The following is a 72,089-nucleotide window of genomic DNA, read 5'->3' as shown; positions in this document are numbered from 1 at the left end:
CGCAGCAGAGTTGAGATTAAAGCAATCAGCATTATGACAAGTGACTATTAAGCAGGTCTAATACTTACACCAATTTTAGTTTAACACACTCTGGTCAGATCTGCCGTTATCTCAACCTTTCGAGCCCCACGTTGGGCACCAAAAAGACTGTCGTGGTTTAACCCGGCCGGCAGCTAAACACCACGCAGCCGTTCGCTCACCCTCCCCCTCCCTCTCTGGGACGGGGGAGAGAAATGGAAAGTGAAGCCCGTGAGTTGAGATAAAGACAGTTTAATAAGACAGTAAAATAATAATTAAAAAAAAATAATAACAATAATAATAATAATAATACAGTGGTGATAATAGGAAAGTAATAATAATATGTACAAACAAGTGATGCACAATGCAATTGCTCACCACCCGCTGACGGATGCCCAGCCTAACCCCGAGCAGTCCGGCGCCCCTCCCCCAGCTAGCCACCCCTATATATTGTTTAGCATGACGTCAGATGGTATGGAATACCCCTTTGGCTAGTTTGGGTCACCTGTCCTGGGTCTGTCCCCTCCCAGCTCTTACTGCACCCCCAGCCTGCCTGTTGGCAGGACAGAGCAAAAGGCTGAGATGTCCTTGGCTTGGTATAAGCACTGCTCTGCAACAATTAAAACATTGGGGTGTTATCAGCACTCTTCTCATCCTAAGCCAAAACACAGCATTCCACCAGCTACTAGGAAGAAAATTAATTCTGTTCTAACTGAAACCAGGACAATGGTTACCTATAACTGTAGAGAATGCAGGGGGAACCGCGATATTGCTATCATGCAAGGAACAGCAAAGAGAGACTTACAGGCCTCATTTCCCCAGGCAGTCATACATCGCATCCCCTGGGAGTCTTCGTTCCACCCCCATGGGAAGGGCACTATCTGGTCAATCAGTCGTCCCAAGGCACAAGCATAGCTATTGCTATGGTTGAGACTCTGAACGGTATATTTGACCCATTCTATCCGGCATTCACATCCCCATATCCTGTTTGAATCTCAAATGTTTGAACTGCCACATTTCAGAGGGCCTTCTGTTTTCTCTCCTGTTTTCTCCTTGAGTTTCTCCCTTTCTCTGATGGCAATAGAGGATTGTTTCCATATAGCCATTCTCAATCTGGCTGTTGTGTCTCTCCCAGTTATTTGTTCTTTCTGCTCAATTGTCATTGGGCATTTAAATCTCCACAAGCTAACACCTCACAAGCATCAAACGTGACGGCTTGTGGTACATAACCCTCTGTCACAGTCACCCATATTTTGATGGGGTATCCCGTTTTTGCAATTATCTGGTCATGCCTTTTCCAAGTTACGAATTGGCCGAGGCCTTCTCTGAGGCCTAGAATCACTAAAAACAAAATTAGTAATCGATTTTTCCCTGTCATTATTTTTAACCCTTAGGTTTCCAAATGATTATCGATACAAAAAATAAGATGTACACTACTACTATAACAACCCCCCCTTGGGAGCACTGCAATTCGCTATAGGTCTGTCCTTTCTCTCAATCACAAATCACACTTGTTAGTTACCTGTGAAAATAAAAGGTTAATTGTAGTGGGTTTACGTGGCAAGGTTTTGGTAGCAGGGGGCTATAGGGGTGGTTTCTGTGAGAAAGATCTAGAAGCTGCCCCATGTTTGGGAAGGGCCCCACTGCTGACCAGAGCCAAGCCAATAAGCGATGTTGGTTGCGCCTCTGTGAGAGCATATTTAAGACAGGGAAAAAAACGCTGTGCCAGACAGCAGCCAGGAGAGTCAAGGGAGTGAGAAAACATCCTTGCAGGTGCCAAAGTCAGTGTAGAGGGAGGGGGAGAGGTGCTCCAGGCGCCGGAGCAGAAGTCCCCTGCGGCCTGTGGTGAGGACCATGGTGAAGCAGGATGTCCCCCTGCAGCCCATGGAGTACCACGGTGGAGCAGGGTTCCATGCTGCAGCCCGTGGAGGAGACCACGGTGGAGCAGGTGGCCCTGCACCGACGGAGGCTGCCGCCTGTGGAAGACCCCTGCCGGAGCAGATTCCGGGCCGGACCTGTAGCCCGTGGAGAGGAACCCACGCAGGAGCAGGTGACCCGGCAGGAGCTGCTGCCCGTAGGGGAGCCAGGTTGGAGCAGTTTTCTCCTGAGGGATGGACCCCGTGGTACGGACCCATATCTGGAGCAGTTCTGGAAGAGCTGCTGCCTGTGGGAAGCCCACGCTGGATCAGTTCATCAGGGACTGCATCCCGTGGGTGGGACCCCACAGCACAGGGGACGAGAGTGACCGAGAAGGAGAGGCAGAGAAGAAGTGCTGTAGACTGACCATAACCCCCATTCCCCCGTTCCCCTGCGCTGCTCGGGGGGAGGAGGTGGAAGAGGGTGGATGGGGGGGAAGGTGCTTTTGTTTTTTTTTTCCTTTGTTTTCTCACTTCTCTCACTTGTTAATTTTAGGCAATAAATCTTACTATCTCCTTATGCCGAGTCTGTTTTGCCCATTACAATAATTATTGCGTGATTTTCTCGTCCTTATCTCAAGCCTTGAGCCCTTTTCACATATTTTCTTCCCATTCCTCTTTGAGGAGGGGGAGTGAGAGAGCGGCTGTGGTGGAGCTCGGCTGCCCACTCGAGCGGAACCACGACATTAGTTTACAATTGTAAGCTTTTATCCTACTCAGAGTCTACTATGAGATTTTTCTCTTCGATTTCAACTTCCAACAAGTCTTCTGTAGGAACAGCTTCCCAGGTACTAGGGTCGACAGAGGCCTTCACTCGAGTATAGTGAGTCCAACCGTTTTCTGCAGTTCTTATGGCTGTTTCAGTGGTCAGTAATTGTCCTTTCCATTCAGGCCGGAATTGACTCTTTCCAGGTCCGAATCAGGACCCGGTTTCCTGGGTGATGGTGGTGAATGGGGAATTCCAAAGGTGGGGTTTGAGCCAACAACCCACAGGTCCTGAGAGATGACAAAGAAGAGGACAACCCCAGAATACAGTTCTTAAGAAAACTCTCTTTGTTTTGAATTGTGGTATCTCATCCCTTCTGCCCTAATAGGGCCTCAAAACGCGTAGTGGTTGTTCAGGAGGAACAGCCCCCTCCCCCACGAGAGCCCCCCTTTTTATTGCTGAGTGTGACATCAGGTGTTATGGAATATCCCTTTGGCTGGTTTAGGTCAGCTGCCCTGGTGATGTCCCTTCCCCATCACTTGCCCACCCCCAGCCTGCTGGCTCTTGGGGGCTTGGAAGGACATAGTGCTGTGCCAGCACTATGCAGCAACAGACACAACACTGGAGTGATATCAGTGCTATTCCAGCTACGAGTGCAGAGCACAGCACTGTGTGGGCTGCTGCAGGGAAAAGGTGACTCCAGCTCAGACAGACCCAAAACAGTTATACAAAGCGTCTATTCCCCAATGTGTTTTCCGGTGTTCTTTCTTTACCAGTGACCACAATAAATTGGAGGGGATGACTAACTTCCCTTCCCTTCTTTGGTAATAGCCCATCCCTCTTCGTTATATTTTCCCTTCTGACTTTCGATTAATTTTTGTTATATACAAGCTTACCTTCAAAGGGAATTTGCCTGTCTGGAATCAGGACTCCCTCAGCTGCTACCTCACCTTCTGCTGCTTCTTTTGCCTCTCTGTCCGCCAGATCATTTCCTTCCTCCTTTTCTGAGCTCACCTTCTGGTGTGCCTTAATGTGAATGATTGCTACCTTTTCAGGCAGCTGAACTGCTTCCAATAATCTCACTTTTTAGTCCAGGTTCTATTACGTCTTTGGTAGTGGTAACTGCATACCCAGCATGTCATTTTCTGCTGATGACGTAGCTGCTCCCATATTTCCACATCCTCAAAAGGAGTGTCCTTCAGATCTGGACAGCTGGAGTAGGTAGCTTCAATGGTCTCCAGGCAGTCATGGTATACTGGCTCCCCTTGGTTTCTGCTGATTTCAGGAACCTTTGTGGGGAAAGCCAGTGACCGCCTTTCACTTCCAGCACTGTGGACACTTGTGTGAGACACTAGTACAGTTATTTTCTGTCCCAAGGTGAACTTGCATGCTTCCTGGATATTTAGCACCACTGCTGCAATGGCTCTGAGGCATCCCTGCCATCCCTTGGCAGCAGCATCCAGCTGCTTAGAAAAATAAGCAACTGCCCTTTGATATGGGCCCAGGTCCTGTGCTAGTTCCCAGGGAAATCCCCTGTTTCTCATGGGAGAAGGGGAAACATGGTTTATTCACATCTGGAAGTCCCAGAGCTGGGGCTGACATGAGAGCCTTCTTTAGTTGGTCAAAGGCTCCTGTGGCCTCCTTTCTCCATTGGAGGTCCCTGTTCCCATTCACAATGAGTGCATACAGCAGTTTTTCAATCAATCCGTGTCCTGGTTTCAGTTAGAACAGAATTAATTTTCTTCCTAGTAGCTGTTAGAATGCTATGTTTTGGCTTAGAATGAGAAGAGTGCTGATAACACCCCAATGTTTTAATTGTTGCAGAGCAGTGCTTATACCAAGCCAAGGACATCTCAGCTTCTTGCTCTGTCCTGCCAACAGGCAGGCTGGGGGTGCAGTAAGAGCTGGGAGGGGACAGACCCAGGACAGGTGACCCAAACTAGCCAAAGGGGTATTCCATACCATCTGACGTCATGCTAAACAATATATAGGGGTGGCTAGCTGGGGGAGGGGCGCCGGACTGCTCGGGGTTAGGCTGGGCATCCGTCAGCGGGTGGTGAGCAATTGCATTGTGCATCACTTGTTTGTACACATTATTAGTAGTAGTACTATTATCACCATTGTATTATTATTATTATTATTATTATTATTATTATTATTATTATTATTATTATTATTATTATTATTATTATTATTATTATTTTGTCTTATTAAACTGTCTTTATCTCAACTCACGGGCTTCACTTTCCATTTCTCTCCCCCGTTCCAGAGAGGGAGGGGGGAGGGTGAGCGAACGGCTGCGTGGTGTTTAGCTGCCGGCCGGGTTAAACCACAACAATCCATAATTATAGATCCACAATCTGCACCACCTGTCATTCCCCAAAAGGTTCCCAGTTTCTTTATTGTCTTGGGTTTCAGGGTTTGACATATCGCTTCTTTATGATCTTGCCCCAAGGTCCATTGTCCGGCACTAACCTCATAACCCACGTAGATCACCTTCTGCTTTACTACCTGAGCCTTCTTCTTCGACACCCTGTACCCCTGTAGTCCCAGAAAGTTTAGGAGGCTTATCGTCCAGGCCACACATGCTTCTTCCGTCTGGGTGGCTATTAGGTCATCTAAGTACTGCAACAGCCTTCCTTCTCCTGATGAGGCTTCCCAGGTCTCCAAGTCCTTTGCAAGTTGTTCTCCGAACAAGGTGGGTGAGTTCTTAAAACCCTGAGGCAACCTTGTCCATGTGAGCTGTGTTTTGCGCCCACTCTTAGGGCATTTCCAATCAAATGCAAAGATTTTCTGACTGGCTTCATGGAGAGGGAGGCAAAAGAAGGCATCTTTCAGGTCTAAAATGGTAAACCAAGTTAGCTCTGGTGTTAAGCATGTTAATCAATTATCGGGTAATTCCTTCTCTATCTTCCTTTTTCAAGGGGTACTGTTTAAGTGTATGTTTTGCCTTCCCTGATACATTAGAAGATCATACTCCGGAAAACACTTGACTTAGGATTTCCTCACTAGTTTCCTTTTTGGTCTCAATAGCTGTCAATATCAAACTCAACACTTCCACATATCTTTGATCATTTACCTCCAGAATAATCTCCCCATTTTAAATGAAATGGTTGCTTGAAATCTTTCCAATAAATCTCTCCCTAGGAGTGACTCCAGGGAGTTGGGCATGTGTAGGAACTTGTGAATGCCCCACTGCTTCCCATATTTATATTTCAATGGTTTGCAGAAATATGCTCTTTCAGATTGGCCAGTTGCCCCCTTCACTACAAGGTAATTATTCCCCACTGATAATAATGCTTTATTTAAAACTGAATATGCTGCTTGTGCATCTACCATAAGTTCCACCTCTTTTCCCTCCTTCCCCAGCTTCATTTTTATAACCAGTGGATCTGCTGGGGTAGATTCCCCCAGTCCTCTTTAGTTGTCTTTTGCATGCACGACTATACTGGGTCTGGCTGGAATGTTAACTTTCCTGGCAGCAGCCCATACAGTGCTGTACTCTGTACTTGTAGCTGGAACAGCAGTGTTATCACACCAGTGTTGTGTCTACTGCTGAGCAGCAGTGGCACAGCATTGGGCCTTTCTCTAACCCTCCTAGGGGGTGGGCAAAAAGTGAGGAGAGAAACATCACTAGGGCAGCTGACCTAAACCAACCAAAGGGATATTCCATACCATGTGATGTCACACTCAGCAATAAAAGGTGGAAACAGGAAGAAGAGGGGAGGGGTGGGCTCTCGTTGGGAAACGTCGGTCCTCCTCTCGAACACCGGCTGTGTGTGTTGAGGCCCTGCTTCAAGGACGTGGTCAATCATCGCTCATTTGTGGGAAGTAGAGAGTAATTTCTTTCCTCTGCACTTCCATATAGCTTTCATTTATTTTGTTTGTTTGTTTTCCTCCCTTTTTCCCCTTTCCCTTTTATTTCCCCTTAGTTAAATTGTTTAGTTCATGGTAGTCTTTATTTAATTATTATAATTATTTCCCTTTAATTAAATTATCCTTATCTCAACCCGTGAGTTGTTCTTTGCTTTACTTCTCCCCCTCCTCATCTAAAGGAGGGGGAGTGAGAGAGCGGTTGTGGGGTTTAGCTGCCCAGCACGGTAAAACCACCACAGCGACCACCACCTCCCTTCTCCAGTTCCCTTTTCCATTTCTTTTCCATTCTGGGCATTCGTTTTTCCAATGCCCAAATTTCTTACATAGGGCACATTGCTCCTTGCCTAGTCAGGGCTGCTCCTGTCTGGGCCACCTTTTTCCTTCTTCCCTAATAACTGCTATCAGCCTCTTCTGCATGTTTAATTGAGGAAGATAAGAGTCCTCTCTCCTTCCAAATTGCCCCGTTTGCATGCACCACACCAAAGGCATATTTCAAAACTGTCCAAATGTTTGCCAGCTCAAAAGCTCTTATCAAGGAGATGATTTCCACCTTTTGGGCTGATGTTTGTTACCGCATATCCTGTGAGGCAAAATCCCTGGCAGATGAAGCTGCTGCCATCTATATACCAATCCTCTGCATCTTCTAGGGGTGTTTCCTTTAAGTCTGGTCAGCTGGAGTATACCGTGTCCATTGTCTTGATGCAATCATGAATGGGTGATATGGAAACTCTGTTACTAAGGAAAGAGGCTGGGTTCACAGTATTAGTGCCGAAAAAATGTAGTGAACTAACAGTCCGTTATACACATTCCTTTTCTTCTTCAGTAGCTATCATTTGCGTATTGCAACAGTGTCCCCTGTTAGAAATGGCTCATTCTTCAAAATAGGATTGAATAAAAAAATAGGATTTATTAAAAGAATAGAGGTAAGCAAACAGCGCTGGGTGCACTGGGAGTCTCCGCTCCACCAGGACGCACACCAGTTACATCAAGGAGCTGATTTTTATGCTCCTAGACTAATACATATTCATTACTACTTCTAAAAAAAATAGGTTATTATAATTAGCTTCCGGGGTCCAGTCCCTCCTACTGGAGCATGCGCATCAGTCTCCGGTGGTCCCTCTGGGGGTCTCTAGGGGTCTTTCATGCTGAAGGCTCGTAGTCTTCCTCTCCAAGTTTTTTTCTTGTCCTTCCCCTTTGTACTCCTTGGCACCGTATCAAGTTTATACATCATCCCCTGCAGGTCTTGTCTCCCAGCCGTCCTTCAGCTTCTTTTTTCTTCTTCTTAATCTCTTGGCCACCTGGCCAGATATCAGAGGCTTGCATAGTATCCCATAACAGTCACTAGTTGTTATCAGTTGTTCTGAAACCCCCAGACATCAAAGACTTCATACAAACACAAATAGCTTTCTTATTGACACTTCACCAGTAATTAAAACATTCTTCACCAGCCATTCACAGGGACAGTCACACCTATAGAAGTGTTAAGTTAATCTCAAAGAAGACAGAAAAAAGGCTGTAACTGTTAGAAATAGAAGTTCGGAATAACAAAAGCAAACAGGTTCATAAATTTGAGGAGTATTTTCTGAAGACTTGATAAATTGACTAGAATGAGGGGGAGACTGGGACACACTGCATCTGTGGTTCAAGAATTAAATTGCCAGTGCAGGACCCAGAGGCAGACAGGACTGTTCTTTGCTGACACGAATTGTTAAAACATTCCTAACATTCCCTTTTCCCGAAGGGGTCTTTCAAACTTCAAGATCACAGTTCCCGAATATGGTGGGGCTATTCTTGAACCCCTGTGGTAACACTGTCCATGTAAGCTGAGTTTTCCGTCCTCAATTAGGATTTTCCCACTCAAAGGCAAAGAGTTTCTGGTTTTCAGTTGCCACGGGCAGGCAGAAAAAGGCATCCTTTAAATCTAGTACCATGAACCAAACTTGACTGTTTTTCTCAGTTTGTAATTCCAATCATTTTTCCCAATTTAAATTTCAAGCATTGAAAAAAAAATAATAAAAAAAAAACGCCTTTTCTTGTAGGACAGTTGCTCCTCTTACATTTACAGACTAATTAACACAGAGAAAGAAGCTCCCGTAACCAACAAAAAAATTCAAGCTTCACTTCTTCATTCCCTAGCTTTATTTGAACCAGTGGACCTGCTAGGCTAGATGCCCCAGGTCCCCATCATTCCTGACTGTTGTAAGTTTATCCTGACCCTAAGACAATTTCTTTCCAGTATCAGGGGCTGATTGCCCTAGAAAGAGGCTAACCAATTGCCTCTGTTTGTTTTCTTAAGCCAGGTTCATTTTTTAAAAAATTATTATTATTATTATTATTGTTATTGTTATTGTTATTGTTATTGTTATTGTTATTTTCTCTTTGAAAGTTCCCTGAGATTGCCAATGGGACCGCTGAGCTCACACATGAACTCAGGTTGTTTTAAGAGTTAGCTGCTTTTCTGTTTCCATGACAACTCTCTCGGACCCATCATGGTCCCTCTGCCCCAGAGGACTCACACCAGTGATTTTGAGATCTCAGCCTCTGTTGGAGGCAGAACTATTAACATTCCTACATCCTCTTTCCCTGCTCATTCAACTTCAAACACCTTTGTCAAATACTACATGCCACACCTTTAACACCTTCAGCAACCCTTTTAATACTTCCTTTATCTTTCTCCAGCCTGTACTTTTCTAATGCCAGCACCAAAGGCTCAGTCAGGGGCCAACTTAATTCCATACTGTTATAAATGAAGTTTCATCTCAATCTGAATTTAGTAATATTTATAAAAGGAATATTTATAAAAGGTATAATAGGCAAGTAAACAGCGCTGGATGTGCGGGGAGTCTACGCTCCACCAACATGCGCACACAAACATCAAACATATAGAACATTGCTTTTACATGCTAAACCCGAGTATGCCTATACATACGTACAATCAGGAAAGGTAACAAACAATCCTTTAAGTTCCATGACATAACAGTCTTCATTTTCCATTCCTTTTCTTGATTACAAACAAGTCTCCATTTTCCATTCCTTTTGAACAATATTTCTCACTTTAAGTTGTCAAGCAACTTGGTCTTCGGGCCTTATGTATCCCATTCTTCCCAGACTGAAGAAAAACATATCCATCTCCTTTTCAAGGCCAATGAGGCCTGGGTCAAAAGGCACATCCAGGTCACCAGGGGGCGGAACAGCAAAAGCCTTCGATGGCTGTAGCAGCAGAGGGGCCCATGGCGTAGCAAAATTATCCGTAGACGAGCCCACAGCTCCCTCACTGTCTGGCAAACCACACGTTTCTGACTGTAGACCCACAGGGCTCTTTAAGGCCTCAGAGATTGCTCGCCAGGTGCCAAGCAATCCCGCCGCAACCTTGTCATTTTTCGTTGCAGAATCCCACACCTTGACCTCAGTTTGGTTCCATGTTTCAGGATCATAAACTGTCTGATTGTTAATAAAGGGAATATGCTGTAAGGTTTCCAGGACAGTCTTTGTTTCTAAGGACATATGATTCCCCATAATGCGCAACTGCTTACCAGCCAGGGGCAGTTGTGTGCGCAGGTCCACTTCTCTCAGCTTGAGCTTCTTCCCAGCTCTGGTGCGCCCATTTCCAGTGACTTTCTGTACGAGCTTCTTTGAACAGTTTGCTGAGTTTGGCTGAACCTATCTTCATGAGGTGATCAATGTGCCTGTTCCCATCCTGGTCTCCATTCTGTCAGCTTGTTCCTTTTCATTCCTTCTTTCTACTTCTTTATTGATGACATAACTTCATCGTGTTGCCTTATTTTGTCTTGAGGGCAGGCTCCCCTCTTATACCCTTCTCCCCACAGCAGTTCTTTTCAAAACAGCTTTTCATAGGTCAAACAACTTTGCCTGGCAACCAGGAAACACCCAGTAACTTCCATGCCTTAATGGCTGGAGAACAAGGAACCCGAGACTGCATGGAGTCTCCTGAATCACCCTTCTTTGTTCCCTCTAAACTCTTTTACATTCCTGATGGCCTCATCGTTAAGAGTGATGTTACCATCAACCACTGGGCCTTTCTGACCCCCATGGCCACACTCCCAAATCTCCTCCTTCTTTATTAATATCAACCATTTTCTCGACATGAATTACTAGTCCATATATAACAATACCTTTTCCCTCCCAGATGATATACAGCATTTCATTCCATTTTCCTTCTCTCCTCAAAACCAACATTAATTGCAAGATAGTGTTATAGTTGATTGATCCATAAGGTGGCCATTTAGTTTATATAGTTGCCACCACTGATTGCAATACTTAGTGAAAGTCCTCTTGCTTTCTGTGCCACCAGTTCTAACAATATCCTTCCAAAGTGCCAATATGCACCCAAGGAGGCTTTCTTTAAAACGTCTTTGTTTTGGATATTACCCATTTCCTTGATTTCCCATTCCCTTTTATTTATTTATTACTATTCCTTACTAGTTACTGTCCCTTGTTTCAATTTCTATACAAACCTTTTTACTGCAGGTTTTTACTATCTTTTCCTAATCTTCTTCCCAAATGTCCCAGTTCTCTGGGATTAAACTCTTCTTCCCACATACAAACTTTACTATTTCAGATTATTAACGAGCCCTGTTCCAATCACAAATCCTCCAGACTTCGGGAAAACATCTGAAGCACTCAGACTTCCTCTTCTAGACAAACATTACCACCTTTTCCACAAAACTTACATTTCAACAGGACCGAATTTCAAGCCCAATGCCAATTTTTCTCATGCACTTTGTTAGGAAGCCCATACAAAACAAGGAATCACCCCTGTGCATCCGTCAATATGGGGGTTTAAAAAGGTATTGACGCCTAAATAAATTCGCTCTCCCTCTTCTTACCAAATTCCCAGGGCTCAAGCCCAAACCACCAAAGAAATGACTCTCTCCGTTCTACCGCTTTGATAATCAGTCAGACCCCTCCCCCCAGTACTTGAGAAACTGACCAAACACCACCGAGAATATACCAAAACTTCCAAACTGTTACTTTAGATAATGATCCCACCTTTTTTCTTGTCATACTCAAACCATTTAAGAGCAAAAACAGGATCACAAGGTAAATATGCTGAAACTTGAGCTAACTTGAGCCAACTCAGAATTCCTGCAGCTTGGAAAACAACTGATTCAGCCAACTTGGCATTCTTTAGCAAAAGGTGAAAAGTACATCATGAGGAAGACCTAAGGTCTTCCTCCCAAAGACCACTGCCCACGTCCTGAAGACCCTGGCCCACAATTCTTGGAAGGCTTTGCACAAGCGCAAGGACTGATAAGCTAATTAGCATACGAAGTGAGTGTAGGCGGGCTTAGGTAATGAATATGTATAGGCGTTAATATAATATTAATTGTTTTGTTGTATAAATATGAGATAGTTTGTTACTTCGAACGTGCACGTTAGGTGGAAGGATCCCCCGTGCATCCAGCGCTGACAATAAAGGATACTTCGTCACTTAGAAATTTCGGCTTCGATCTTTGAATCATCGCAGCCAAGCATAGTGTCTCCTGACTGGCTCGCCAAAATGACTCGCAGAAATCTGACTCCACAATCAGTATGATTGTAAAGTAGGTATGTTTATTCAGCGCTGGGCAGCATGGGGGGTAGTCCTGCCAAAGTCGTGCGCACCTGACGCGGCAACTTGCTGTGGTTATATGCAGTAAAGAGTTACATATGTATGAAGTTTCCCAATACGCCTATACATATGCATAACCTGTCCCCGCTTAGTATTAAAATTAGCTACAAGAAGTCATTTCCATAAATTCCTCTTGTCTGCGCTTGCTCAGTGCCTTGTGGTGGTGGGCGCTGAGGGTCGCGGGGATGAAGTAAGATGTCTTCATCAGGGTTGAACTTTTCACCTCATCTCTTTGCACATGCTCTCTGAGGCCTTGGTCACAATCTGGGCCATAAGGTTGTTTTGATCTGGTTCTTGGGGTCTGAGGGGCTCCTGGTATCTCGAGGCCTTGTATGTTTAACATTCCTTATCTTGTCTGTAATAAACATTGAATAAAAAATTTGTATTTGTTAATCAAACCGGTACTGTAATAAACATTGTATAGGAACTTGATAATCGTTAAGCTAACTGGTAGGGCAACTTTCTAAGCAGTTGCTTCTTTTGTAACCTTGCGATTGTAACCAGGATATCCTGCTGAGATCATGTCTGTAGCAACTTCCTGTTAAGCTAACAAAGACAGCAACTGAAATGCCTAACTAAGGACATGTGTAGTGATTGCTTAACAAGGTCGTGACCCGCAACGCAGAGGAAGACTACGACCTTCATCCCCGCGACCACCAGAGAGCCCGTGACAACCCCCTAGTAACAGGCTGCACAGTCGCAGAGGATACCAGGATGTGCTACGTAAAAACGGAACTACTAGACTATAAAACGGGAACTCTAGTGGGGGTGAGGTGTGTGTCTTGGTGGAGCGGATACTCCTGGCGCACCCAGCGCTGTTTGCTTGCCTCTATTCGTTTAATAAATTGTAAACTTTAATTGCAAACCTATTTGGGACTCAGTCATTTATTACATTCTCCCTTTGTAAGCAGTCCTCCTTATCTCTGACCCCTTGGTTAAAATCTGAACCATGAGGGGCTCTTGTTATCTGGAGGCTTAAGTGCAGCACAGGCACAGTAAATTGCAAATATAGCATCTATTCATTCTTAATCAATCTCCCTCTAATTTCTAATGCCAATGATTCATCTGGGTATCTCATGCTGAAAGCATTTGTGTAAGTGTATGTGTTTGAGGCAAAGTATTGTTGTGAATTACTCCACGAGGAACACGGCCGGAGACAATACAAACAAGTTTAGTTATTGTTTGTCCTGGTTTCAGTTAGAACAGAGTTAATTTTCTTCCTAGTAGCTGGTAGAATGCTATGTTTTGGCTTAGGATGAGAAGAGTGCTGATAACACCCCGATGTTTTAATTGTTGCAGAGCAGTGCTTACACCAAGCCAAGGACATCTCAGCTTCTTGCTCTGTCCTGCCAACAGGCAGGCTGGGGGTGCAGTAAGAGCTGGGAGGGGACAGACCCAGGACAGGTGACCCAAACTAGCCAAAGGGGTATTCCATACCATCTGACGTCATGCTAAACAATATATAGGGGTGGCTAGCTGGGGGGAGGGGGCCGGACTGCTCGGGGTTAGGCTGGGCATCGGTCAGCGGGTGGTGAGCAATTGCATTGTGCATCACTTGTTTGTACACATTATTAGTAGTAGTACTATTATCACCACTGTATTATTATTATTATTATTGTTATTATTATTTTTTTAATTATTATTTTACTGTCTTATTAAACTGTCTTTATCTCAACTCACGGGCTTCACTTTCCATTTCTCTCCCCCGTCCCAGAGAGGGAGGGGGGAGGGTGAGCGAACGGCTGTGTGGTGTTTAGCTGCCGGCCGGGTTAAACCACAACATTGTTTTAAGTGATATATTCTGATGGTATGAGCGAGAATTGCAAGGGGCCTCTCTGTGCGATTGTGTGATTGTGCTGTGAGTGATACGCAGCATCGCTGCGAAGCAAGTGCGGAGTTCCGATCTGCGATTCCGTATTCTCTGCGAGGGGAGCGGCTGGAGACGAATGAAGCGCATGACAGACCGAAAAGAAGTGCGGTTTTATCCAGGTGTTGATTGGTGGTGCCTGATATATGGGCCCAGCGGTGCTTCTTGTAATCCTATTTTTGTTCTTAAATGTTTTTTTGTGTGACAAGGGGAAGGCAGGAGCATTATCTAAGTAACAGTTTAGTAGTTTTGGTATATTCTCGGTGGTGTTTGGTCAGTTTCCCAAGTATCAGGGGAGGTGGGCTGACTGATTATCAAAGCAGTAGAACGGAGAGTCACTTCTTTGGTGGCTCTGAGAACAACCTCTGGGTGACTGAACCTGCACCTGTGCAGTTCTGTTCCTCCTGGTGACTGTTTCATCTTTAGGTAAACCTTCCCTCCGAGCAGTGGCTGCTTCTCAAAATTCTGAATACAGCAACACTTAAATCCTTAAATACTTTCATCTCATTTGTGTGTTTTGCACTGTGATGTGCAGTTTTCATAAACTAACCAAGGCTCATAAAACACACACTTCTGGATTAATTCAGAACTGATCACTTCAGAGGTATTTGTTTTCCACAATCTCCACCTATTCAAAACATCCCTACTTGGAATCTCCTACTGTTCTCACAAAATGACAGGTTTCCCTTACCACAAAGTACGGTTTTCTTAGTTTCTAAAACTTTAACATAGATATTTTTGTTCATAAAACAAATGAGAAAAGTAATTTCTCATCTGAAGTTTACATTATTACAGCTATGTAACACAACAACAGCAGTGTATGTAACAGTACAACAGCAGTGGTATCACACCAGTGTTGTGTCTGCTGCTGAGCAGTGCTGGCACAGCATCAGGACTCTCTCCAACCCTCCTAGGGGGTGGGCAAAAAAGTGAGAAAGAAACATCACCAGGGCAGCTGACCTAAACCAACTAAAGGGATATTCCATACCGTATGTCACACTCAGCAATAAAAGGCGGAAAAAGGAAGAAAAGAGGAGGGGTGGGCTCTCGTTACGAAAATGTCTGTCCTCCTGAACACCGGCTACGTGCGTTGAGGCCCTGCTTCAAGGACATGGTCAAGCATCACTCATTTGTGGGAAGTAGAGAGTAATTTCTTTCCTCTGCACTTCCACACCCCCTTTACTTGTTTTGTTTTGTTTTTCCTTTCCCACTCCCTTTTCCCCTTTCCCTTTTATCCCTTTAGTTAAATTATTTAATTAATAATAATCTTTCCTTAATAATTTTTTTTCCTTTAATTAAACTATCCTTATCTCAACCTGTGAGTTGTTCTTCCCTTTACTTCTTCCCCTCCTCATCTAAGGAGGGGGAGTGAGAGAGCGGTTGTGGTGTTCAGCTGCCTAGCATGGTAAAACCACCACAAAGTCTTGTTCTTTCTTATACAAATCAAGCACAGTAGGAAAAGGAACAAATTTCTGACCTTTGTTGTGCACTTTTGGTCAAAGTGCTGTTCTGTGAAGAAAGCAGATATTGGGTAAACATATTTTATTGCTATTGCTTAGAAAAACAAAAGCCCTAATCCTACAATTAAATACCAGAGTACTTCAGGAGAGGGCTCTATACATGTACAAGTCCTTCATAGAAGAACTTACAGGACATGACCTGTCACTAGATCCTCAATGGACTTAGGATACATAAGTGAGATATCTATACTCTGACTTGCAGAAAACAGACTCCACAACCTGTAAGGCGGTAAAGTAGGTATGTTTATTCAGCACTGTGCAGCATGGCGGAAGGAGTCCCACCACAATCGTGTGCACCCACCACAGTAGTTCATCTTGTATTTATACAGAAGGGGTTACCCAGATGTAGGGGCGAAAGAGTGGGCAGTGATGCTGTGCAGGAGCATCCCACTATCGATGACCGTTCCCGACCCCTTCATGGGGTCTGGGAGGGAGAGAGCACAGGCTGAGTAGTTTGTGCCTTATATACACTCCTGCCTCAGGACAGATCTCTGGATGACATTCCTAAGTAGTTGTTTAACTACTAACTAGAGGTGTTTCCACCCCTGGGGCAGCTGATTTCAAGTATATTGGACTCCCCTCCAAGTGAAAGCAAACTGTGGCCTGCACTCTGCTGCTAGAGGGATGGAGAAAAATGCATTAGTGATATCAGTTGTGGCATACCACGTGGCTGCCTTCAATTCCAGTTCGTACTGGAGTTCCAGCATGTCTGGCACTGCAGCACTCAGCGGTGGCGTGACTTTGTTCAGGCCACGATAGTCCCCTGTTAGTCTCCACTCACCATTAGACTTTCACACTGGCCATATGGGACTATTAAAAGGGGAATGAGTCTTGCTGATCATTCCTTGGCTCTCCAGTTGACGAATTAGCTTATGGATGGGAATCAGGGAGTCTCGGTTGGTGCAATATTGCTGCCGGCGCACAGTTGTGGTAGCGATTGGCACTTGCTATTCTTCGACCCTCAGCAACCCCACAACAAAGGGGTCCTCTGAGAGACCGGGCAAGGTAGATAATTGTTTAATGCCCTCTGTCTCTAAGGCAGCTATGCCAGAAGCCCACTGGAACCCTTTTGGGTCCTTGAATGGGTCCTTCTATGCCAAGGATGAAGCATCTGGGCCAGTCACAATACGGTGCTTTTGCCATTCATTCCCAGTGAGACTCACTTCAGCCTCCAATACAGTTAACTGCTGGGATCCCCCCGTCACTCCACAAATACAGATGGGCTCTGGCCCTTTATAGCTCAATGGCATTAAAGTACATTGTGCACCGGTGTCTACTAAAGCCTTATACTTCTGTGCGTCTGACGTGCCAGGCCATCGAATCCACACAGTCCAATAAACTCGATTGTCCCTTTCCTCCCCCTGGCTGGAGGCAGGGGCCCTCTAATCCTGGTCAGAATCTTCTTCATTTCTGTGTTTGAAGGACTGCCTGCTGGAAGTTGGAGCAGCAAACTTTTCAGAGAATCCCTTTTTCCTGATTGTTTTCTTTTGCAACTCACGTACCCATGCCTCTAGGGTCGCAGTAGATTTTTCCATCCCATTTTCTCATGTCATCTCCATGGTCTCGTAGGTAAAACCACAGGGTGCGTACCCACCATATTGATCTCCTTGTGTGGATGAACACCTACCCCTGATAGCTGAGACACTGCTTTGTACAGGTGGGGAGAAAAATAATCTCTCTTCAAATTGGTGGACCTTTTCAGAAAGTTTCTCCACAGTGTTCTCTTTTAGTTGGTGGACACTGGTTTGTTCAGGTGGGGAGGACGATAGATTCTCTTCAAGTTGGTGAACCTTTTCAGAGAGTTTCTCCACAGCTGAGACGCAGGCCTGTAAGGAAGAGGAGAGACTTTCTTCGTACTGCCGGAGTTGTTTAGCCACTTCATCCACTGTGGGTTCCTCATCCTCTTTCCAGGCCATTATTGCCAATGAGCTGGCATATGATGATGGTGCACTCCGTACAAACTTCCGCCACATGGGTCGTGTACACCTGACTTCATCTGGATCTGTGGATGTTTGTCCGTTGTCTAGGTCTTCATAAGTCACCTCTCGTACGGCTAATTCCCTCAGGTACTGGATTCCCTTCTCCATAGTGGTCCACTTGCCTGGTAGACATACAAGTTCTTCCTTGAAGGGATACCTTTCCCTCACAGCTGAGAGGAGACGCCTCCAGAGGCTGTAAGGTCGTGCTCCATCTGCAATTGCTTTGTCAATGCCAGCGTCTCGAGCAAGGGATCCCAGCCGCCTGGCTTCCCTGCCCTCTAATTCCACACAACTGGCTCCGGTTTCCCAGCACTGGAGCAGCTAGGTGACAAGCTGCTCACCTATGCAATGACCAAAATCTTTTCACACATCTCATAGCTCACGGTGGTATAGGTTTCGGGTAGTTACTGTTGATTTTTCGGCATCCTCATCTTCCTCCTCCTGAATCCCTGATGGCCCAGCATCGTCTTTTCTATACCTAGACTTAGCAGAAGACTCTCTGCATTCTAAATGACCTGAATCTCTATACCATTTTTTCACCTTCTCTACAGGGGCAACTTGCACTGCTACAGCTTGTTTCTCTGACCTAGCCACAGGGCCTGCCACAGGGGTTGGAATACATGCTGGGCTAGCCACAGGGGTTGGAACAACCGCCGGGTCTGTCACAGGAGCTGGGATGACCGCTGGGGCCATCACAGGAGCTGGAACGACCGCAGGAGCTGGAATGGCCACAGGAGCTGGAGAGGCCGCAGGGTCCATTGTAGGGGTTGGAATGGCCACAGGGTCTGTCACTAGGTTTATAGTAGCATCCATTTCAGCTCAAAAGGCATAGGCCAGTCCCCAGCACACTACAGTGATTTGTGTCTCTTTGGAACTGCCAGAGTCATGACACCCTTTTTTCAAGCATTCCACCATTTTTTTTAGGATTTTGCAGATGTTCAGGAGTGAATTTCCAAAAGACTGGAGGTGCCCACTGCTCTAGAAATCTGCCCATATCCTCCCACACTCCCTGTCACTCACAACTATCCCGCCTCAGTACAGATCTCTGGATGAGATTCCTAAGTAGTTGTTTCACTTTAAACAAAACCTGAAGCACATTCAGGAGACATAACAACAAGAACATGCTGGTCTGAGTATCCCAAGGATATTCAACATTTTGGAGAACTATCATAACTAGCTCAGATGATAAGAGGGTGGTGAAGGAGAAAGGGAGAGTGAACAAGTAGGAAAAAAATATCTTCCTCTGTCCCCTCCACAGATTGGCTCCCTGACAAAAAAAAAGTCAATAGGTGTAATTGCTATAGTTTCCGAGATATGGTTTCCAAAGTATAGAGTTGACGACAGTGCTGAGTACAAATACCAGGTTAGTCTCATGACCAGCAATTTCATCATATCATAAGCCATTGTTACACCCCTCCCAGTTCCTGCTGCATCCCTAGCCTGCCCACTGGCAGGACAGAGTGAGAAGCTGAAAACTCCTTGGCTTAGTGTAAGCACTGCTCTGCAACAATTAAAACATCGGCGTGTTATCAGCACTCTTCTCATCCTAAGCCAAAACATAGCACCCTACCAGATATTAGGAGGAAAATTAACTCTATTCTAGCTGAAACCAGGACAAGTTTCAAAAGCTGATGAAAAATAAAGCTTTATTTCATAACAGATTTCTATCTTAGGTTTCATAGCTTTTTTTATCTAAGTATTTTCTATGAGTCTAATCTAAATATTCCATCCCATATGTTGTGATTTCAGCACTGCATATGTCTGTGCAGAAGCTCCTGTTTGGCAGCTCGATTCAGCTGCAATTTCAGCAGAAGTTTCAGGTTACTTTTCCAATTGAATTTTGCACATTGAATCTAGTGCACATATCACTTGAAAAATATTATAATATAACACGTTATGAGAAGCCACACTTATTAAGCATGACAGAAAAAAAGTTCAAGATTTGCCATATTCTTGGAGAAAAAAAAAAAGTGGAAGAAGTCTTTCTCTCAGCAGTTTCCTAGTAAGAACCTGATGCTTCTTGATGACTTTGTGAACCATTACATAACATCTGTTTATGTTACCGCTAGCTCACAGAATCAGATTTATAGTCTATGCTTAAAAAATCTCAGTGGTTTGTCATACAGAGATGCGATCTTGTTTTATGTATATCAGATTTACTGCAAAATGAAACAGTAATACATTTAGATTAGATCCTTTAGGGCACTCTGAACTATACCTATTTCTATATCCTTGACTGGAAGGACAATAAATGGACCGATAAACTGCAAACCATAAGGCAGAGTGAGAAAGGCAGAAAAGCTTTAGTGAAACATTCAAAAGATTTTTTTCCAAATAGGAAAAAAAAATTCTCAATCTATGTTCCTATTAAAATTACAGAACAACAGACAAGAATTTCCAGAATGAAAACATACAATGGAACACAAAACTTCAAACTGAGATTAAATAGCACTCTATTTGTCCAAAGCTTAGTGCATCTAAAAATATCATAGAGAAAAATGGCAAGCTAGCATTAAGAAAAACAAATCTTTGAACTTAATTTCACGTATATGAAAAGAGATCACCAAAATACAGTGAGAAGTCCATGATTTAACATGCAGTGGCATCAGTCCTACTTTAAGATGTACATACCTGCCACTACCACAGGACTCCAAGACTGTAGTTTAAACAACAACAACAAAAAAATCAACTCTAAATCTTTGAATCTTCCTTCTAAAGGACTAAAACTGAACAAGCATGGACTTTTTTTTTTTCTTTTTTAATAGCAGATGTAGGTAAGATTTCTTAGAGGGAACCTGCAAGTTTATTCAAAAACTAGACTCTCAACTGTCTTGTTTGACCACCAGAGCAGATTAAAGCTTCTTTTTTTTTTTAAAAAAAAAAAAAAAAAAACTTTGGAGGAAATGGTTGGAAATGTTGTTTAACTCATTAAGATCCAGCATAAAAATCTCTTTCTTTCAGTCATTTGGATTTATTTCAAGGCTGAGGGACTTGATTAGAAATGCATAAAGAACTGTTGATCTGAACGTGATACTCCGACAACCTTTGCATTATTTGTGTACCAGGTGTTGACCTATAAGAAAGCAAAGCAGATAGAAATTGCAAAGACATGAACTGCCATTACTATTATAATAGTAATGTGGGGTGTGAAAATCCCACTCAATCTCTAGGGCCTGCTTTAACCCTTGTAGTACTTGTGAAATGAAATGACGTCCTTGATCTGAATCAATGTTTTCAACTATCCCATATCTAGGGACTATTTGCTCCAGTGATACCTTAGCCACCGTGTTCGCAGTGGCAGATACTGAGGGGAAAGTGTACGTCCATCCAGTCAGGTGGTCAATTAGGACCAACAAGTACTTAAGTCTCCCTACTTTAGGTAACTCAGTAAAGTCTACCTGTACACTTTGGAAAGCTTGAATCCCTGGTTCCCGCCCCCCTCTAGGTGGGTTACGGATGACCTTTTTATTTACCTTTTGACATATGGTACATCCTCTGCATATTTGCTTCACTGAAGTGTATATTCCTACACAGTCATACTTTCTTAGCACAACATCACACATTGCTTGCACCTCCCAATGACTCTCTTGATGTAAAACAGTTAATATTTGCCTCACTGGTGCTTTATTCAGCATTTCTCTCCCATCAGGGAGTATCCATTTTCCTTCAGACTTCGTGGCTCTTGATTCCTTAAGAAAAAAATATCTTTCTTGTAAAACTTTTTAGTTCTTTTTAGTTTTCCACAATTCCCTGAATCCTCTCTGGATTTATTCTTCGTTTTCCTTCAGACATTAGATGCCTTAAATACCTGACTTCTCTTTCTACATATGGTAATTTATTTTTCAATACTCCCAAGCCCTAAGGTAAAATTGTCCATCTGTATTGTTGCTTCCGCCCCCATTTCAGGGTCTTTCCAGTCAGAGGTGAATATTATCTTTGCTCTCAGGGCCTGAGAGCACTCCATTCATAACACTGTTATTCCAGCCTAACAATTTACTATTTGAATGCCCAATTTAATCATCAAATCCCTTCACAAGTTAGTCCCTACCTTGGGTAGATACAGTAATTGCCCAGTGATCGTTTTATCCCCTAGTCTCAGCTTGGTATCCCCCAAAGGTGGTACTGTTATCCCAGCCTCTTCTACCCCCATCACTTTTTAGGGTTTCATTAGTGAATTTAAGCCCTGATTCTTTACAAGCCAGGAATGACCTAGCTGCCCCAGTGTATTGGGTTTGATGGCAAGGTTCGGGGGGGGGAACTGCAGTGGCAGCCCCTGTGAGAAAAACCCAGAAGCAGATAAACCCGTGGCAGATAAGGGACAATTTCATTCGGCCCCAAAGGGGCCCACTGCTGCCCAGAGCCATGCCATGAGCAACACAGCCTGTGCCTCTTTGAGAGCCCATCCAAGAAAACAAACAAACAAACAAAAACCTGCTGCTCAAAAGCAGCTGGGAGAGCAAGGTGCAAGAAACCTCCCCGCAGACACCAAAGTCAGTGCAGAAGGAGGGGGAGGAGGTGCTCCAGGTGCCGGAGCCAAAGCCTCCCTGCAGTCTGTGGAGAGGCTCCCTGCCCCTGGTGGAGTAGGCTGTCGTCGTCCCCCCCATCCCCCCCCCTTCCCGATACTTGGGAAAACTGACCAAACACCACAGCAAATATACCAAAACTTCTAGACTGTTACTTAGATAATGCCTACATCCCCTTTCCCTGCTCATTCAACTTCAAACAGCTCTGTCAAACACTACATACCACACCTTTAACACCTTCAATAACGCTTTTTAACACTTCTTTTTATCGTTCTCCAGCCTGTACTTTCACCAAAGGCTCAGTCATTGGCCAACCTAATTCCATACCTTTCCCCCTCCTGGATGCTGAAACAACATATCAGTATACCATATTTCATCCCATTTTCCTTCTTTCCTCCTTCTTCCACTCCAGATATTCCTATTTGAAGTGGCCAGCCTGGCCACACTTAAAACATCTTATCAAAGCCCGTCCCTGCTAGGATTCAGGCTGCAACACATCCGCTAAAAATTTTATCCAACCAGCTTGTCGTCATATCTTTCTCTTCCTGTTCTGCATCTCATTCTACTTGAGTCAACTGTTCTATATCATGTTCTACATCAATAGTCACATTTGGAATGTGGATGCAGCAATGATCAATACGATCTTTTAAAAATCCTCACGCTCCATGTTCCTTTAATAAGAGTGTATCTAATGCCAATCGGTTCTGTAGAGTCATTTTAGTTATAGCTTGTAGTTGGATATTAAAATCTCTAAAACCCTCTTTTGTGGCTCTCGCGAGCCTACTTACTTGTCCTGTAAGTTTGCAGATCATCTCCCTATTTCGGTAAGTAGCTACCGGTGCTAACAGGAACTCTAGTGCCCAACTAAATTTTACTCCACTCGAGGGTTCATGCCATATAGCTTCATATGCCCCTTCTTCTAAACTTCTTTTTGTTCTACTAATTTGTGGGCTTTCCAATTTTCCTTTAAAAGGAAACTTTAAAGCCTTTCCCTTCCATCCATCTTTCACTCCTGTATTGTCCCTGATTGTATTTATGTATTGTCGTGGTTCCGCTCGAGTGGGCAGCCGAGCTCCACCACAGCCGCTCTCTCACTCCCCCTCCTCAAAGAGGAATGGGGAGAAAATATGTGAAAAGGACTCAAGGATTGAGATAAGGACGAGAAAATCACGCAATAATTATTGTAACGGGCAAAACAGACTCGGCATAAGGAGATAGTAAGATTTATTGCCTACAACTAACAAGCGAGAGAAGTGAGAAAACAAAGGGAAAAAAAAAACAAAAGCACCTTCCCCCCCCATCCACCCTCTTCCACCTCCTCCCCCCGAGCGGCGCAGGGGAACGGGGAATGGGGGTTATGGTCAGTCTACAGCACTTCTTCTCTGCCGCTCCTTCTCGGTCACTCTCGTCCCCTGTGCTGTGGGGTCCCACCCACGGGATGCAGTCCTTCCTGAACTGATCCGGCGTGGGCTTCCCACAGGCAGCAGCTCATCCAGAACTGCTCCAGATATGGGTCCGTACCACGGGGTCCATCCCTCAGGAGAAAACTGCTCCAACCTGGCTCCCCTACGGGCAGCAGCTCCTGCCAGGTCACCTGCTCCTGCGTGGGCTCCTCTCCACGGGCTACAGGTCCGGCCCGGAATCTGCTCCGGCAGGGGTCTTCCACAGGCGGCAGCCTCCGTCGGTGCAGGGCCACCTGCTCCACCGTGGTCTCTTCCACGGGCTGCAGCGTGGAACCCTGCTCCACCGTGGTACTCCATGGGCTGCAGGGGGACATCCTGCTTCACCATGGTCCTCACCACAGGCCGCAGGGGACTTCTGCTCCGGCGCCTGGAGCACCTCTCCCCCTCCCTCTACACTGACCTTGGTGCAAGGCTGTTCTCTCACTCCCTTGACTCTCCCGGCTGCTGTGTGGCGCAGCGTTTTTTTCCTGTCTTAAATATGCTCTCACAGAGGCGCAAACAACATCGCTTATTGGCTCAGATCTGGAAAACAATGGGGCCCTTCCCAAACATGGGGCAGCTTCTAGATCTTTCTCACAGAAACCACCCCTATAGCCCCCTGCTACCAAAACCTTGCCACGTAAACCCACTACATGTATATTTCCTGTCTCTGTCCAAAGTAATTTATTTTCTCCCAAACCACCTGTAGAGAGATAATTGTTATTGGTTTATTGTCTTGCATTCCACATTCCAAAGTAACATTTTCTCCCTCAAATATTTCCTCTTTCTTATACTTTTTTGGTATTTCTAGGAACCCAATTACAAGGTATTTACACAAAACAATTATTGTTACCATTGTTAAGAACCCCGACATTGTATGGTTATACGTGCCTCATCTGTAGTTTTGTATCTCCGATTGCTCGCACCGACCAAAGTTCAGGAACCTTTTTCACCCGAGTATAATGAACCCAAGCATCCACCCCTTCTACCTTTACAGCTGTAAAAGTAGTCAATAATACTTGATAAGGTCCAGCCCACCATTCTTTCAGGGGTTCTTTGTTCCAATTTTTAATATACACTCGGTCTCCTGGCTGAATATTGTGGACAGGGTTCTCCACACCAAAACACTTCGAAGTCGAGCTAAAGTTTTACCAAGAGATAATACATAATTATAAACATCCTGGTTCCCTTTTATGTGCATATTAGGATTTGGTTCTGGGGATTCATAAGGCTTTCCATACATAATTTCGTATGGGCTTACTGACATTCCACTCCTTGGCTTTATCCTTATTCTCAATAAGGCTATAGGCAAAGCTTATGGCCATTGTATTTTGGCTTCCTGGCAGATTTTACTAATCTGTCCCTTCAGTGTTTGGTTCATCTTCTCTACCTGTCCACTAGATTGGGGTCTCCGTGCAGTATGTAAATTCCAAGAAATTCCTAATAGCCTGCTTACATCTTTAACCACGGATGCAATAAAGTGCGGTCCCCTATCTGAGGATATGCCTAACGGTACCCCAAACCTTGGAATGATTTCTCTCAATAACCATTTTACTGTCTCTTTAGCTTGATTGGTGTGACAGGGAAGGGCTTCTGGCCATCCAGAAAAGGTGTCAACCCCTACTAAAAGATACCTATATCCCCTAGTCCTAGGTAACTCTACAAAATCAATTTGCCAGTAATCTCCCGGTTCTATTCCTACTCCAACTTTTCCCATTTCAGCATGTTTTCTTGCTACTGGATTATTTTTCAGACAAATCTCACACTTTGACATTACTGGTTTGGCCATTGTTAACATATGTGTAGAGATAATATTACGTTTTAAAAATGTTACCATTGCCTCTGCGCCCCAGTAACACTCATTATGTCTTGTCTGGAGTATTTCCCACATCACCAAGGGGGATAATACCACCTGGCCCGTAGCGGTTACATACCATCCATCAGAGTTCTTTTGGGCCTTTAGGAGATTTGCTAATTTCTCATCCTCTGGCAAATATCTTGGTTCCTTGGGAAGATTAAGATGAGTGGGGCCTACCTTGAGCGGTACCAAAGCCATCACACTCCACACCTTCCGAGCAATTTGTCGAGCTGCTCAATCTGCCAACCAATTCCCTTCTGATATCTTTGAGGTTCCTCCTTGATGGGCCTTTCAGTGAATAACAGCCACTTGTTTGGGTTTTTTTTTATACCACATTTATCAAATTTAACACCTCCTCTTGATATCTTATATTAGCCCCTTGTGAGGACAACAACCCTCTTTCCGTAATGCTTCATGAACGTGGACCACTCCAAAGGCATACTTTGAATCTGTCCAAATATTTACCATCTTTTCTTTACTCGGTTCCAGTGCTCGAGTCAGAGCTATCCGTTCCGCTTGCTGTGCCGATGTTCCAGGTGGTAAAGGTTTTGCTTTGATTACTGTTTTCAAGGTTGTCACTGCATACCCTGCATATCGTGTTCCATTTTCCACAAAACTACTACCATCAGTAAAAAGTTCCCAGTCATACCTTTCAAGGGGTATATCCTTCAAATCTTCGCGGCTAGCATGAGTATGTTCGATTATTTCCACACAATTGTGTTCTAACGGTCCTTCTTCTGGAACAGTTCCTAGAAATACTAGGATATAAATACTTCTGGATTTAACAAGTTAGTCATTTTCAAGGTTACATCATCTTGTTCAGTTAGTATTGCCTGATATTTCATCATCCAACTGGGTGATAACCAGTGGCCCCCCTTTTGCTCTGAAACGGTTGTTACCATATGTGGTACAAAAACTTCAATATGTTTTCCCAAGGTAAGTTTCCTTGCTTCCTGGATTAAGAGAACTGTTGCTGCCACTGCCCACAAACGTGAGGGCCACCCTGCACTTACAGCATTCAACTGTTTGGAAAAGTATCCCACAGGTCTTTTCCAGCTTCCCAGTCGCTGAGTTAGTACCCCTAATGCTAGTCATTGTCTTTCATGTACAAATAACTGGAAATCGTTTGATAGATCTGGTAAGCCCAAAGCTGGTGACTTCATTAGAGCGTCTTTAAGTTTCTTAAAAGCTTCTTTCTGTAATTTTCCCCAAATAAAATTATGTGCCTTCTGAGCTTCATAAAGGGACTTAGCTATGAGTCCGTAATCCATTATATATAGTGTTCACCACCCAGCCATTCCTAAGAAAGCCCTTAGCTCATGGAGATTTTGAAGTTCCGGGATAGTGCATATGGCTCTTATCCTGTTGATGCCCAGACTTCTTTGTCCCTGAGAAATCTCACACTCCAAATATGTTACAGTTGAGCAAACTATTTGTGCCTTTTCTTTTGAAACTTTATAGCCACCCATTCCTAACTGATTTAAAATCTCAATGGTTATTTGGGTGCAGAGTGACTCATTCTCTGCGGCAATCAAAATTCATCTACATATTGTAACAACAAATACTAACTTATGAGTACCTGTATTTGTCCTTGCGTTGTCCAGATCTCCAGTTCCTTGGCCAGATGGCTTCCGAAGAGGGTCGGGCTATTTTTGAAGCCTTGCAGAAGTCTTGTCCAAGTTAATTGTGTCTTTCATCCATTCTGCGTGTTTTCCCATTCAAAGGCAAATAATTTTCTACTATCTTTATCAAGAGGTATGCAAAAGAAGACATCCTTTAAATCTATCATGGTAAACCATTTATATTTCTCTCTCACAGATGTTAACAATGTGTAAGGATTAGCTACTACTGGGTGAATGCCTTTTGTTCTTTCATTTATTGCTCTAAGATCTTGTACCAATCTATATTCATCATTCGGCTTCTTTACTGGAAAAATTAGAGTATTATAATCCAATTTACATTCTTCCAAAATCTGATATTTAAGAAATTTGTCAATAATTTTCACTATCCCCTGTCTAGCTTCTATTTCGAGTGAATATTGTTTGATTCAAACAGGTCTGGCTCCTTCCTTTAATTCCACCTTTACCAGTCGTGCCAGTTTTGACTTCCCTGGTACATCTGTTTCCCATACTATTGGTATGACTGCATTTTCTACTTCTCTTGGAATTTTAACAAAGGGTTTATCTTTGATCATCAGGATTTGTCCTATTTTAGACTCAGGTACCTTCATTAATTCTCCATCCTCAAAGGTTATTGTTGCATCTAATTTAGTTAATAAATCCCATCCCAAGAGTGGAATCGAGCATTCTGGTACATACAAAAATTCATGGCTTAGTTCCTTACCTCCAAAACGCAAATCAAGAGGTTGTAAAAATGGCCATTCCTCCTCCTTCCCTGTGGCTCCAACTATTGTAGTCGTCTTATTTCGTAATTGTCCTTTTAAACTATTTAACACTGAATATGTTGCTCCTGTATCTATCAAGAACCTCACTTCCTTATCCCCTAATTGAATCTTTACTAAAGGTTCTTTGGCTGCTTTATGTTCTGTATCTAGTCAGCTACTAAAATCTCCTAACACCATTGCCTTAACGGCTTCCTGATTCTGAAATGAATTTCCCGAGAATTGGTCTCTTCTAAACGGACACTCATTTTTCCAATGCCCTTCCTTTTTACAATAAGCACACTGATTCAATCCTGATCTTCCTCCTGGATTTCCACTAAAGTCTCCACGACCCCTTCCTATACTAACTCCCCGTCCTCTAGCAAATCCTCTTGCTCTCCCTCTGAATCCTTGGTTTCTTCTGCCTTGAATTACTGCTAACAGAATCTGTTGCTGCCTCCTAGTGGATTCCTTTTCTCTATTGTTGTATACTTTCCAGGCTATTTCTAACAATCTATCCATATTTCTCAGGTCTCCTCCTTCCAGTTTCTGTAATTTCTTCTGAATATCTTTCTGTGATTGTACTAAAAAGATAAGAGCTAACTGTGCTTTAGCTTGTTCTGTTTCTACATCTAGCTCAGTATATTTCTTTGCGATTTCCTTAAGCCTTTCCAGAAATGCGGAGGGAGATTCTGTTTTCTCCTGCCTAATATTATACAGTTTGGACCAATTTATAGTTTTGGGCATGGCACTCTGCACCCCTATTTGTACCCAGTCCTGATACCTTTTCAATCTTCTCATACCTTCCCCTGTGTTATAGTCCCATTGTGGGTCTTCCATAGGAAAATTCTGATCTATGTTTCCTGGGACTAACCCATTCTAGATATCCTCTCTTGCTCTTTCTCTAGCTGCTCTTAACACCATATCCTTTTCTGTTGAGTCCATTAATGTATCTAATATTACTTGAAGGTCATCCCAGTCCGGATTCTGGGTTTTAATTATCATTTTCATTACCCTAGCTACTTTATCAGGGTTTTCCCGATACATTCCTGCTACTTGTTTCCAAATTACTCGGTCTCCTGGATTAAACAGTACTTTAACATATACTGGCCCTTCTGTCCCTACTCCTTGTCTGAAAGGAGCAATTATGTTTTTCTTTTGTCTTCTTGTTCCGTCTTTCTCTCTTATCATACATTTGGCAGCACCTTTCTGGTCTCATCATCGGGTTCTATATGATACCAGGGTAGCTGAAGCTACCGCTCCTTTTTCTACTTCCTTCTCCCCCTCACTATCCTCGCTTTCTTCCCTGACAGCCTGCCCTTGTTCTAATGGGGCTGATGGTACTACTTCCAAATATATATTTCCATCGTCCTGTCTATAATACATACCATTCTCTAACGCTTGATGCCCTATACAGCGCTTTTCTCCTGTACATGTTTTGCATTGCTCATCAACAATTATTTCAGCCATCATTATCCCGCAAGCATGTTGCCACTCGGGCTTATCTCGCAAATAGAAAAATAATTCTACATATGGAATCTCATCCCACTTGCCTTCTTGCTTACAAAATAACATTAATTGTAAGATAGTATTGTATTACAAAGTTCCATTTTCTGGCCAACTCTCTTGATCTTCTAGTTCATACTGTGGCCACCAAACATTACAGTAATCAACTAGTTTACCTTTTCGTAACTCCTGTCCAAAGCCTCCCTCCTTCCAGTGTGCTAGTAAACAGCCCAAAGGGGAAGATCGTGGTATGGGAGTATTGCCACCCAAAATACATTTGAGTTTTTTTATTTGGAACCACAGCATATAGCTATAACCTTTTACCAAACCAGACCACTGTTGCCGAACCTGAAGCGCTTTTGCGACTGTCTTACATATGACACCTAGGCTTACCCCAGGAATTCCCTAGCCCAACCGTGCGTGGCTTGCGCCGCATCTGACTGGCAGGCTCCCAGGTCAGATCAGTACTGATTACCAGAAAGCACCTTTTCTCTTACCCTTCCAGAGGTACGTTGTGAGCAGCGGGGTTGGTCACGGCCGATGGCTCCCCAAGACACTCCTTGGTGCCGGCTGGAGCGTGATCGGTTCGCGAGCAGCCTCAGCAATGCCCACAAGGTCCTATCTGGGTCGTCAAAATGTTCACGAAGACACATAACAAGAAAGTGATTATTTGAAGGTCCTTTATTTGCCACCGGAAGTTAGGGGCATGTCTTCCCAAATCTAACTTTGTTCAATTTGCTCACACAACAAACATTTATACAATTCAGAAAAATACATTTGCATAATACACTCGTAATCATCACTTATCTTCATATTCATTTGATAAATGTATATTCCATCTTCACAGAATCGTCTAGATTAGAAGAGACCTCCAAGATCACCTAGTCCAACCTCTGACCTAACACTAACAAGTCCTCCACTAAACCATATTGCTAAGCTCTACATCTAAACGTCTTTTAAAGACTTCCAGGGATGGTGATTCCACCACTTCCCTGGGCAGCCTGTTCCAATGCCTCATAATCCTTTCAGTAAAGAAGTTCTTCCTAACATCCAGCCTAAAACTCCCCTGGAGCAACTTTAGCCCATTCCCCCTCGTCCTTTCACCAGGCACGTGGGAGAACAGACCAACCCCCACCTCGCTACAGCCTCCTTTGAGGTATCTGTAGAGAGCAATAAGGTCACCCCTGAGCCTCCTCTTCTCCAGGCTGAACAAGTCCAGCTCCCTCAGCCGCTCCTCATAAGACTTGTTCTCCAGACCCCTCACCAGCTTCGTTGCCCTTCTCTGGACTCGCTTGAGCACCTTCATGTCCTTCTTGTAGCAAGGGGCCCAAAACTGAACACAGGACTCGAGGTGCAACCTCACCAGAGCTGAGTACAGGGGGACAATCACTTCCCTAGACCTGCTGGTCACACTGTTTCTTATACAAACCAGGATGCTGTTGGCCTTCTTGGCCACCTGAGCACACTGCTGGCTCATATTCAGCCAACTATTGACCAATACTCCCAGGTCCTTCTCCGCCAGGCAGCTTTCTAACCACTCATGTTCCAGCCTGTAGCTCTGCTTTGGGGTTATTGCGTCCCAGGTGCAGGACCCGGCACTTGGCCTTGGTGAACTTCATGCAGTTGGCCTCAGCCCATCGGTCCAGCCTATCCAGATCCTCCTGCAGAGCCTTCCTACCATCAAGCAGATCGACACACGCACCCAACTTGGTGTCATCTGCAAACTTACTGAGGGTGCACTCAATGCCCTCGTCCAGATCATCGATAAAGATATTAAAGAGGACTGGCCGCAGTACTGAGCCCTGAGGAACGCCACTAGTGACCGGCCTCCAACTGGATTTGACTCCATTCACCACAACACTTTGGGCCCAGCTATCCAGCCAGTTTTTAACCCAACGAAGCATGCACCAGTCCAAGCCACGAGCAGCCAGTATCTTGAGGAGAATGTTGTGGGGAATGGTGTCAAAAGCCTTACTGAAGTTGAGGTAGACTACATCTACAGCCTTTCCCTCATCCACCAAACACATCACTTTGTCATAGAAGGAGATCAGGTTCGTCAAGCAGGACCTGCCTTTCATAAACCCATGCTGACTGGGCCTGATCACCTGGTTGCCCTGCAAGTGCCGCGTGATGACACTCAAGATAATCTGCTCCATGTGCTCCCCTGGCACTGAGGTCAAACTAACAGGCCTATAGTTTCCTGGGTCTACCCTCCAGCCCTTCTTGTAGATGGGCATCACGTTTGCTAGCTGCCAGTCAACTGGGACCTCCCCCGATAGCCAGGTCTGTTGATAAATGATGGTAAGCAGCTTGGCCAGCTCCTCCACCAGTTCTCTCAGTACCCTCGGGTGGATCCCATCCGGCCCCATCGACTTGTGTACATCCAAGTGCCGTAGCAGGTCGCCAACCATTTCCTCGTGGATTATGAGGGCCACATTCTGCTCCCCATCCCCTTCCACCAGCTCAGGGTATTGGGTATCCAGAGAGCAACCGGTATTGCCCCTAAAGACTGAGGCAAAGAAGGCATTAAGCACGTCAGCCTTTTCCTCATCTCTTGTCACTAAGTTCCCCCCCGCATCCAGTAAAGGATGGAGATTCTCCTTAGGCCTCCTTTTTGTGTTGATGTATTTATAAAAACATTTTTTGTTTTCTTTAACGGCAGTAGACAGATTGAGCTCCAGACGAGCTTTGGCCGTTCTAATTTTGTCCCTGCACAGTTTCGCAACATCCTCGTAGTCCTCCTGAGTGGCCCGCCCTCTTTTCGAAAGATTGTAAACCCTCTTTTTTCTCCTAAACTCAAGCCACAATTCTCTGTTCAGCCAGGCCGGTCTTCTTCAGCGCCCACTCGTCTTTGGGCACGTGGGGACAGACCGCTCCTGAGCCATTAAGATTTCGTTCTTGAAGAGCACCCAGCCTTCCTGGACTCCTCTGCCCTTCAGAACCACCTCCCAAGGGACTCTACCAACCAGTGTCCTGAACAGCTCAAAGTCAGCCCTACAGAAGTCCAAGACTGCAGTTTTACTGATCCCCCTGTGGAGGAATGGTTAAGTGAAATAGGACATGTGGATGTTGGGCAGTTAGGAGGCAATGGGCTAGTGAAGTACCGTACTCAACTCACATGAGTCTGGCACGTACGCAGCTGGCTGAGAGCCAATCAGGCTCAAGGACACGATGCCCTTGAGCGATTGGGAAAGTCCCTAAGGCGGGATGGTGGCTAAAAGAAGGAGGAACTACCTGAAAAGAGCGGGAAATGTTAGCCAATCCTGAGCTTAGTTTTTGCAATATGTATGAGTTGATTATGTTCGAACTAGATAAAAGGCGACTGAGCTATCCATTAAAGTTGAAGTTCACTGTTCACTCATATTGAGCGTCTGTGTCTTCCTTCCGTCGACAACATCCCCCTCCTGACTTCGCGAAGAAAAGAGAACTCTACCGTTTTTGTGGTCGCTCTGCCCAAGACAGCTCCCAACCACCACATCTCCCACCAGTCCTTCTCTTTGAACACAAGGTCTAGCGGGGCACCTCCCCAGGTATAATCACACCCCCTTTATTAACCTGATTGGTCCCTTTATTTATCTCTATTTACCTTTTTCAGTTACTTAGATACTTTACTGATTACATTGGATTTCAATGGTATTTACTTTAGTTTCCAAACTATTCACCTAGCAATAATCTCCCAGATACTCATAATATTTATCCTAACTATCTGTTGTTTAGATTAAATAAGCACTTATGGTATACATTGCTAGCAACAATACTGGTTTCACTACCGAGGCACCTGTTGCTATGTTAACATTTACCAACACCTTCACTTGGGGGGAGGAAAACGAAGCACACACTGCTGCGAAAAAGGGGAAGCGACACTTTCCTAGACAGCGCCTCAGGTGACGCCTGGGGCTGCAGTCTCAGCATGCAAAGCACGCACGGTGGCATCCCCTCAGGCGCGAGTGCTGGAGAACTCGAATAACAGCCACGACAAACAGCTGTTTGCACAACCAATGGGCCCCTCACAGCCGAATTCCTTTTTACACACCTAACGTAAGGCTCCCACCACAGAAGAAAAGGCGAGAGACAAGCGGTCGCGTCCCCTTTAAACACCTCCTCCTCTTCCCCTTTTCACGTGGTACACGGCAAGGGTGTGGATTTCACAGTGCGTCACTTCCGTTCTTCTAGTGGTACAGTGGACCTCCGCGTGGAGAAGGATGTGAGTTTTAGGCTTTCCTCTTTTGCGTTGCTGGGTCTGTTGTCGTTTTATCTGTTTTGTCTTCTGATATCTGTCTGCTAAGAGTTCGATGCCTCCTGGGCGGCGCGCTGAGGTAGCCCTGTGTTGGGGCTTTCTTCTTCTTCTTTCCTCAAGTGTCTGCTGCACCCCGTGGGAGGGATGCCCCACTGGGGAGTGGGCTGGGGGTGGGAGGAGGAACCGCTATTGAGGAGAAGTCCCTGCGTTGGGGGGGGGAGGGGGGAGGAGGGGCAATGAGGTCTTGAGCGAGGGAAAAAATGGTGGCAAGGAGCTACTCGACTCCGTTCCTACTGTGCCGGAGTCGCAGTCTGCCTATAGACGGTTCCCAACTGTCCCCTCCCCACACTTTTTTTTTTTTTTTTTTTTTTTTTTTTTGGGGTGGGGGGGGAACGGGGGTCGACGATGATATGGAACTCTTTCTCCTGTTTTTCGCTGCTGCCCTCTTTCTGCTGTCTTGCCATAAGAGGACCTGGGCGGCCTTGCCCGCGACTCCTATCCGGGCCCTCGTCACTTGCCCTGGTGGGGGGGGGGGGAGGGAAGAAAGAGGAAGGGAGGAAAATGGCGGCTGGGATCCGCCTACTGGTGTTCCCAGCTCCTCTTTCTCTTCTCTTCGTCCTCGTGTGGTCTGTCTTTCACTCTCTCAGGTGGTTCTGTCTCCTTGCTCTCTGACTGCCAATCTCTCCTCAGGGAGTACCGCTACCCCCCCCCCCCCCCCCCCCTATTTAACTTCAATTTTTACCCCCCACCTTCCTCCTCGTTGGTGCTTACTCATCCTAATGCAGGCTTCAGGGTTATTGTTTGTGGCTCCTGGCCCTGCGTTATCGGTCTCCTTCAGCCCCTCGATTTCGTGTGATTACTGCTTGATTTTGCCTTGTCCCCTTCCAGCTCTCCTTTGCTCTCCATCCTGCAGCATGGCTTGTTTGCTCCAGCATATGGTGTTTCGTTTTCAGTGTTACAGCTTCCATCGTTGTTTTCCAAGCTATTATGACAGAATTTGCCCCACTTTAGAACCATATTGAGCCATTAGCATTGTTCAAACTCTGTTTTTACCTGTGCATGTGGTTTATTTCACCACTAGTTTGTTTAAAAACGCACATTTTCCTTTACTGAGATATGCTTCTCTAATACTTTCTTAGCCTTTCATAGCTTAAGTTTTATATTCAGTTTTTTGTTATGATTGTTTTTACTCTGAAAGAAAAATAAGCTGTTTTACTTACTTGTCACAAAGAGTTTCTAGTAGCAGGCAAGATGTTCAACTGCTATATCTTACCACACGTTTGCATAGTAAAGAAATGTAGAAACACCTGTCAGCATGCATTCAAGGAAAGCTGAATATCCACTTGTTTGGCAATTTAATAGACCCTAGCAACTGATTTGTTAAAGCTGCAGTAGAAATATTAATTGTAATGCTGTAGCTCATTGTAACTAAGGTTTTTTTTTTAGACTCGTATTATTGGTGGGAAGTTTAGCTTAGTGCACGATTATATAGCTGTTGCTTGCATATTCAACTAGGCAAAATCTTTGTGTAAGAATATAGATAATGCTTTGGCCTTAATAGCTTGTTTATGAATGTAGCATTGAGAAATCAAGTGAAGGATAGTAGTGTACCGTGTTCTTGGAAAGAAGTCCCTTTCTAAACAGTTTTGAAACTAAAACACTGCATTTAAGACAGTTGCAGCAAAAAAAAAAAAAAAGGAATAGGAAATGGTGCTTGAGATCACATGAACAGTGTGTATTAAGGCTTATATGAAAAGACAGGAAAGCTTAGGAGGGTTTTGAATAAAGTGATGATTTACAAACAGGTTTGAAGATTACTTTCTGGATGTAATGGGATGTACCTATTGTACAGTGTTCTCATGTTAGCTTTCTCTTTGTAGAATGCCTAAGTCAAAGGAACTTGTGTCTTCAAGCTCATCTGCCAGTGATTCAGATAGTGAAGCTGACAAAAAGGTGAAAATTACATGTGGTTTGTTACTATTGTAATAACTATTATGTGGCAAAGTACGTGTTGTTCAATGTGATTTATCAGACACGTGAAAAAAGATTAGGGCTTGAGTAGGTAAGGTTTTTGTCTTATGGTAAACTTTTTTTAAGTTGCATTTTGCTTTATGCGATATTTTCCGCGTGGCATATCTAGCCATAAGCTTCGTAGACAGAAGGCTTTGGTATAAGCAGAAAATCTCCACCTGCCTACTTATCCCTGTACCACTTGCTCATAGGGTTTGTGTTCTTTTTCTTTTACTGTAATACTATCTGCTAGTTTCTTACTTAAAAGCTGGGCCAACCTGAGTGTCTTTGAGTCGATTAGTGTTTACATGTTAACTGTTTTTAAATGTGTAAATCAAGTGTTCCCACTTATTTTTAAGTTAATCTGTAAGTTTTTGTTGGTGTACCAGTCATTATGAACAAAAACTGAGTATAATAATGAATTACCTTTTTTTAGAAATGCTAGGTGGTAATGGAGACATTAGATCTTTTAATGTATATGAGAAGACAGTCTGCTTTACTGAATTGATTCAAATGAGATGTAGTTGCCATAAGCAAATTAGGTATTCTGTCAAATGCTAATATAAGAGAAAATAGGTGATTTTTTTTTTTTGTTTTTTTTTTTGGTAGGGAAATGTATTCTTGAGAAGCTATACTCGAACTTTTTGCTTCAGTGGGTAATGAGGGTTCTTTTTCTTTGACAACCTCCTGTATGTGTTGCAACCATTCCTCTTTGAAAGAGGCTACCCATGATATGGTTCTAGCAGGTGAAACTAACTTTTGGTATTTCTGTATCACTGTTTTCTTGGTGTGAGGGAGGTGGACTGGGGGCGTATGTTTATCATGAATATTGATAGAAATGGTAACTTCATAGCATCTGCAAGTAATCTGATTTACAGTTGATACCATCTGAATATTTTGAAAACATTCATTATGCTATAGACAGAGATGGGACTCTGATAATAAAGGAAAAAAGTTACCTAAATAGAGGTGACTTCCAGATCCCTTTCTTTGTTATCTCATTGTTATTTTTTAGAAGTTGTTAGCTGTCCTGCATTTTTGTTGTTTTCAGAAGAAAAATGTGAAACTTCCATCAGATTATTTTTTTGATTTAAAAACTACTGAACTAATAATATTGCTGTGCAGAAAGAGTAGGCTTTTTTGAAATATGCTTTGATCTGACTCTCTTTAAAGCCAGAGTATTACAGATTTCACTGGGAGCAGAATTAGGCTCATTTGGAGATTTTTTTTTGGAATTCCAGTCTAAATTGTACAGTATTGGAGGCCTGCTATCACAAAAGGAATGTGGTAGTGTGTAATAGTAGTTTGTAGCTTCTAATGGAAGCTTTTTTGTAACTAGTGGTTGAAAGCTATGGTTCATGCATTTCTATTCTTGCTTCAAGGCCAAGCGGAAAAAGCAAGCAGCTCCAGAAAAGCCTGTAAAGAAACAAAAGACGGGTGAAAGCTCGAAAGGTGCCGCTTCTTCTAAGCAAAGCAGTAACAAAGATGAGAATATGTTTCAGGTAAAATTGATGACTCTTAAATCCTGGTTAAAGTAGCATGTTACATCATATTCATACTGCTTCAAAGTTCATATTGACTATCTTGATAGCGTAGTGCCTAGTCTTCAGAAGCCTTGGTCAAAGGGGTATTATGGTGCTACTGTACAGATGAGGTACTCGGAAAAAGCTTTGTCAGGTTTCAGTAGAGAAAAAGAATCTGAGTTGTGGCAATTGATCTAGCTATCCCTCCTGGCTTTTGACCATGGTAACTCTCTAGGTAGTCATTTTGTCTGTAAATACAGTGCTCATCATGAATATATTGTAAATATTAAATCAGGGTAGTTTCTGGGTAGAAATATTTTCTGATCGGGGCTCTTGAAAGATAGGTTCTTGGAAACTGAAGCATGGATTCTTTATTTAAGTAGGTCAAGGACATCTTGATTCCGGTCTTATAATATGATGCCTTGGATTAGGGTTTGCTTGTTTATTTTGTGATGCAGATTTTTCTCATTGAACGTTGAAAGAGATTATAAGGTCATCTGAATGTAGATTTTTTTCAGTAGCAAGATGCATTTATGAGCTCAGGGCATGGTTCTTGGGGTTAGCAGTAGCTGTGCAAGAACTTATGTAGCTTTGAATCCCCTATTTTAGGGGAGTGGGTCAAGAGTTAAATGTTTGTACCTAGGTGGCTTGATAAAGGCAGGGGATAGGAAAAACTTAATCAGTGTATCTAAGAACTTTTAGGTTTGTGGAAGGATGTCTAATAAGATGATTCCGATATTTGGTAAGGCAAAAGAAATGGCTTTGGGCTGTAGCTGTGCAAAGAAATATGGCAAAACATATTTTCAAGAGATAAGGCCTGCATGATTATATAATACAGGGCAGTTACTCTTAATGTTATCGGTCCTTACTTCTTGTTTAGTTAGAGGGAGGGCTTTGATTGAAGACACTGTTAATGGCTGTACTAGACTGCTAGTTGGACCTAAGCCATCAGTGTTCTTTGGTCTCTGCCTGCCTTTTAGTTACTCAGCAGCAAATATATATTAGATTGCTTTTTCTGTTATGTGAGCCATTGTGGTTTTTTTATGCTACATCAGCTTAATGTACCTTAACTGAGGTGCAACTGTTTTGTGTGTAGGAGTGGCAGCTAATAATGTGAAACTGAGTGACTTAATGTTCTAAACCTCAGACTGTTCTAGAAGTATACAGTTTCCCTTAACGTAGAGCTCTGCTGTATTCAGAAGATTCAGCATTTTTGTCGATATTTAGTCTTATTTTTTTTAAAGTTGGTGTAACTATTCTTGAAACTCATTAAGAACAGAATTAATCTAAGTAATAGGGAATTATTTCAGTATGAGACCAAGTGTATTTTATTTACACATCTTGGCCTTTTTAAGCTTTATAGGTAGTCTAGTATACTTTGAAATTTGTTAAAGAGGTTTGGGCAGAAGTGGAGTGCAGAAATTCATTTTGCTTCAGTTTCTGATATTGCTAGAGGTCCTAAAGAGAAGTGTTATTCATGTTAATGTGGAAGGGTTTAGTGTTCGTGCATTAGATTCCCATCTGTGGCTTCAAGCCCATGTAAGCTCTGCATTGCGTGCTTTGGTTAGTTTGACAAATCCTGTCATCTACCTATGTCTGATTTGGGTAAGGTTTGTTAATGCTGTCTAGATACAGTATGACTGTTCAGAACGGAGCCGCATAACGCAAGGCATTTCACAGAATTTATTTGCATTTGTGTGAAAAGAACTCTGCCCACACTGTACCTCTTTTTATAAAGTTATATCTGCTTTTTGACTTGTGAGAAATAAGTTCGTCAGCTTCATGGTGTAATGTCTTTACCTACCATAAGTTCCTGAAAATAAATAATAAGCTTGTGATGCTCTCTAGAGGTGATTGATCATAGAAATGATGAATAGTGTTGCATCGGTAACCACTTCAGTTCCAGAATTCATGTTCTAAACCAATTTGTCCTGCAGAGCTCAGCTGTTTACAGAACTTTGCGTTCTAGGGATTTATTATCTTCCTGTACTTATGCTATACATGTGGTTATCAGCTAAGATAGACTGACTTTTTATTTTGCAATTTCTACTTTTACAGTGTATATGCAGTTTTAAAAGAAACTGGCAATTAGAGGGGAAAATGTAGGTAAAAAATACTTGCTGAAACTCATGTAGGAAGTCAGTTGTATATCTTTGAAAGTAACCTAGGCACAGTTCAGTGCATTTTATTTTAGGGAATGGAAACCTGAAAATAGTTTTTTGGACTTAATTCAGTAGAATAGTGTATCTGAAGAGCTGTGATATCTAATAAAAACATGTGAGCTTGTGTATTAAGGTTGAACAGCATTAACTTCCCTGCTTTAAAGCAATACAACCCTTGGAATGCTACTGTGATTATAGTGATAGAAAGGTGTCTTAGTCCAGTGAAGTTATTCTAGCACTATCAGCTGCTGTGTGGGGGAAAAACATTGTTCAGAAATGACTCAGTACCAGAATTACAGGTATCTGGACCTTAAGAAAAATCAATTTACTTGGGTATATCTAATCTTGATTTTTTTTTTTAAAATATTTGTTGTTAATTAGAACTGTATGTTAGATACCAGTGTTAAAGCTTTTATCAGTGACAACTGTTTTGTATAGAGTTCAACTAAACATTCTGAATTTAATGTGAGCATTCAGATGAAATGTAGACAGGCGTAAAATCTAAGAATTTCAGCACTTTCATTTGGAACTGTTTCCAGTTAAGGTAAACTTACTGACTAAATAATATGTATTTTATGTTCTTGCACCCGTGTCTTACTGTAGTTGAATTACGATATGTAGTCTCTATATTTAAAATCCTAAATCATGTGACTGTGATTGCATCTCTAATTTGCTATATTGTATTTTATTTCTTAGAGCAAATCTTGAATTACTTGGCAATGCACTGATAGCATTTGATTAAAGGCTTAAAAAGATGTTCTTGAGTAATACTTGAAGGGAAGGAGGTGTAGAAGTCACTTGAAGTTGGTGAAGCGTTATACTATAAAACCAAGAAACTTTTTTCTTTTTTTTTTAATGCAGGCTATTTAGGATATCCTTTGCCAGCAGAGCTGACAAATGTGGCCACATTACTAAGTTTAAGTCTGAAAGTACTCAGCTGCTCTGACAGCATAGCTTATTTTTGTGTTGTATTTGTTAGTGCTGTGGAAATAATAGTATTTTATGAGTGATTTATTAATTACGAATTGTAACCTCTCCTTCATTTTGAAGGATACCTTGAAGTAAGAAAAAATGCTTCATGCTTACAGTATCTAAAGATACTTCAATTGTTTTAAAAATTTTGGAGTTAATTTAACATGGTCTGCAAAAAAAGAAAAATGTCTTCAACTGAACATAAAGCACACTTGTTTACACCTATTTTATGAAGTAACAGCTTAGACTTAAACATCTGTGGATGATTTTAATTAGTTTAAGAGTTCGTGTTTTCTGGTCTTACTTAAAGCTAGTAAGATGTTTTTGATCCCATGTTAAATTGTCAGTGCAAAATGCATCTATTAAGGAAAATTAATATTCTTAATAAAGCTTTTTTACCACCTTGTTTTTAAAATTGCTTGCTTTAGGATGTGGTGGTGGTTTTACTCAGGTGGGCAGCTGAGTTCCACCATGGCTGTGCTCTCACTCCCCCTCCTCAAAGGGGAAGGGGGAGAAGATATGATGCAAAGGGCTCGAGGGTTGAAATAAAGACGGGGAGATCACTCAACAATTATTGTGATGGGCAAAACGGACTCAGAGTAGGGAGATAGTAATAGGCAATAAATCTTACTAACAAGTTAGAGAAGGGAGAAACAAAGGAAAGAAACCAAAAATGCCTTCCTCTTCCACCTCCTCCCCCTTGAGTGGCACAGGGGAATGGGGGCTGTTTTCAGCACTTTGTCTCTGCTGCTCCTTCTCGATCACTCTCGTCCCCTAGGCCATGGGGTCCCACCCACAGGGTGCAATCCTTCCTGAACTGATCCTGCGTGGGCTTCCCACAGGCAGTAGCTCTTCCAGAACTGTTCCAGGTATGGGTCTGTACCACGGGGTCCGTCCATCAGGAGCAAACTGCTCCAACCTGGGTCCCCCATGGGCAGCAGCTGCTGACAGGTCACCTGCTACTGCGTGGGCTCCTCTCCATGGGCTACAGGTCTGGCATGGAATATGCTTGGGCAGGGGTCCTCCACAGGCTGCAGCCTCTTTCAGGGCAGGTCCACCTGCTCCACTGTGGTCTCCTCCACAGGCTGCAGTGTGGAACCCTGCTCCACCGTGGTACTCCATGGGCTGCAGGGGGACAGCCTGCTTCACCATGGTCCACAGAAGTACACAGGGGACTTCTGCTCTGGTGCCTGGAGCACCTCTCCCTCTCCTTCTTCACTGACCTTGGCGCCTGCAAGGCTGTTTCTCACTTTCCCAGCTGTGGAGTCGCAGAAGTTTTTTTCCCCTTTCTTAAATATGCTCTCACAGAGGTGCAAAAAACATTGCTTATTGGCTCTGCTCTGGCCAGCAGTGGGGTCCTTATTTAACATTGGGCAGCTTCTGGATTCTTCTCACAGAAGCCACCCCTATGGTCCCCCTCGCTACCAAAACCTTGCCACGTAAACCCACTACAGATGTGTTCATTCTTTAGGAACTGTATACAGAAAGTACATACAGAACTCTAAGCATTTTTAAATTAATTGTGTTGTTTTTATTACATAACTTCTGCTTCTCAAATTCACACCAATGTCTGATGTGAGTATATGTATTTTCAAATGTGGGGAAAATTTAATAATCCTAAATATGTAGTGTGGTAAAAACATGCTATACTTCCACTTCTGCTCTCCACCCTCAAAAAAAAAACAGGCCTCATTCAGTTAAGTTGTGGTACAGAAATTCCCAAAGTATCATTTTTAACAATTTCATGCCATGGCATGTGCTGGTAAACTGAAAGTTTTGGTTTTGGAACATCTGGTTACAGTGAGAAATTTTTAACCACTTTCCATTGAAGTATCAAGATGATTTGAGAACAGGTGTGGGGCCACTTGGTGGTTTCCTTTCATTTTCCATCTGTATTTTCTTTTTTTAAACAAACCAACCAAACACCATTAAGACCCCTCTAGGAATTGTGCTTTTCTTGTGTGAATATCTAATTTTTTTTTTTTTTTTGTAGATAGGAAATGTACTAATAGACAATAGAACTCAATCTTTCTTTATGGCTGTCTTTGGTAGTTATAATACAGGCAACAAAAGTAAATTGCAGGGTGTGGTAGTCTGGGTGTGATGCTGCCACTGCTGTTTTCCAGTGGTGGTTGTAACCTGCCTGTGAAGAGCCCAGCCATGGTATCCACTAGGCAGAAAGCCGTGGCCTCTGCATCCCTTGCAGCCTCTCCAGCCATGGCTACTCATGTGGCTACCCAGGCGGAGGTCTTGGGGAAACATGCGGCCCTCCAGGTCTTGGGCTGTAGAGTGTGCCCGAGTATTGTCAGTGTCTGACAGCAGCAGTGGGTATGCCTGTGGGAGATGTGCCCAGGTTGAAGAATTGCTCAGCCTGGTGGCGGAGGTTCGGGAGGAGGTGAGTAGGATGAGGAGCATCAGGGAATCGGAGAGGGAAATTGACTGGTGGAAGCATACTCTACCCTCTCTGAGACAGATGCATGAGCCAGCCACCACACAAGAAACAGAAGTTCCCCTTTCCCACCAGGCAATAGGAGGGGACCTAGGACAAGGGGGGGAATGGAAGCAGCTTTCTGCTTGGGATGGTAGGCGAGCCTTCTCCCTGCCTACTTCACCTTTCCATCTACCCTTACATAACAGGTATGAGGCTCTAGAGCTTGACAGTCAAAACAATGATGTAGATGAAAGCCCATCCCGGTTGGAAGGGGTGTCTAAGGCAAGGCAACCTACCCCCTGCATTGCTACATCTTCTATCAAGAAAGAAAACAGAGTTACTGTCATAGGGGTCTTGCTTCTGAAAGGGATAGAGGGCCCGATATGTTGTCTGAACTCTTGCCACAGGGAAGTCTGCTGTTTCCCTGGGGCTCAGGTAAGAGACATTGCTAGGAAAGTCACTTGCCTGGTATGGCCCTCTGACTACTACCCACTACTGTTTTTTCAGGCTGGTAATGATGAGGTAGCAAGGGGAAGTCCAAGGGCAATCAAGAGGGACTTCAGGGCTGTGGGGTGACTGGTTAAAGGATCAAGGGTACCGGTTGCATTTGCCTCTGTCCTTCCGGTAGCAGGGATCAGTGTTGACAGGTAGACTCAGCTCATCAGTATGTGGCTCTGAGACTGGTGTCACCAGCAGGGTTTGTTGATCACAGGAGGGTCTATGCGACACCAGGTCTGCTGCTGGCGTCAGATGGGATGCACCTCTCGGGGGGGGGGGGGGAAAGGATTTTTGCTCAGGAGTTAGCAGGGCTGATAGATAAGGCTTTAAACTAGAGTCTAAGGGGGAAAGGGATAAAACCAGGCCTACCAGTGATAAGTTAGGGGATGACATGCCAGAATAAGAGGGACTGTGTGCTAGTGAGATCCTTCAATCTGCTCCACTTGGTGCTGCGTACAATGAGGTGCATTTGGAGTGCTTCTACGCCAAGGCACGCAGCATCAGGAGATAAACTGGATGAGCTAGAAGTCTTGGCCCAGTCCCAGAGCAATGACATCATCGGCATAAACGAAACCTGGTGGGATGAGTCCTATGACTGGTGTGTTACAATAGATGGTTACAGGCTCCTCAGGAGGGATAGGCAGGGCAGGCGAGGTGAGGGAAGGTAGTGATGTACATGAAGGAGGGGCTGAACTGTGTGGAGCTTGCAGTTGGTGATAGCAAAGCTGAGAGACTCTGGATTAAGGGATAAACAAATAAAGGAGATGTCATTCTTGTCCGAGTGATCTGTAATAGACTCCCATGACACTGATGAATTATTCTTTGAGGAACTAAGAGAGACCTAGAGATCAACTGCCCTTGTCCTTATGGGGGACTTCAACTTGCCAGACATTAACTGGGAATATCACATGGCTGACACAAGCAGGTCCAGGAGGTTCCTAAGCACCTTGATGATAACTTCTTGGTGCAGGTGCTAAGGGAGTCAACTAGGAAAGGTGCCCTCCTTGATCTGTTGCTGGAGAACAGGGAGGGTCTTGTGGGGGACATGGCAATTGGCAGCCGTCTTGGTCTTAGTGACCATGAAGTGGTTGAGTTTAAAATTTTTGGTGACAGGAGGAAAACTGCCACCAAAACTTCAGCCTTGGATATGGGGAGAGCAGACTTCAGGCTACTAAGGGAAATAGTTAGCAAGGTCCCCTGGCTTTTGAAGGTGTTAGCATCCATCAGTGCTGGTCAGTCTTTAAGCACTTCCTCCTAAAAGCACAGGATCAGGCAATTCCAAAATATCAGAAGTCAAGCAGGTTGGGCAGAAGGCCAGCTTGGCTGACCAGGGATGATCTTCAAGAGCTTAGGCAGAAAAAAAAAAATATTATATGGCTGCTGGAAACAGGGTCAGGCAACATGGTAGGACCACAGGGACACTGTTCGCCTTAGTAGGGAGAAAATTTGTGTAGCCAAAGCCCTGTTAAAGTTGATGCTGGCCAGGTCTGTTGGAGACAATAAAGGGCTTTTTAAGATATGTAAACAGAAAAAGGAGGACCGGAGAAAATGTAGCTCTGCTACTTGATAGGGATGATCACCTCACAAACAAGGACATAGGCAAAGCAGAGACATTTAATGCCTTCTTTGCCTCTGTCTTCAATGCTGATGATGGGCTTTGGGACCCAGGGTGCCCTGAGCTGGAGGACCATGATGGTGGGAATGATAAACTCCCAACCGACCCTGAACGTGTATGGGATTTACTGCTCCACCTGGATCCATACAAGTCCATGGGTCTGGATGGGATTCATCCCAGGGTGCTTAAAGAGCTGGCTGATGTCATCGCGGGACCTCTCTCAATTATTTTTCAACAGTCTTGGGAATCTGAAGAGGTCCCAGTAGACTGGAAGCTGGCAAATGTGTTGTACCAATTTTCAAGAAGGGCAAGAAAGAAGACCCTAGCAATTACAGGCCTGTCAGTCTCACGTCAGTGCCTGGTAAAATTATGAAGAAGATGATTCTTGAAGTTATTGAAGCACACCTGGGGGACAATGCAGTCATTGGTCCCAGCCAACAGGGGTTCATGAGGGGTAGGTCCTGTTTGACTAACTTGATTTCTTTTTATAAGATCACCCATCTAGTCAACCAAGGGAAGCCAGTTGATGTAATCTTTTTGGATTTCAGTAAAGCTTTCAATGTGGTTTCCCATAGGATCCTACTGGACAAAATGTCTAGTATACAGCTAGACAAAAACATATGATGGGTGAGCAATTGGCTGATGGGTAGGACTCAAAGGGTTGTGGTAAATGGGGCTACATCAGGCTGGCAGCCAGTCACCAGTGGGGCCACCTAGGGCTCCATTTTAGGGCCAGTCCTCTTCAGTGTTTTTATATATGATTTGGATGTAGGACTGGAAGGGTGTGTTCAGTAAATTTGATGATACTAAACTGGGAGGAGCTGTTGACTCTGAGGGTGGAAAGGCCTTGCAGAGAGAGCTGGGTGATCACCAACCACATGAAGTTTAACAAGAGCAAGTACCAGATCCTCCACCTGAGATGGGGCAACCCTGTCTATACATACAGACTGGGTGATGAGATGCTGGAGAGCAGCCCTGCAGAGAAGGATCTGGGGGTTGTGGTTGATAGCAAGCTGAATATGAGCCAGCAGTGTGCCCTAGCAGCCAGGAGGGCCAACTGTATCGTGGGCTGCATCAAGCACAGCATTGCTAGTTGGTCGAGGGAAGTGATTGTTCCACTTCTACTCTGCGCTGGTATGGCCTCACCTCGAGTACTGTCTGCAGTTCTGGGCACCACAGTACAAAAAGGACATTAAACTGTTGGAGAGTGTCCGGAGGAGGGCTACAAAGATGGTGAAGGGCCTGGAGGGGAAAACACTTGAGGAGCAGCTGAGGGCACTAGGCCTCAGCTTTTCTTCTCCACAGCCTGGAAAAGAAAAGGCTGAGGGGAGACCTCTGGTCTACAGCTTCCTCACGAGGGGGAGTGGAGGGGCATCCTATCTCTTCTCTGTGGTGACCAGAGATAGGATGAGAGGGAATGGAGTCAAGCTGTAAACAGGGGAGGTTCAGGTTGGATATAAGGAAAAGCTCTTTACTGAGAGGGTTGTCGCACACTGGAACAGGCTTCGCAGGGATGTAGTCATGGCACCAAGCCTGTTGGAGTTCAAGAAGCGTTTGGACTGTGGGAATAGAAATGTTGTTTTAGCAGAGTTAGATTGTTCAGAGGAAAGGAATGTGGTATTGAGATATGCTTGCAGTGATAAGAAAGCTTGGCAGACCACCTTGTAAAACGTAGACAACCAGAATCCTTAGAGCAATTAGGCGGAAATCACTGTGTAAGAAACATTACCACCTCAAAGAGTATAAAAGTCAAAATAAACTTGAAATTTAACAGGCTGGCAACTGAAAGCCATGTCTTGTCTGTGGAGCATTGGATAGGTTGTGAACCTGGATTACCCACTGAGTGGGGATACGGGGGAGGGTTCTGTCATCAAAAAGTATATAAACCATGTTTTGGAACTAGTAGGCAGGCTCTCCTGCTCGTGGGGCACCTGCCATTGCAATCACAAATAAATTACTACTTCACTGAGATCCTCGCCTGAGCCTAAGTTATTGGCTACAGAGTGTTTCTCACAATTTGGGGGCTCGTCCGGGATCCAGTCACCTACTGGGGAGCTCCACCGCCGCAGCAGCAGGAAGGCATGCCCCACTGATCTCAGCGGTCCTGTGCATCGACGGTGGCGGTTCTGCGGAAAACTGACAGAGGGCCCGAGACTGGTTAAAGAGGCAGGATCTGTGAAGTAGTGGGGAAAGGAAGAAGGTAGGCACTCTGGGTTTTAAGAATTGATCCATTAACTCTGTGTACAGACCAAGGTAAGAAGTATTAAGTATTGCCTTGGGGGTTGGGTGAGACTATGTGTGATGTGTGATTGAGATGTACTTTTGTATGAAGTGAGCGTGGAGTCCTGATCCGCAGTTCTGTAGCTCCATGAGGGGCGTGGCTGGAGACAGACGAAGCATGAGGTACGGGAGAGAAAGGAAGTGTCTCAGGAAATTTGGTGTACAGCAAATCCTTGCACAGGGAAGTGCTTGGCAGTACACCAGGGAATCTGGTAAACTCATAGGTGTGCGGTATCCCTTGCATGGTAAAGTGCCTGGCAGTACACCCACATTTTCCGGAATCGGAACATTAGTGTGTGGTACCCTGCAGGAGGGAAAATTCTGTAGCAGCACCCTGACAAGAGCTAGGAAAAAGGGGAAATATGAGTTTCAGGGGACAGGGAGATATCCCTGGGGGAATGCCTACTGACTGTCCTTTAGAAAGAATGCTGAGAAACTGGAAGAATAACCCCAAAACTAAGGAAAAACATAGGAAGAACATGGTTAAATATTGTGTATCGGTCTGGACAAAAGAAACAGTTAAATGAACTGCAGTATTTTGGCCAAAATACAGGTCTGAGAGAGATTGGATATGTCAGGCCTTAAATTTGTATGTTAATGTGGTGGTTTTACTCAGGTGGGCAGCCGAGCTCCACCACAACCGCTCTCTCACTCCCCCTCTCCTCAAAGAGGAAGGGGGAGAAAATACAACACAGAGAACTCGAGGTTTGAGATGAGAAAGGTTTAATTAAAGGGAAAGGGAATGGGGAGGAAAAAAAGAAACAATCAGTCCGCGCGGAAGTACAGAGAGGGAAAAAGAAATTATTCTCTACTTCCCATCAATGAGCAGTGTTCGGCCACGTCCTGGGAAGCAGGGCCTCAAACGCGTAGTGGTTGTTCAGGAGGATCAGCCCTCTCCCCCACGAGAGCCCCCCTTTTTATTGCTGAGTGTGACATCAGGTGTTATGGGATATCCCTTTGGTTGGTTTAGGTCAGCTGCCCTGGCGATGTCCCCTCCCCATCACTTGCCCACCCCCAGCCTGCTGGCTCTTGGGGGCTTGGAAGGAGTCCTGATGCTGTGCCAGCACTAAGCAGCAATAGCCACAACACTGGAGTGATATCAGTGCTGTTCCAGCTACGAGTGCAGAGCACAGCACTGTGTGGGCTGCTGCAGGGAAAAGGTGACTCCAGCTCAGACAGACCCAACACAACTTCCACCCCTTATTCCATAACATTTGTGTCACAATCAGGTACAGTTTAGTATATAGATGTTCTCATCACCATTGTTTTCTGTCCATTGAAGCATTTATATGTCTGTACTTCCCTTTATTCCATAGGTCTTTTCCCAACGTTTTCATAAAAACTGTTGATGGTTTCAGCTTCATCTGTCAATGTGGTCACTCAGGGCAGGCGAAGTTGGTTTTCTTGACACCAGCACCAGCTTAGCTCACATCACTGTTGCACTTGCCCAGTTCCTTGCGAAGTTGACCTGTCATTGGTTCTGCAGTGTCCTCCTACAACACATAACTTGGATGGCAGATTAATTTTCTCCCACTGTTAAATCTCCTTGAGGCACACACTTGATATCCCCATCTTTCTGCATTACCCACCAGGTATACCCTGGTCCTTGGGCGAAGACAATCCCATGAGTGGGTTTGCCTTTTCCCTTGGCAGGGGCAACCCACGCCGTCTTCCCCATCCACTTTCCCACATGCACTACAGGGACTTTAGTTTCTCCCACAGTGTGTAGGGCTTTTGTTTCAGCAGGACCAGGACGGCTGTCAGACCCCCTGTTGTTAACTAGCCAAGTGGCCTCTGGTAGATTTATATCCCAATGTTTCCACGTCCCAGCACCCAATGCTCGCAGCATAGTTTTTAACAGTCCATTGTACCTCTCAACCTTCCCAGAGGCTTGTGGGTGGTAAGGGATGTGATACACCCATTCAATGCCATGTCTCTTGGCCCAGGAAGTGGCCAAATTGTTTTGGAAGTTACTCCCATTGTCGGACTCGTTTACTGGATATGTTTCCAGCCACCCAGTAGTTGCTTCTACCATGGTGAGTATGTAACGTTTACCTTGGTGGGTTTGTGGCAGTGGTTGGATGCAGTCAATGTGCCAGGCCTTGCTGTATCGAAATCCAAGCCATCTCCCCCTATTCCAGGGAGACTTTACCCTCATGGCTCGTTTGATTGCAGCACAGGTCTCACACTGATGGGTAACCTAACCTGTGTAATGGCCTCAATGGTTAGGTCGACCCCTCGATCACGAGCCCATCTGTATGTGGCATCCCTCCCCAGATGTCCTGATGTTTCATGGGCCCATTGAGCTACAAACAGCTCACCCCTCACATCCCCAGTCCGGGTCCACCTGAGCTATTTCAATTTTCGAAGCTCGATCTACTTCTTCATTGTTCTGATGTTCTTCGGTAGCACGACTCTTAGGCATGTGGGCATCTACATGACGTACCTTTACAGCCAGGTTTTCTACCCGGGCAGCAATATCTTGCCACAGGGTAGCAGCCCAGATAGGTTTACCTCTGCACTGCCAGTTGCTCTGTTTCCATTGTTGCAGCCACCCCCATAGCGCATTTGCCACCATCCATGAGTCAGTGTAGAGATACAGTACCGGCCACTTTTCTCTTTCAGGAATTTCTAGGGCTAGTTGTATAGCTTTCACTTCTGCATACTGACTCTACTCACCTTCCCCTTCCATGGCCTCCACAACTTGTCGTGTGGGACTCCACACAGCAGCTTTCCACTTCCGATGGCTCCCTACCACATGGCAGGATCCGTCAGTGAACAACACATACTGCTTTCTGTCTTCTGGCAACTCATTGTATGGTGGTGCCTCTTCAGCGTGGGTTACTTCTTCTGTTGGTGCTCTGAAATCCCTGCCCTCTGGCCAGTCCATAATCTCTTCCAGGATTCCCAGGCGGTTGGGTTTCCCCATTTGAGCCTGCTGTGTAATTAATGCTACCCATTTACTCCACGTAGCGTCGGTTGCGTGATGTGTAGTGGGGATTTTCTCTTTGAACATCCAATGTAACAGAGGTAGCTGTGGGGCCAAGAGGAGTTGTGCTTCTGTACCGACAACTTCTGAAGCGGCTTGAATCCCCTCATATGCTGTATTTCCTTTTCAGTTGGGGTGTAATTGGCTTCTGATCCTCGATAGCCCCGGCTCCAGAAGCCCAGAGGTCGGCCTCGAGTTTCTCCTGGGGTCTTCTGCCAGAGGCTCCAGGTGAGCCCATGCTCCCCAGCTGCAGTGTACAGTATGTTTTGCACAGCTGGCCCAGTACGGACAGGCCCAAGGGCTACTGCACGAGCTATTTCTTGTTTGGGTTGTTCAAAGGCCTGTTGTTGCTTGGGGCCCCACTCGAAAGAGTTCCTCTTTTGAGTCACTCGATATAGAGGACTCACAAGCTGACTATAGCCTGGCACATGCATTCTCCACAATCCCACAAGGCCTAGGAAAGCTTGTGTTTCTTTTTTGCTAGTTGGCAGAGACATAACTGTTATTTTGTTGATCACATCCGTCGGAATGTGGCGACGTCCATCCTGCCATTTTACCCCCAAGAACTGGATTTCCTGTGCAGGTCCCTTGACCTTATTCTGTTTAATGGCAAAGCCAGCTTTCAGGAGAATTTGAATTATTTTCTTCCTTTTCCCAAAAACTACTTCTGCTGTGTTACCCCACACGATGATATCATCGATGTACTGCAGGTATTCAGGAGCGTTCCCCTGTTCCAGTGTCGTCTGGATCAGTCCATGGCAAATGGTAGGGCTGTGTTTCCACCCCTGGGGCAGTCAATTCCAAGTATACTGAATGCCCCTCCAAGTGAAAGTAAATTGTGGCCTGCACTCTGCTGCTAGAGGGATGGAGAAAAATGCATTAGCAATATCGATTGTAGCATACCACTTGGCTGCCTTTGACTCTAGTTCGTACTGGAGTTCTAGCATGTCTGGCACTGCAGCATTTAGTGGTGGCGTGACTTCATTCAGGCCTCGATAGTCCACTGTTAGCCTCCACTCACCATTAGACTTTCACACTGCCATATAGGACTGTTAAAAAGTGAATGAGTCTTGCTGATCACTCCTTGGCTCTCCAGATGGTGAACTAACTCATGGATAGGAATCAGGGAGTCTCGGTTGGTGCGATATTGCTGCCGGTGCACAGTTGTAGTCGCAATTGGCACTTGCTGTTCTTCAATCCTCAGCAATCCTACAGCAGAAGGGTCTTGTGAGAGACCAGGCAGGGTAGACAGCTGCTTAATCTTCTCTGTGCTCAAGGCAGCTATGCCAAAAGCCCACCGGTACCCTTTTGGATCCTTGAAGTACCCTTTCCTGAGGTAGTCTATGCCGAGGATGCACGGAGCCTCTGGGCCAGTCACGATGGGGTGCTTTTGCCACTCATTCCCAGTTAGACTCACTTCAGCTTCCAATACAGTTCGCTCTTGGGATCCCCCTGTCACTCCGGAGATAGAGATGAGTTCTGCCCCTTGGTAGCCTGACGGCATTAGGGTACACTGTGCGCCTGTGTCCACTAAAGCTTTATATTTCTGCAGTTCCAGTGTGCCAGGCCATTGAATCCACACAGTCCAGTAAATCTGGTTGTCCCTCTCTTCCTGGCCAGAGGCAGGGCCCCACTAGTCCTGATTGGAGCATCTATCAATTAATTCTTCCAAATGTGAAGCAGAAGTCTCTTCGTCAGGGTCAGGAGTAATACTATCCCTTCTACTGCCTCTGGGGGACTGCCCAACAGAAACTGGGGCAGCAATCCTCCTAGGAGCCCCCTTTGCTGCTGCTGTATCTTTCCGCAGCTCACATACCCGTGCAGCTAGGGCCGAGGTTGGTTCACCGTCCCACTTCCTCATATCTTCCCCCGGTCACGTAAATAAAACCACAAGGTACCCCGTGGTGTGCGTCCCAGATTCTCCCTTGTTTGAGCCGGAGACTGCTGGCGCTTGATGGCCGAAAGATTCTTCCGTCTAGGTGAGGAGGAAGCTATGTGTTCTAACCATTGGGACAGTCTCTCCACAGCTGAAATGCAGGCCCGTACTGGGGCAGAGAGATTTTCTTCATATTTATGAAGCTGGTTGGACACGGTATCCACAGTTGGCCCCATCCCCTCCTCCCAACCCATTGCTGCCAGTGTGCTGCCATGTGATGAGGGTGCAGCCCGTACAAACTTCCGCCACGTGGATGCTGTGCGTTGGACTTCATCAGGGTCTTTAGGTGTCTGGGCATTGCTTAAATCACTATAAAGCATCTCCAGCACAACTAATTCCCACAGGTGCTGGAGGCCCTTATCCATAGTGGTCCATTTGCCTACTTGGTATACAATATCCTCTTTGTGGGGATACCTTTCTTTCACAGCTGTTAGGAGTCACCTCCAGAGGCTGAGAACTTGTGCCTCTCTCCCAATTACTCTATCAATGAGCCTTTCTCTAGAGAGGGATCCCAGCTGCTTGGCTTCATTGCCTTCTAACTGTTGGCTATTGGCCCCAGTGTCCCTGCATCGAAGCAACCAGGTGAGGATGTGCTCACCTGGATGACGACTGAAATCTTTTCGTATTTCTCGCAGCTCACTCAAGGATAGAGACCGAGTAGTTTCTGATTCATCTATGATTTCAGTCTCTTCTCCGTGATGTTGCCGTGATGACACTGCTTTAGAGCTGCCTGCCTTTTCCTCTTCTCCCTCATCCTTAGGAGGAGCTTCTTCCCTTATTAAACGACCTGATCTGTTTCCACTGTTTTGTCTTTACTATAGGGGCGACTGATACCATAGATGGTCGGTCCTCTGGGGTGGTCACAGTGTGTGCTGTCTCATCATCAAATTCAGGAACCTCCCTATCCCCTTGAGGGTGCTGGGCAATGTTAATTGACATTTGATAGGCGTAAGCCAGACCCCAGCAGAGTGCAGCAAGCTGGTGGAGTTCTCTAGTATTGTCAGGGTCAGGGCATACATCTTTCAAACATTCTACCAGTTTTCTTGGATTTTGTACTTGTTCAGGGGTGAAATTTAGAACCATTGGAGGAGAAAGCCATGACAGGTACCTGCCCAAATCCCCCCACACACCTTGCCACCCACAAATACTTTGTCTGGGGACAGGTCCTTGGATAATATTCTTAATAAATTTCTTTACCTTGGGGAAGAAGACAAACACTAGACCTAGTAATAGGAGGATAATATCTGACCAAGGGTATCCAAGATACTGAAAGGCTGCTGTAATTAGCCCACAGGGAGAAAAGTGGAAGGCACCACCCCCGATATTATTCACAGATTGACTGCTGGGGCAAAAAAGTAGGTGTTGTAATTTTTAATATTTCCAAAAAGATAATCTCCATGAGACCAGGAGGATAACAATGCCGGGCCTGAGTACCAGACAAAACTGAAGGCCAGTATGTTACAGCACATCATGATAAAGAAACCAAGCACAGACTTCAACACTTTCTCAGATCAGATGTAAAGGAAAAAAGAGAACAGGGAATGGATTACATACAACACAGTCACATAGAAAAATATTAATGGAAAACCAAACGTTGTGGCTACCAGTATGTTAGTTGTAAATACTTCAACCAATGCTATTGTTATCTCAACCCTTGAGCCCCACATTGGGCGCCAAAAAGGACTGTGGTGGTTTTACTCAGGTGGGCAGCCGAGCTCCACCACAACCGCTCTCTCACTCCCCCTCTCCTCAAAGAGGAAGGGGGAGAAAATACAACACAGAGAACTCGAGGTTTGAGATGAGAAAGGTTTAATTAAAGGGAAAGGGAATGGGGAGGAAAAAAGAAACCACAGAAACAGTAAGTCCACGCGGAAGCATAGAGAGAGGGGAAAAAAAAATTATTCTCTACTTCCCATCAACGAGCAATGTTTGGCACGTCCTGGGAAGCAGGGCCTTAAAACGTGCAGTAGTTGTTCAGGAGGATCAGCCCCCTCCCCCACGAGAGCCCCCCTTTTTATTGCTGAGTGTGACATCAGGTGTTATGGGATATCCCTTTGGTTGGTTTAGGTCAGCTGCCCTGGCGATGTCCCCTCCCCATCACTTGCCCACCCCCAGCCTGCTGGCTCTTGGGGGCTTGGAAGGAGTCCTGATGCTGTGCCAGCACTAAGCAGCAATAGCCACAACACTGGAGTGATATCAGTGCTGTTCCAGCTACGAGTGCAGAGCACAGCACTGTGTGGGCTGCTGCAGGGAAAAGGTGACTCCAGCTCAGACAGACCCAACACAGTTAATAACAAATTCCCATTTTTGGAAGAAGAATCGGAGTATGCAGCTTGTTGGATATAAAGAACAAATTTGGATTTGAGCAAAAATCAAAATAAAGAGGGAAAGAAAGAGGAAGAGACAAATGATAAATGGGACCTTCTGGATAACTTGCCTCTTCCTTATAACCCCCAAGCTGCAGCAGTGGCTGCTGTAGCAGTTTCTCTGAGGGAAGAGACAGGAACTGTAAGTAACATTAGCCCTGGGAACAGGAGGTACTGCAGACTTGTAAAAGAATTGGAACCATGTAAAAAAGACCTTGAGAATTTTCCACTCCCTGGTACTAATACTACTAACACTACTGAAGCTGCTATGTATCCTCTCTGTGAAGTGCCGCTGGGATCTGGACAGATAGGATATGTATTTGCCCCCCTTTCTAGCGGAGAAGTGCAAAATTTTAAAAAGGAAATGAAATCTCTGATTGAGGACCCCATTGGATTAGCAGAACAGTTAGATCAGTTTTTGGGACCCAACCTATATTGCTGGGGAGAAATTATGGCAATTCTGAATCTGCTATTCTCAGGGGAAGAACGAGGAATGATTAGAAGAGCAGCAATGCAGGAATGGGAAAAGGATCATCCTCCAGGAGATGGAGTGATTCCAGCAGAGCAAAAATTTCCAAATGTGGACCCTAATTGGGACAACAATAATGTGCAGGATAGGGTTAACATGAGAAACTTGAGAGAAATGGTAATTAGAGGAATTAGAGAGGCAGTACCTAAGTTTCAGAATTTTATTAAAGCCTTTGAGGTTCAGCAGAGTAAAGATGAAACTCAGAGTGGTTTCTTGGAAAGGCTCAGGGACAGGATGCGAAGGTATTCAGGAATGAATCCTGACGACCCCATAGCGCAGGGGCTCTTGAAGATTAATTTTGTGATGAAAGTGTGGCTGGACATACAAAGTGAACTTCAGAAATTGGAGGGGTGGAATTAACTGAACAGCCGTTAGAAAAAAATTTTGAGGGAAGCCCAGAAAGTGTATGTTAGAAGGGAAGATGAGAAACAGAAACAAAAGGCGAAAATGATGATCTCCACAGTGAATCAAGTGGTGGGATAGAAGGGGGAACCAATGGGAAAAGAATTTTTAAGAAAGACAAGGGTTAGGATGGAATGAAGAAGAAAAAGGGAATGGGAATGTAAAATCAGTAGCCACTTCCTCCACAGCCAGGACAGAGACAGGTACAGAAAGGATGTTTTAAATGTGGGCAAATAGGTAATTTTAAATGAGAATGCCCTGAATTGAAAAGGGAAGGGAGATTGTTTACTATCATAAACTCTTAATAGGGGGGTCAGGGGTTCTCTGAACAGTGGTCCCACTGAGAGCCCTTGATAAATTTAGAGATGGGACCTAATAAAGAAGAGGCTGTATTCTTAGTAGATACAGGAGCAGCCAGATCGTCTTTAGCTTATAAAATATCAGGACTCAATTTGACTAGTAATACTTTAAGAGTACAGGGGTAGAAGGATTTGGTATGGTGGTGTCACTTTTTGAAACTACTCAATTATACTGGGGAGCTAAAACTGTCACTGGTCAATTGTTATATGTACCTGAAGCGGGGACCAGTTTATTAGGGAGAGATTTAATAGTCAAATTAGGATTACAATTGAAGACCTGCGAAAAAGGAATAACAGTCTCAATGAAATTATTAACAGAAAATAAATCCCGTGGTATGGGTAATGGAAGGAAATTGAGGAGGGCTTAATATAACTCCCTTAAAGATAACTGTTCAAGAAGGGAGCTGAATAGTTAGAAAACGGCAGTATCCTATCTCTTGTGAAGGAAAAATGGGCCTGAAACCTATAGTGCAACCTTTAGTTAGAGATGGTCTTTTGGAGCCTTGTATGTCACCATATAACACTCCAATTTTACCAGTACGAAAGCCAGGTGGTTCGTACCAATTAGTACAAGACTGGAGAAAATTTAAGGAGATAACACGAAAGCGCCACCCTGTGGTTCCTAACCCTTATACCCTGATGAGTAAAATCCCTTATGAGCACAAATGGTTCAGTGTTATAGATTTAAAGGATGCCTTTTGGGCATGCCCACTGGATCCTGAAAGTCAGGATATTTTTTAATTTGAATGGGAAGACCCAGAAATAGGCTGTAAACAACAATATAAATGGACTGTTTTGCCTCAAGGATTCACTGAATCCTCCAGTTTGCTTGGACAAGAATTGTAAAAGATTTTAGAAACGTTTCAGATTCCAGAAGGGATGACATTGTTACAGTATGTAGATGATTTATTGATATCTGGGGTAGAAAGATCGGAGGTAAAAGAAGCCACAAACTCCTGATTTTTTTTTTAGGAGAACATGGGCTAAGGGTATCTAAAGATAAATTACAGTATGTAAAAAAAGAGGTTAGGTATTTGGGACATTTAATCTCTGAAGGCAGACAGAGAGTAAACCCTGAAAGGACTCAGGGAATTGTGCAACTTCCTCTCCCTAGAACAAAGAAGGAGTTGAGAAAATTTTGGGGTTTAATTGGATATTGCAGACTGTGGATAGAGGCATATGTGCAGAAAACAAAGAAATTATATCTCAAATTATTGTAGGAAGAACCCAATATACTGAACTGGACTAAAGAGGAAAAAAGTAATGGAAAAATTAAAAAAGACCTTATCACGGCACCAGTCTTAGCTTTTCCTGCCCTAAAGAAATCATTTTATCTTTTTATAACTGTAAGTGAGGGTGCTGCTTTGGGGGTGTTAACCCAAGAATGGGGAGATAAGAAGAAACCTGTAGCGTATTTGTCTAAATTATTAGACCCCGTGTCCTGGGGATGGCCAGAATGCATTCAGGCAGTAGCAGCAACTGCCTTATTAGTAGAAGAGAGCAGGAAATTGACCTTTGGAGGACAACTGATTGTTGTTACCCCTCACCAAGTGAAAACTATTGTCACTCAGAAAGCAGGAAGGTGGCTGACAGACTCCAGAATACTAAAATCTGAAGCTATACTAATTGAAAAGGATGATTTAACTATAACTACAGAACCTGTTTTGAATCCCGCCTCCTTCTTGTCAAAGGGAATTGAAGATCCAATAAATCACCAGACAAAGATAAGATCAGATTTACAAGAGGTGCCCTTAGAAGAAGGGTAAATATTGTTTATAGATGGATCTTCTAGGGTGGTACAAGGAAGGAGATGTAATGGTTATGCCATTATTGAAGGAACAAATGGGAATGTCGAAGAAATGGGAAAACTGCCTAGTAATTGGTCAGCTCAAACTTGTGAATTATATGCATTAAATCAAGCATTAAAGTTGTTGCAAGGGAAACAGGGAACTATATATACAGATTCACGATATGCATGTGGGGTGGTACATACATTTGGAAAAATTTGAGAAGAAAGGGGCTTAGTAAACAGCAAGGGAAAGGAATTGGTCCATGAAGAATTAATTTGACAGATTTTGGAAAATCTGTTACTACCAGAAGATATTGCTGTGGTGCATGTGAAAGGACATCAAAAAGGAAACTCCCTAGTTGAATGGGGAAACAGAATTGCAGATGAAAAGGCTAAAGAATCAGCTTTGCAATTAGAAGTAGAAGCAAAGCTGCTTCTTGTACCTGAAATAAAACCTCCACCTGAAAAGCAAATATTCAGTGAAAAAGAGATAGAAGCCTTTAGGGAATTAGGAGCAAAGGAGTCCAAAAGACGGTGGATTCTCCGTGATGGGAGAGAAATGGTAAATAAATAATGAGGGAAATTTTAGCTGTTCTACATTAAGGAAGCGACTGGGGAGTAAGAAAATATATATGTGTAGGCATGTATACCGTAGCTAAACAGGTGTGTAATAGTTGCATAACATGCCAACGAGTGGTCCTTTATGGGTCCCTTCCAACTCGGGGTATTCTATGAAATTAGTGGCTTTTGTAGGAATTCAACTTGGTAAGAACATAGGTATTTTTATTCTAGAAGGAGCCCCATTTGCAGAAATGTATTGAATGTTCAACTGTTTTTTAAGTCCTTCGTTTATATTGTCATTAACTATTAGTCTAAAATAAGCTGCAGTGGGTAATGTCATATGTCTGAGTCTAATACTGTTTGGAAAAGTGAATGCTCTAATATGTGAAAAACCTAATAGATCCTTCTATGTGTTTTTGACAGATTGGTAAAATGAGGTATGTCAGTGTTCGTGACTTTAAAGGGAAAGTCTTAATTGATATTAGAGAGTACTGGATGGATCAAGAAGGTGAAATGAAGCCGGGCAGAAAAGGTATTTTTCTGTATCTGTACATTATAAACAAAAGAGAAGTGGTTTTGTTGGCCTGAGTCTGTTTTTTCTAAATGGATCCTGCATAATTTAGAGAAACAAGGCATCAGATACAAGCAAATGTATTGTGGGAGCTATGAATGTAACCATACTTTTTCTCCTCTTAATTAACTCAATTTCTTGCCTCTAACAGAGGTCAGATTTTCTTATTTCTAATTTGTATGAAAAGGTTTGGGTTTAGTTGAAATAAGATGTTAAATAATTTAAAACAATTGTGTTCTTCATTTTTATCAAATTTCAGATTAAAATAATAGAAACATTCCATATGAGTAATTTTTTTTGGGTGGGGGGATCAAGATTTTAGCTGACGTGAAAACACTTGAAGTGCTTGAGCTTTGGTACTTTGTGTCTGTCTAATCTGGAACACAGCATAAGCCTTTACACCTTTAATTTCTACTCCCATGCTTAATTTTTATGTCATCCTTTCACTGAACTGTTTGTGGAACTTTGGCCACCTGCAAGATGAGGATGAGTTGATAGTTGCAGTAGTGCTTTCCTTAATGTCATGTTGCTTCTTTAGAAAAGCTTACTTCACTCATTTTTCATATTGTGTAAAGGAAAGAGGTAAGTGTGAAACATTCTGTTCTGAAGATTAAAGGTATTTATATTTTTGTGATGTATCTGGGAGCAGCGCAGTGAATAGACGTTTGGAAAGCTTCAGAATTTTCAACATCTCATAGATAACAACTGATAATAGGTTTGCATGAGCAGGATATTATGGGTACCTTACAGGAAAAATTCTTTTTTGGATGTGTTGCTGCTGTCTAACAAAAATCATGACTCTGGTGTTTAAAGACTAGTGTATCACATCAATCAAAAGCTTGAGTGGGAAGCAACAACAAAACTTGATGGGCAGGCAAAGTGATGATCTACATGATGTAGATAGAAATGTTTATCATTGTGGGAAACAGGACTGGATTTTATTAGGATAAAGTTAATAATCTGATAGCATGAGAGTTTAATGTTCCAGTGATGCGCTTACAAGCTGCTTACGTAGCTATCCTACAAACAGTATAAACAGTTGAAATTTTATAATAAACAAGGGAAAAAATCCAACAGTTATGTTATAAATGGCTCAGGATTCAAATTAGGATTAAATAAAAAAATAGGATTTATTGAAAGAATATAAAGGAATAGAGGTAAGCAAACAGCGCTGGGTGCACCGGGAGTCCCTCACATCGGGGGTTCAGTGATTCTTTCCTCTCGTGGCTGCTTGTTGAAACACTCTTTTTTATCTTCTGACAAGGCCCTTTCCAGGTTTCTGTAGCAGGATTCATCTGATAGCCACGGCTACATTCACATTTGTAGCCACCTTTCAGGTTGATACAGATTTGACTACAGTTACCAGGGTTTTGGCATTCATCAATACCTCCACAGTTTCTCTTGTTTACAAACTCAAACTCAGCTGGACAGTCACATTCATTTATGTTGCATTCCTTCAGGGGCTCATCACCCCAGTCCTTGCAGTCTCTCTGCTGGTTACACACTTTATTGATATCTATGCATTCTCCACTTCTGCACTTGAATTTGCCAGGTTCAGAGCACTGAATAACATTGTTATAGTTTGCTTCATCAGTGCCATCCAGACAGTCTCTCACACCACTGCACTGCCTACTCCCATGGACACAATTCCCATCTTCACATCTGAACTGGTCTGGTCCACAGGTCCAAGAAGGGCAGTTAATTTCATCTCTTCCATCCTTGCAATAAGGATCTCTGTCACATCGCCACTTCTTGTAGATACATTCACCTGAGCCGCACTGCACCTCACTCACAGAACACTTCACTGGAGGTGCAGGCTGGCAGCCACACTGCTCCAAAGATTCATCCGAGTGGTCAGAGCAGTCACCTTGACCATTGCAGACAAAGCTTTTGGAAATACATTGTCCACTACTGCATGTGAACTCTGCTGCACTACAAGTCACATTGCCACAATTCTCTTCATCTTCTCCACTGTCACAGTCTTTTTCACCATCACATTTCCATGACACTGTTCTCATATGACACAGCTCAGCACTTTCATCAGACCCATCTTCACAATCCGGATCCCCATCACACTGCCATCTGTTTGGCACACACTGACCACTGTTGCACACAAAATCAGATTCAGCACACATCTTCTTCACACAAGCGCTCTCATCACTGCCATCTGAGCAGTCTTCACATTTTACTCTAGCACCGTCGGCAGCAGTGCACAGTCAGGCGAAGGCGAGCAGCAGGCAGAGCGCCCCGCACTGTCACCTGTGTCACTTATACTACTCCTATTACCCATGCTGTTAGTGTCAGTGGCATCCTCCTTTTCTTTTTGCCACTGACCATTCACCACAACTGGATGAGACACATGATTACTAGTTAGGAAAGAGAGTGTAACGTCTGCTATACGGCTGCAGGCAGTGCCAGCTGCAACCTTAGGTTTGTGAAAGAGCCTGCCTGTGGTCATTTGGCAGTGTAATCTGCGTCTCTGCACTCCTGCCCCGCAATAGAGCTAAGTCGTCATTAGTAATAGTTATAACCCCGATCTGGGGACGAATAGTCTTTTTTGCATTGCAAGATAAACCTTTTATAAAAAGAATGCTAGAGTGAAGCAGCACAGCCGCTGCTGCCGCTGCCTCCATGGTTACGTCAGACAGGCTGCAGGGTCCTGATGTCCGCCCCTCTGCTCTGTGCCGACTCGCCTCACAGTGAGAGTTGACTGCCGGTGTCCACTGACGCCTCTGGTCTCCCGTAGCAACTCGATCTCGGATGTTCCGCAATTACTTCAATTTCCCCGCGTTTTGCAGCTTCTGTCAGGTCTATTCTGTGTCTCTCAGAGCCGTCCGTGGCTCTGCAGTGTCTCTCAGGGCTCTCTCCGTCCAGCGGTAGTCCCTCCGTAGTTTCTCTGGTCTCCCAGCGCCGGTCCAGGTCTCGGCCTGTGCGGGCCTCATATGTTGCAGGAAGCACAGGCGAAAGCACCAGTAGAGTCAGATCATGCTCCTGCCTTTTTCTTGTCACAGTCAAAACATTTAAGAGCAAAAATAGGATACACAAGATACACAAGATACACCGGGCCCATATATTAGGCACCACCACTCAAAACTTGGATAAAACAGCACTTCTTTTCAGTCTGTCAAGCACTTCGTTCATCTCTGCCCACTCCCCTTGCGGAGAGTATGGAACCATGGATCGGAACTCTGCACTCGCTTTGCAACAACGCTACGTCTCACTCACACAGCACAATCGCACACAGAGGCCTCCAGCACATCTCATTCATACCACAGGAATATAATTTAGAATGATAACCAACCAAATAAGTATTGTCTCTGACTGTGTTCTTTGTGAAGTGACTTGTAACACTTTGTTTCAAACCCTTACATTTACACAAATACTTTCAACACAAAATACATACAATATGCAAATATTACAATATACAAAATGTCAACACAAAATACATACATAAAAACACATACAATTATTAACACTCCAGTTAGTATCCCTCCAGCAGCTGAAAACATACCGTTTGTCTGCAGTTTCAGGAGATCTTTGCTCCTGCGGTGAGCAGCTGAGAGTGGAGTCCCCTCCGAGCAAAACACTCAGGGTGCACCTAGGGGTGTCCACGCTACAGCCGATCCCACAGCCGAGCAGAGTGTCTCCTGCCTGGCTCACCAAAATGACTCACAGAAAGCTGACTCCACAATCAGTAAGATTGTAAAGTAGGTATGTTTACTCAGTTCCATGCAGCACGGGGCAGGTAGTCCCACCAGAGTCGTGCACGCCTAACGTGGCAAATTGCTCTAGTAAAGAGTTACATATACATGAACATTCCTATACATATACATATTCCTAACCTGTCCCTTTGTGAACAGTCGTCCTTATCTCAGACCCCTTGATTAAAGTCCGAACTGTGAGGTTGTTTTTGATCTGGTTCTCGGGGTCTGAGAGGCTCCTGTTATCTGGTGGTATAAGTGCAGCACAGGCACAAATGTAGCACATATTCATTCTTAATCAATTGCTCTCTAATTTCTAATTCCAATGTTTCAGCTTGCTCTTTTCCGGATCCACGGGTATTCTACTATTAATGTTCAAAGCCTGACAGACCCCGTCCTCCGTGGATCAAAATACATGGGGTCTTAAGGGTTCTTTTGGTCATTCTATCATAAAATACTGGATCATTTTCAATTTACTCTTTAATTTTCTGGGGCCCCTATTGTTCCAATTTCTAATCATTATTCATAATGGACTTTTTGGTCATATATCTGGTAATTTGCTCCCTTTCTGGTCCTTGGTCTTTGATTTTATCTGACCCATCCGGGAATTTTACTAGTGGCAATTCCCACAGCCCTTGGTTGCCCCCAGTGAGAGTGTCTTGCAGGGGGTTTAGGACCTATCACCCACCCACGTATCACTCCATTCACCAGCCCCCCCCCGACAGGAGATTAGAACCAGTGAGAAAACAAAAAGACTTCTACGCAGACTTTAGAAGCCTCAGTTACACTCTCACACACAAACACGGGCAACCGTACCTTTACCCAACCGGACAGTATCTTACGAATCAGTCGTCTTCGTCCAGAGTCCAACCGGACGGTATCCACAAGCGTCTTCGTCTGGGATCGAACCAGACGGTATCCAAACGACTGTCGTCTTCGTCCGGTTCGATCCCGGACACCGGAATCCAACCAGACGGTATCCAAACGACCCTGTCGTCTTCGTCCGGATCTTCGCGTGCAGAATTATGGGCAAAAAACAGCCGGCAAGGGAGCTCAAAAAAAAATCAAATTCTTTGCTTACCTTTATTCAGGTTCAGGATGGCATTAGTCCTGATCTGACTCAAACAGGAGCCACCAAATGGTGGGGCGCCTCTCCTAGATTAAATCAGAATTCAGGAACTATAGCCATCCCGGACGAGCCCCCAAATTGTTATAAATGGCTCAGGATTCAAATTAGGATTAAATAAAAAAATAGGATTTATTGAAAGAATATAAAGGAATAGAGGTAAGCAAACAGCGCTGGGTGCACCGGGAGTCTCCGCTCCACCAGGACGCACACCAGTTACATCAAGCAGCTGATTTTTATGCTCCTAGACTAATACATATTCATTACTACTTCTAAAAAAAATAGATTATTAAAATTAGCTTCCGGGGTGCAGTCCCTCCTACTGGAGCATGCGCAGTCTCCTCTGGGGTCTCTTCTGGGGGTCTCTAGGGGTCTTTCATGCTGAAGGCTCGTAGTCTTCCTCTCCCCCTTTGTACTTACTGGGCACCATGCCAAGTTTATAGAACATCCTCTTCAAGTCTTGTCTCCCAGCCGTCCTTCAGCTTCTTTCTCCTTCCTCTTTATCTCTCGCCCCCCCCTAACCAGATACCAAAGATCCACATAGTATCCCATAACAGTCACTAGTTGTTATCAGTTGTTCTGAAACTCCCAGACACACGAGTAATTAAAACATTCTTCCCCAGCCATTCACAGACACATCTATAGCAGTGTTAGAAATAGAAGTCCGGAATAACAAAAGCAAACAGGTTCATAAATTTAAGAAGTGATAAATTGACTAGAATGAGGGGGAGACTGGGACACACTGCAGCTGTGGTTCAAGCATTGAATTGCCAGTGCAGGGCCCAGAGGCAGACAGGATTCAAACAGAATTGTTCTTTATGGACACGAATTGTTAAAACATTCCTCACAAGTTAGGAATTGCTTTGTCACATACCATGACAATATACCTTTATGTATGACAATATACCTTTATTTCATATAGCAGTTCTAAACTTCATGCCTGCATACAGTTCATATTGTATGTTGTTCAGGGGCAACTTGATGACATTTGGTCCCCCAATAATGGTTAGCATGCCTGACCAAACTGTTTTCAAAACACATCTTCCACCTAAAGACTAGTGGGAGAACTCGTTAGAAAAAGTAACAGTGCAGACTTCTTGCTGCTCAAAATAACAGTACTCTGATAAAGCACTAGTAGTAGAAGGGGGGGGGGTGATGAGCCCCAAAAGTGGAATTCATAGTTTTACCTGTTTTCAGGTCCTGCTCCACCTACAGGGAGAAAGCAATGAAAGAAGCCTGATCACTGAGGGGGGGAGAAAGGGGGTAAATAGTAGAAGAGCCTGGCTGGAGAGGGTGAGAGGTAGGCCTATGAGCCTCTACTTACATAGAGTTGGCATAGAGATTAGTAGGGGAAGAAGGAGGAGGCTAATGCACAATGGAAATGTGTGCCTGGACTGGAGCTTGAGGAAGTAAAAATTCAGAACTGAGGAGATGAGTTGTGGGGTACTGAGTGGTTGATTGAATGTCACAAGAATCTGTAGTGATATTCCATGTTGGTTTGAGTGCTAGGGAATAGAATAAAGCTTCTCTAAAATATTACTTATAGCATACGATATTCACAGTGCTTTAAGAAAGAATTCCACAGGTTTTCACAAGAAAAGAAAACAACACAGAATTATAGTATATCGAAAATACTTAGTTCAGTCCACAGAGGTATTTGGCTTTTAGCAGCCAACTGAAATAGAATTGGTTTCCTACATCTCACCTCATTTTGTGCTGCCCCCTATCAGGGCAAGAGCTCTTTCTCTTCCTGCATTTAGCAAAACACTTGTGAATGAATGTTGTATTGTACCCATTTTCTTTGTAAGGTAAACTTGTCCAGAGATGGGCTAAAGGTCTAAACTGAAGTGTTCTGAGTAGTTTAACTCTGCAGCTGAGACTTATTACACTTGATGTAGCTCAAACATTAATAGTTGTGACAGTCTTTGTGTATGAAATCAGTCTTGGTTGTAAATATGCAAGATGCTGAATTACAAATTTCTTATTGTACTAAGTGTTTGTTTCTAATACATTTCAGGTATTTCTTTAAATCCAGAACAGTGGAACCAGCTGAAGGAACAGATTTCTGATATTGATGATGCAGTAAGAAAACTTTAAAGATAGCCATACAGAAATCTTTATCATTTCAGTTGTTTTAAGCAGTCTTTTTACATTGGATTTTGTTTTCTAAAATAGTGTTTTCAAAGCTATTGTATATTTGGTTTGTAAAACAATTTGTAAGATGAATACTTTTTTTTTATGTGCATTTAAAGTGTATTCTGAGTGAGGCTATTTGTGTATACTTTACTAAAAGGAAATGTGTTGCTTTTACCTCATGGTGTAAAATAAATCAAGTAATGGTTAAAACGTAGCTGTTATGGCCTTTTGATTGAAGATGTTTGCTGGTAAGGCCACCTATTGGCTTTAGGCTTTGTTTCAGTTCAGTTGTTTGTTTTCTAAGGAGAATTTTAAAACATCTTTATTTAAATAGTTTTTCTTTCATACGCTTTGGTATTGTCCTCAACTTTCTGCATTAAAACTTGATACAAACAGTGAATACCTGGTAAAACACATTTTTGTAGATAATTTTAAATACTGTATTTGCTAATTTTCCCTATTTATTCATATGTAAACAGTCCTGAGTATATAGACTTTTTTGCGTTATTTGCATAGAGTGTTATATTAAACAGTAACACTTGAACACCATCCACACGCTGTTCCCACTTCTCTATAGCTTGTTTGACTTAGAAAATACAATTAGCCTTTATTCATGGACCCTAGATTTTAGGATGCGATGCATAAACTTTTACATTAATAGGTAACATATGGAGTAATAATTTGTGTCAAGAAGATGGTTGATATTAATAAAGAAGGGGGAGATGTGGGAGTGGGGCCATGGGGGTCGACAAGCCCCATGGTTGGTGATAACATCAGACTCTTAACGATGAGGCCATCAGGAATGTAAAAGAGTTTAGAGGGAACAAAGAAGGGTGATTCATGAGACTCCATGCAGTCTTGGGTTGCTTGTTCTACAGCCCTTAAGGCATGGAAGTTGCTGGGTGTTTGCTGGTTGCCAGGCAAAGTTGTTTGACCAATGAAAAGTTGTTTTTGAAAAGAACTGCTGTGGGGAGAAGGGTATAAGAGGGGAGCCTGCTCTCAAGAAAGAAGAAGAAAAAAAAAAGGCAACACGATATAATGAAGTTATGTCATCAATAAAGAAGTAGAAAAAAAAAGAAATGAATAGGGACAGGCTAGCAGAACACGGACCAGGACAGGAACAGGGACATTGATCGCCTCATGAAGATAGGTTCGGCCTGTGGGAATAGAAATGTTGTTTTTGCAGAGTTACATTGTTTAGAAGGAGGGAATGTGGTACTGAGATATGCTTACAGTGATAAGAAAGTTTAGCAGGCGACCTTGTAAAATGCAGACAATCAGACTCCTTAGGACAATTAGGTGAAAATCACAGTGTCAAGTCAAGTCAGATAAGTGAAGAAACATTACCACTTCAAGCAGTAAAAATGTCAAAAGAAATTTGAAATTTAACAGGCCGGCGACTGAAGGCCATGCATTGTTTGTGAAGCATCAGATAGATTGTGAATCTGGATTACCCACTCAGTGGGGAAACAGGGGAGGGTCCTGCCATCAAAAGGTATATAAACTGTGTTTTGGAACTAGTAGATGCGCTCTCTCCTGCTTGTGGGGCGCCCGCCATTGCAATTGCGAATAAATTACTACTTCACTGAGATCCTCGCCTGAGCCTAAGTTATTGGCTATGGAGTGTTTCTCACAATTTGGGGGCTCGTCCGGGATCCAGTCACCTACTGAGGAGCCCCACCGCCGCAGCAGCAGGAAGGCATGCCCCGCTGATTTCAGCGGTCCTGTGCATCGACGGTGGCGGTTCTGCGGAAAGCTGACAGAGGGCCCGAGACTGGTTAAAGAGGCAGGATCCGTGAAGTAGTGGGGAAAGGAAGAAGGTAGGCACTCCAGGTTTTTAAGAATCGATCCGGTAACTCTGTGCACAGACCAAGGTAAGAAATATTAAGTATTGCCTTGGGGGTCGGGTGATCTGGTGTATGGTAAGCCCTTGCACGGGGAAGTGCTGGCACTACACCAGGGGAATCTGGTGTACGGTAATCCTTGCACGGGGAAGTGCTTGGAAGTACACCAGGGAATCTGGTAAACTCAGGTGTGCGGTAACGCTGGCACGGGGAAGTGCTTGGCGGTACACCCCCATCTTTCAGTACGTTGGTGTGTGGTACACTGCAGAAGGGAAAATTCTGTAGCACATACTGGCGAGGGTTAGGAAAAATGGGAAAATATGAGTTCCAGGGGACAGGGAGATATCCCTGGGGGAGTGCCTACTAATAGTTCTTCCTGAAGAATGATAAGAAATTGGAAACATAATCCCAAAATTAGAGGGATTGTAAAAGAAAAATAATTTAAAAAAAAAATAAAAAAAAAAAGGTTAAATATTTTGTATCAGTCTGGACAAAAGAACCAATTAAGGAAACAGCAGTATTTTGGCCAAAATATGGGTCTGATGAAAATTCAGGCTTTAAATTTATGTGTAAACAATAAGATTCCTTTTTCAGAGAAGGAGCCAAGTTATGCTCCCTATAATCTTAATATTGAACTGGTGGCAGCAGCAGTCACTCCAGGAAGGGAGACAGGGACTGTAATTAACACTGTCCCTAAAGAAGGATCGTACTCTACTCTCTGGCAAGAATTAGAACAAGGTAGAAGATATGTTGAGAATTTTGCCTTCCCTGATACTAACAGTACTAACACTAACTGTGTATCCTCTTAGGTGAACTACCCCCTCCTCCTTACCAGCAGAGAGGTTAGGACTTTTAAGAAGGAGAGGAATTCTTTATTTGAGGACCCCAACAGCCTAGTTGAACAATTAGACCAGTTCCTACGACCTTATTTATACTCTTCGGGGAGGGAATTATGTCTATAAGTATGTTGTTTACAGGGAAAGAAATGGGAATGATCAGGAGGAGAGCTGCTATACAAGAATGGGAAAGAGCTCATCCTCCAGGACCAGGGGTAATACCGGCAGGGCAGAAATACCCACTTGCCAATCCTGGCTGGAATAATAATAGTGTGCAACACAGAAATCATATGAGAGACTTAGTGTCAGAATGAGAAAGTACTCAGGGATGAGACCTGAGGACCCAGTATCCCAAGGGCTCTTGAAAGTGCATTGTGTGATTAAAGCCTGGCAAAATACGCAGAAAATGCTTCAGAAGGTGGAGGGAATGTAGTGAACAGTCACTGGGGGACCCTCCTGCGGGAGGCCCTGGAGGTGTATGTCTGGAGGGGAGATAAGAAGGGAAAAAAAAAAAAAAAAAAGAAAAAAAGAGAGATCGAAACTAATGGTATTGACAGTGCAGCGGGTAGTGAGGCAGAGGGTTGGAGAAAGATGAAGAAAATCTTCAGGGGGAGTCAGGGCCAGGATGGAAAGGAGAGGAAGAGAGATGAAGGAATGGCAGGCAAAGAAGGCTGCCTGTGTTGTGGCCCGAGTCCTAGCAGAGACAGGCTTTGATAAGATGTTTTAAGTGTGGCCAGGCTGGCCACTTCGAATGGGAATATCTGGAGTGGAAGAAGGAGGAAAGAAGGAATATGGGATGAAATATGCTATATTGATATGTTGTTTCAGTATCTTGGAGGGAAAAGGTATGGAATTAAGTTGGACCCTGACTGAGCCTTTGGTGCTGGTATTAGAAAAGTACAGGCTGGAAAAAGATAAAGGAAGTGTTAAAAGAGTTGCTGAAGGTGTTAAAGGTGTGGCATGTAATATTTAACAGAGCTGTTTGAAGTTGAATGAGCAGGGAAAGAGGATGTAGGCATTATCTAAGTAACAGTCTAGAAGTTATGGTATATTTTCATATTTGCTGTGGTGTTTGTTCAGTTTCCCAAGCATCGGGGAGGGGGGAACAGCCTGCTCCACCAGGGGCCTCTCCAGCGGCCGCAGGGGGGCTTCGGCTCCAGCGCCTGGCGCGCCTCCTCCCCCTCCTTCTGCACTGACTTTGGTGTCTGCGGGGGGGGTTTTCTCGCTCTCCCAACTGCTGTTGAGCAGCAGGTTTTTGTTTGTTTCTTTGTTTGTTTGTTTTCGTGGATGTGCTCTCACAGAGGCACGGACTGTATTGCTCATGGCTTGGCTCTGGGCAGCAGTGGGCCCCTTAGGGCCAGATGAAATTGTCCCTTATCTGCTACGGGGAGGCTTCCGGGTTTTTTTTCTCACGGGGGCTGCCACTGCAGTTTCCCACCCCCCTGCTCACAGCCCCCGAACCTTGCCATCAAACCCAATACACTGGGGAACAGCTAGGTCATTATTGACCTGTAAAGTATCAAGGATTAAATTAACTAATGAAACCCTAAAAAGTGGGGCTGGGATAACAGTGCCACTTTGGGGGGGTGTGGGAATAGAAATGTTGTTTTTGCAGAGTTAGATTGTTTAGAAGGAGGGAATGTGGTACTGAGATATGCTTACAGTGATAAGAAAGTTTAGCAGGCGACCTTGTAAAATGCAGACAATCAGACTCCTTAGGACAATTAGGTGAAAATCATGGTGTCAAGTCAAGTCAGATAAGTGAAGAAACATTACCACTTCAAGCAGTAAAAATGTCAAAAGAAATTTGAAATTTAACAGGCCGGCGACTGAAGGCCATGCATTGTTTGTGAAGCATCAAATAGATTGTGAATCTGGATTACCCACTCAGTGGGGAAACAGGGGAGGGTCCTGCCATCAAAAGGTATATAAACTGTTTTTTGGAACTAGTAGATGCGCTCTCTCCTGCTTGTGGGGCGCCCGCCATTGCAATCGCGAATAAATTACTACTTCACTGAGATCCTCGCCTGAGCCTAAGTTATTGGCTACGGAGTGTTTCTCACAATTTGGGGGCTCGCCCGGGATCCAGTCACCTACTGGGGAGCCCCACCGCCGCAGCAGCAGGAAGGCATGCCCCGCTGATTTCAGCGGTCCTGTGCATCGACGGTGGCGGTTCTGCGGAAAGCTGACAGAGGGCCCGAGACTGGTTAAAGAGGCAGGATCCGTGAAGTAGTGGGGAAAGGAAGAAGGTAGGCACTCCAGGTTTTTAAGTATCGATCCGATAACTCTGTGCACAGACCAAGGTAAGAAATATTAAGTATTGCCTTGGGGGTCGGGTGATCTGGTGTATGGTAAGCCCTTGCACGGGGAAGTGCTGGCACTACACCAGGGGAATCTGGTGTACGGTAATCCTTGCACGGGGAAGTGCTTGGAAGTACACCAGGGAATCTGGTAAACTCAGGTGTGTGGTAATGCTGGCACGGGGAAGTGCTTGGCGGTACACCCCCATCTTTCAGTACGTTGGTGTGTGGTACGCTGCAGAAGGGAAAATTCTGTAGCACATACTGGCGAGGGTTAGGAAAGATGGGAAGTACGAGTTCCAGGGAATCCGGTAAACTCATAGGTGTGCGGTAACGCTTGCACGGGGAAGTGCTTGGCGGTACACCCCCATTTTTCAGTACGTTGGTGTGTGGTACACTGCAGAAGGGAAATTTCTGTAGCACATACTGGCGAGGGTTAGAAAAAATGGGAAAATATGAGTTCCAGGGGACAGGGAGATATCCCTGGGGGAGTGCCTACTAATAGTTCTTCCTGAAAAATGATAAGAAATTGGAAACATAATCCCAAAATTAGAGGGATTGTAAAAGAAAAGTAATTAAAAAAAAAAAAAAAAAAAAGGTTAAACATTGTGTATCAGTGTGGACAAAAGAATCAATTAAGGAAACAGCAGTATTTTGGCCAAAATATGGGTCTGATGAAAATTCAGGCTTTAAATTTATGTGTAAACAATAAGATTGCTTTTTCAGAGAAGGAGCCAAGTTATGCTCCCTATAATCTTAATATTGAACTGGTGGCAGCAGCAGTCACTCCAGGAAGGGAGACAGGGACTGTAATTAACACTGTCCCTAAAGAAGGATTGTACTCTAGGGGTGGCAAGAATTAGGACAAGGTAGAAGATATGTTGAGAATTTTGCCTTCCCTGATACTAACAGTACTAACACTAACTGTGTATCCTCTTAGGTGAACTACCCCCTCCTCCTTACCAGCAGAGAGGTTAGGACTTTTAAGAAGGAGAGGAATTCTTTATTTGAGGACCCCAACAGCCTAGTTGAACAATTAGACCAGTTCCTACGACCTTATTTATACTCTTCGGGGAGGGAATTATGTCTATAAGTATGTTGTTTACAGGGAAAGAAATGGGAATGATCAGGAGGAGAGCTGCTATACAAGAATGGGAAAGAGCTCATCCTCCAGGACCAGGGGTAATACCGGCAGGGCAGAAATACCCACTTGCCAATCCTGGCTGGAATAATAATAGTGTGCAACACAGAAATCATATGAGAGACTTAGTGTCAGAATGAGAAAGTACTCAGGGATGAGACCTGAGGACCCAGTATCCCAAGGGCTCTTGAAAGTGCATTGTGTGATTAAAGCCTGGCAAAATACGCAGAAAATGCTTCAGAAGGTGGAGGGAATGTAGTGAACAGTCACTGGGGGACCCTCCTGCGGGAGGCCCTGGAGGTGTATGTCTGGAGGGGAGATAAGAAGGGAAAAAAAAAAAAAAAAAAGAAAAAAAGAGAGATCGAAACTAATGGTATTGACAGTGCAGCGGGTAGTGAGGCAGAGGGTTGGAGAAAGATGAAGAAAATCTTCAGGGGGAGTCAGGGCCAGGATGGAAAGGAGAGGAAGAGAGATGAAGGAATGGCAGGCAAAGAAGGCTGCCTGTGTTGTGGCCCGAGTCCTAGCAGAGACAGGCTTTGATAAGATGTTTTA

At 44.1% G+C, this 72,089-nt stretch overlaps 1 protein-coding gene across 1 annotated transcript; it reads left to right on the top strand.

Annotated features, from left to right (window-relative positions):
* Window positions 1-33,390: 33,390 nt before the first annotated feature.
* Window positions 33,391-65,630, top strand: LOC309889551 (activated RNA polymerase II transcriptional coactivator p15-like). The gene is made up of 5 exons (XM_082782402.1): window positions 33,391-33,427; window positions 35,341-35,413; window positions 36,853-36,972; window positions 58,306-58,414; window positions 65,298-65,630. Exons 2-5 carry the CDS (start codon window positions 35,342-35,344, stop codon window positions 65,375-65,377), a joined length of 381 nt encoding a protein of 126 aa, XP_082638528.1. The 5' UTR covers window positions 33,391-33,427; window position 35,341; the 3' UTR covers window positions 65,378-65,630.
* Window positions 65,631-72,089: the final 6,459 nt, after the last annotated feature.

The sequence above is a fragment of the Aythya marila genome, assembly GCF_965140915.1.
Source record: "Aythya marila genome assembly, chromosome: W".
Taxonomy (NCBI): Eukaryota; Metazoa; Chordata; class Aves; order Anseriformes; family Anatidae; genus Aythya; species Aythya marila.
Note: the sequence above shows the minus strand (reverse complement) of the source record. Positions and strands in the feature narration are given on the sequence as shown.

Excerpts from the sequence above, each read along its gene's own strand:
- LOC309889551 (XM_082782402.1), top strand. The coding sequence starts at position 35,342 with ATGCCTAAGTCAAAGGAACTTGTGTCTTCAAGCTCATCTGCCAGTGAT. Across the intron at positions 36,973-58,305 it reads AAGATGAGAATATGTTTCAG|ATTGGTAAAATGAGGTATGT; the intron begins GTAAAATTGATG and ends TGTTTTTGACAG. Across the intron at positions 58,415-65,297 it reads AATGAAGCCGGGCAGAAAAG|GTATTTCTTTAAATCCAGAA; the intron begins GTATTTTTCTGT and ends AATACATTTCAG.